Here is a 72,089-nt window from a genome sequence, read left to right on the forward strand (position 1 = left end):
TTACAAAGAATTACTTCATACGTTTTTTTTTCTACAAATGGTTTATTCCTTAAAAGTATTAAAATAAACGCTAAAGTATGACACATTGAACAATGTTATCTCCAATTATGACTCTTTTTACTCTTTCAAGAATGTTCTGATCCCTTGTGTAGGAAGGATTTGTGCTCTTACTATACTGACAGGTATTAATAATATCATGTATACATAGTCGTGTTTGTTAACAGCCCTCTCTCCCCCTAAAAGGGGGATGACAAGGGCATTAGGGGAAGAGAGCCACTCCCATTTTTGCAACTGAATGCATTTACAGTGGTTGCCACTTAGATGTTTGTTTGAAAGTTATAGGTTGTTACAAAAACATGTTTTACTTGTACCTTACTGCAAAAGCTTATTGTATCCCATGGTGATATGGTAATACGAGGTGAACTTGTAGGTTCTAGAGTTCTGATGTGTGGATTTTGTTGATTTGGAGCAGCATCTACGTTTAAAATTAGGGTCATTACTCATTCTGTATAAACACCACCATCTTATCAGCAACTTTACATTTACTTCATGTTGATAAAAATGGTAATTCTGTAAACAAAGGGGTCCATTTTTGACATAATCTGAAGTTGCAATGTGAAGGGCTAAATGCATCTGGAAAACCTAGGTGTCCTCCTTAGCAGAAAACACTTTTTAAGCCAGGATTATTTCCATTAGCAAAGACATCTTCAAAATTGGGTTTACTTTCTTTAAAGTATATATTTTTAAAATCACTTCTTTTGTTAGCTAACAGGCTACCTGAGATCGAGCATTGGTTTTATTCGTCATGGTTCACCCCAGGGACCAGGAGAGACCCTTCCTAAGAGAATGTATCACGGAAGGACATTGCTGTTATCTCAGTGTTGCCTGTCTGAATGGAATAACACAGTTCACACAATCAGGCTAGGAGAGAGAGGGGTCCAAGTTAACAAGTCTATGTCACTGGGGTCCCTTGTTCTATCACACACGTCCCCTTCTGAGCATGTGAACCAGATGCTCTCTGGTCACGTAAGACCAGGAGTCGGCATCCAGGAGAACTTTTTGCCTTTTGTTTGTATCGCTGCTAACACCTGCCTCATTCCCTTTAACTCCCCCAAGAGCCTTCTATGTGGCATTCAGAGGAAAATAAAAACAAAACAGTGGAAAAACTGATTAGGAATTTGGAAGACGAGAACCTGCCATCCTGCTCTATTTCTGACAACTACAGAGATTAGATGCTCAGTACCACCCAGGGGAGGTGACTGTGGCAAGGGTAGAGCTTGTCATGCAAAATAGTTTATTTATTGAGCTCCAACATTTAGATATAAGCTTTCACTGCTTCATGGCAAGATGTCCTCCTTTCCCCCCATGTTGCTCAAAGGAGCTGTCAGGTCAGGAAAGGGGAAAAATGAAACAAATGCTTTTTCTCTTTCAATTTCCCAGTGGGGGAGCCCTGCTGAAATGCCAGGCATACCCTGCTGCTTTCTGCATCAACAGATGGCAGATGGCTGCTTTTCTTGTGTTTGTTTCCCATTCAGCAAATTGCAGGTCACATCTGGTCTAGCCTCTGCTTGGTCTGAGAAGATGGGAGTTCACATTCTTTATAGGTGGCTGGCTTAAAAAAATAAAGAAAAAAATGTGTGAAAGAGAGAGAATAGAAATAAAAGAGAAAGACAGAGAAGCCTTTAAAAGGGTGACAAGGAAATCTGAACAGCTGGTATGATTTCAGTACCAGTAAACCATGTAGGCAGACCCCAGCCAACAATGAATGGAACCAATTCAGAGACAGCCAAGCAATCCAGGACAGTAAAGAATAAGCTTCCAGATGTAGCAGAAAAGATATACACACAATTCATTTTACCCTCCACAGATGCTATGCCTGACCTTTTTTAAACCCTGATTTTTAAAGTAAGTTTTAGGAAAATCATTTATGCTTCAGAGTTTTAAAATATTGCTCTAAATCACCCTGGCTCCCATTAGAAGATGGTTAACATTGACCAACATTCTGTTAAATGGCCACCCGGGCAAAACGGCTGCCAGAGGAATCATGGTTACGTGCTTCTGGGAAGTAAGAATGTCTCTGAGCTAAATTCTTGGTGTAAAGAAATGGGACTCAAATTAGGATGCTCATGATAATTATCAGCTCTGGTTATTAAATATGTAGACATCAGAGCCCCAGCTATTCTGATTCAGTGGCTCTAAAACAATGGTTCTAAAATTCACTTTGCATAACCATTCCCTTGCATATTTGTTAAATACATACTTCAGTACCATACCTACACCATCTATGATTCTGATTTAGCTGTTCTGGAGAATGAGTTGATAATGTACATTTTTAATAAATATACCAAGACTTTTTTATGTCAGCGAAGCTTGAAGAACATGCATATTAAAGGCCTGAAGATCTTTCTATTTAAAAAGCCACACCGATAGTTCAGGTGTTAAAAGATAAATATCTAATTATATTATTGGTTGACATTTGGTAATGATATCTAGTTTATACAGCATTAAACCTAATATAGATATTTTATCATCAAAATGTTAGGTTTTAACCCTGGTCCTCTTCAAACACCTTGAACACTCCCAAAAAAGAAACAAGGAGAAAGATGTATATTTGTATGGGCTTGTACAGCCAGTTATATTCTAATATTTGTTTTGAAAAATGCGTATTTGTTCCAATGTGTTTAATATATTAGGGGACAATTTGGGCATAACATGAATTTCATGTTTACTTATGCATGATTTTGTCTGCAAGAAACACGGGGAAAACTCAGAAAACTGCATCCAGATGAACTAAGTAGGAATGTACGGAATGTTCAGGTGCACACACACACACACACACACCAAACACAGCTATCAGCTACATTCGTTTACCTCTTGTGTTAGGGGCCACATCAGTCCACATCTGGTGTTATAACTTTCAACCTGATTTCAGATAACTTATGTTCCACTAAATCACCGTAATTCATAAGATACAACTTTTCAGTCATAACCCCATGCTCACTCCTCTTTTTAACTAGCCTTGCTTCTCTTAGCCTATTTTTCTCTTTTCACTGATATTTTTCTTTCTCACTTTTCTTTTACTCTATTTCTACCTCTCTTTCATCCTTTCCCCTGGCACACAGGGTGGCAGGCATGGGAGTCAAGTGGGTAGGCCAATGATAGCATGATTGCCCATTTATACAAGGAAACTTTAGGTCTTTTTCAGGTAAAGAGTAATTTATTATAACGTTTAGGCATTTCTTAGCCATTTAACATGTGTCGAATTATGCTGCTACTCTTACTAGTTTCTTAAATTTTTTATGTGTTACTGTCAACAATTTTTACTACTGCATCCCTATCCTTGTATTTACCTTAAGCCCCATTGCTTTTTAATAAATTATATTTTAGAACAGTTTCATATTGACAGAAATTATGAAGAAAATGGAACTATGGGAATTATGAATTCCCATGTACACCAAACTCAATTTCCCTTATTACTAACATCTTACATTAATGAGGCACATTTGTCACATATTTGAGCCCGTATTTCTACCTTATCATTCAGTAAATGCCATATTTTACTTAGATTTCTTTAGTTTTTCACTAATGTTATTTTTCTGTTCCAAAAATCCCTTCCAGAATACCACATTATATATAATCGACATGTCTCCTTTGGTTCCTTTTGTCTTTGCCTGTTTCTCAGGTTGTCCTTGTGTTTTACAACTTTTATACAGTTAAGAGGAGTTTTGACCTAGTGTTTTGTAGAACATTCTTCAACTGAGATGTATCTGATGTTCTTCTCCCAGGATGAGACTAGGGATATAAATTTTGAGGAGGAACCTACACAGGTAAAATGCCATTTATTCACTTTATGGCAAGGGTACACACTATCAACACGATTTATGACTATTTATGTTAACCTTGGTCACCTGCATGAGGTTGGGTTTGTCAGGCCATTTCCAATGTAACAGTACTTTTTTTTTTTAATCATCTCCCTTTGCTTGCTGTGCTCTTTGGAAGGAAGTTGCTAGGTGCACACTAAGTACATCCTACACTTAAGGAGGGAAAATTTCCACTTCCCTAAGGACAATATATCTACATAAACTGTTTTGAATTCTGCACATAAGATTTCTCTCTTCTCCTCCATTTATTTGTTTGTTAAAGCATTTGTATTTCGTTGTGTATGTGTGTGTTTGTGTGTGTTTCTAGCATTTCCTTACTTTCTGGCACTACAACATGTTCCAGGTTCATCTTATGTATATCCTCCACAGTCCTAGAATTAGTCATTTCTCCAAGACCTGGATCCTTTTTTTTTTTTTTTTTGGAGAATGGTATTAAAAAACAAGATCTAGGTGTTAGTTGTATTTGCTGCTACTAAGGTGTCCTTGTTTCTAGGCCCTTTCTGGGGAGAAAGCAAGAAATATTATGGGTGTATCCTAACCTGTGTTAGGATTGATATGTTATTGATATTGTTATTATTGATATGTGCACATATCAATAAATATGCCTGTGTAAACGTGTATCTGGACAAAGCAAAACATGAGTTCATAATGATGTCTTCAACTGTAATGCATCATAACGTGCATCATTTTAGCCTCTTTCACTTGCTTATCTGTAACTTCCCAGTACATTAGTAATAAATCTGGCTCCCACCGTCTGCCATTAATTTACTTACTTGTTCACTCCCGGCATACGATATAGCAGTATCAGGACTGTTAACCCGATATATGCATCGGGATTAACTTTATCAACTCGAGTGTAGTTCTTAAGCATACTCTCTTCTGCCTTTACTTTCACAAACTTTACCTACTTCCAGAGCTACTTAGGTCACCAACTTTCCACCTCCCCCCCCCACCTTTCATAAGATCATTTTGAACATTTGCAATGCAGTTAGATTGCTTTATCATCCTTTGCATTCTATTTTAGAACCCCAAACCTCCTAAATTTTAAAAAATTTGCATAGATTAAAATTCACTCTGTGTGCAGTAAAGATCTATGGTTTTTGACAAATGCATAGTGTCTTGTATATGTAATTACAGCATCATACATACCTACTTTCACCACCCTAACAAATCCCGTGTTTCACCCATTCAACACTACCGGGGTCCCCTTGCAACTGCTGGCAACCACTGATATTACTGTAGTTATAGCTTTGCCTTTTCCAGAATGTCATGTAATTGGGACCACATATTATGTATCCTTTCAGATGGACTTCTTACATGTAGCAATATGCATTTAATATTCATCTATATCTTTGTGTGGCTTGTCCATTCACATTTTTAAATAGTGGAAAAATATTCCCTTGTAGGGATGCACTAAAACACAGCTTGGTTGCTTTTTTTGGCATTATGGATAAAATTGCTATAAACATTCACATCAGGTTTTTGTAGAAACATATATTTCCAAATCAGTTTGCTAAATACCTAGGCGTGTGATTACTGGATCACATGGTAAGATATATTTACCTTTGTAAGAAACTACAACACAGTCTTCCAAAATGAGTGCATAACAATGCATTTTTACAAGCAACGGATGTGAGTTCCTGTTATCCTTCATTATTACTGGGAATTGGTGTTCTCGGGTTTTTTGTTTTGTTTTGTTTTGTTTTGTTTTCTTAATTTTAGGCATTGTAATAGATATGTAGTGGTATCTCATAATTGTTTTAATTTCCTTTTCCATAATGAAAACTCATGTTGAACATCTTTTTTGTTTAATGACTGTCTGAATATTTTCTTTGGTGAGGTGTCTATTCAAATCATTGACTTTTTTCTGATTATTTTCTGGTTAATGATTTTTGGGAGTTGTTTGTATATTTTGGACACTAGCACCTTATCAGATATGTGTTTCACAATTTTTTTTCCCAATTTGTGACGTTTACCCCCACTTGTTTAAGCAGTGTTTCACTAGAAAATTTTGTTTCAAAAAATCCCAATTGGGGAATGTTTATTTCATGGATTATGTTTTCTATTTTAAATCTAAACACTCATTGACAAAGTCAGGGTTACCAACATTTTCTTACATTATATTCTAGAAGTGTTATAGTTTTGCATTTTATAATTATGTCTATAATCAATTTTGAGTTAATTTTTACATAAGGTGAAAGCTGTGTCTAGATTCATTTGTTGTTGTCGTTGGTACATTTAATATCCAATTGTTCCAGCACCATTTGTTGAAAACTATTCTTTCTGCAGTGAATTGACTAGCTCCTTTATCATAGATCAGTAGACTATATTTCTGTGGTTCTGTGGGTTATTTCTGGGCTCTCTATTTTGTTCCACAAATGTAGTTGTGTATTCTTCCACCCCTACTACACTGTCTTGGTCACTGTCTTGAAACGGGGTAATTTCAGTCCAACTTTGTTCTACTTTTTCAGTGACTTGTTTGCTATTCTGATGCTTTTCGCTTCCATATCAACTTTACAATTGTTTTGTCAATAGCCACAAAATAGCTTGCTGGGATTTTGATAAAGATTGAATTAAATCTATAGATCAAGTTGGGAAGAGTTAACATCGCAACAATATTGACTTTGAATTAAGAATATCTAAGAAAACGGGTTACAAGTTAAGAATACAGAATATATCTCTATTTATTAGATATTCTTTGATTTATTACTTCAGAGTTTGTAACTTCCACATGTACACCTGGTAGTTTGTTATATCTGTACCTAAGCATTTCACCTTTCCTGACCCCCTCCCCTTTTCCTCAAAATTTAAATTCCAATTCTTCATTGCTGGTATATAGGGAAGCAATTAACTTTTGTATATTAAATTTGTATCTTATTTTAATATATTTGATTATAAGTTCCAGAAGTATTTCCATTGATTCTTTAGGATTTTCCATAGATCATCATGCATTCAAGGCACAAAGAAAGTTTTATTTATTCCTTCTCAATCTTTCTTACCTTTGGCTTTATTTTCCTTTTTATTTTTTGCACCAGTTAGAGCTCCCAGAATGAAGGTGAATAGAGTGTTAAGAAAGAATATCTTTGCTTTCTCTCAATTTTAGGAATAAAACATCCAGTCTTTTACCAGTAGGTATGATGTTAGCTGTAGGTTTTTTGTAAATATTTGTTATTCAATTTAGGAAATTCTCTTCTATTCCTATTTTTCTGAGAGTTTTTATCATGAAGTGCTGTTGAATTTTTTTCAAGTGCTTTTTCTACATCAGTTGACATAATATATAATTTTTCTTCTTTACTGTTGACATAGATTACATTGGTTTTCAAGTATTGAACCAAACTTGCACACATGGAATAAAATCCACGTGGCCATTATGTATAATTTATTTTAGACATTGTTGAATTTAATTTGCTAATACATTCAGAGGATTTTTGTGCCTAAGTTAATAAAAAATATTGGTCTGTAGTTTTCTTTTCTTATAGTGCCTGCATTTCACTTTAATATCGAGGTAATGTTAGCTTCATAGGATGTGTTAGGGAGTATTCTCCCTGCTTTTATTTCTGAAAGAGATTGTGGAGAATTGGTATCGTTTATTTCTTAAATATCTACTTTCTTTTGTGATTCTTAGATAATTTATTGTCTTAAAAGAAATTGAACTGTTTCATTGAAGTTATCAAGTTTGTGGGAATATAGTTGTTGATTGTATTCCTTTGTTATCCTTTTAATGTCCAAGGTATGAGCAGTGATGATTCCTACTTCATTTCTGATATTTCTGATATTGGTAACTTGTGTCTACCTTTTTAAATATTGGTTAGTCTTGTATGATGTTTATGAATTTTATTGATCTTTTCAAAATACTGGATTTTACTTTTGTTCATTTTCTCAGTTGTTTTCCCATTTTTAATTTCATTGATTCTGGCCTATTTTGTATTGATTATTTCTTTCTTCTTTTAGGTGTAAACGAGTCTTCTCTCTCTAGTTTCCTTTGGTGAAATTTTAGGTTATTGTTATTAGACCTTTCTGCCTTTAATTTTTTTTTTAAGGTTTATTTTATGGACCAGAATGTGGCCTATGTGAATAAATGTTCTATGTGAACAAGAGAAAAATATATACAGAGTCTCCTCGATCTATGACGGGGTTATGTCCTGATAAACCCATAGTAAGATGAAAAATGCATTTAACGCACGTAACCTGCTGAACAGTATAGCTTAGCCTAGCCTGCTTAAACCTGTTCAGAACAATTAAACTGTAACTTACAGTTGGACGATTATCTTGAATTTCAACTCAAGAGTAATAGCCTTTTCCTCCTCCTCTCACCAGAAGCAGGGGACAAAAATGGGAGTTTTGTATGCATGATGGGATGCAAAAACACAAAACGCAATATCCAAAAACCACTGACAGCAAGTATTACTATAGAGTATCAGTTGTTTACCCTCATGATCTCATGGCTAGCTGGGAGCTGCAGCTTGCTGCCTCTGCCCAGAATCACCAGAGAGTATGTTACCACGTATCACTAGCCTGGGAAAAAATCAAAGTTCAGAATTTGAAGTACAGTCTCTACTGAATGTGAATCACTTTTGCACCATCTTAAAATGAAAACATCCTAAGTCGAACAACATAAATTGGAGACCATCTGCATTCGGTTCTTGTTTGACAGAGTATTTCGTAAATATCAATGAGATTAATTTGATTGATATTGATGTTCAAGTCAACTATATTCTATGTGACCTATCAAAAACATTGACGTCTCCAACTATAATCATTAAATGTGTCAATTTCCCCATGTACTTCTACCAGGTGTATTTCCTTATTTATTTTGACAGTCTGATATTAGTTGAATACGTGTTTAAAATAATTGTCTTTTTGTAGATTATGCCAATTTATCATTATGCAATGCTCATTTTTTTCCCTAATTATTTTCTCTGTTCTGAAGTCAGCTTTATCTGAAATTAATATAGGTATGCCAGCTTAATTTTAATTGGTATTGTCATGGTATATCTTTCCTCATCCTTTTATTTTAACTTACCCACATCTTTATATTTAAAATGGGTTGCTTATAAACAACCTATAGCTGGGTCTTGTCTGGATCATTATTGTTTATTAACCAATAACATTAATTATTAATTCAATTATTACTCCATTGTCATTGATTATTTATTATTAATCAATAATCTTCTATTATAGTTATTTATTAATTGATGTTATCAGTTATTTATTAATATCATTTTATTCATCATCTGCTAAATCTGTCTTTTAATTATATTTAGATAATTCACATTTAAAGGGATTATTTAAAGAGGTGGATTCATACCTACTATGTAAGTAGCTATTTTCTATTTGTTGCATTTATTCTCCTCCCTCCCTTTTCCTGTGTTCTCTGGCTTTGACTATTTTATATGATTCCATATCATTTCCTCTTTTATCATCTCAATTGCACGGTAAAAAAAATTAGTGCTTTCCATAGAACATACAATATACATTTTTAATTAATCTAGTTCCCCCTTGAAATAACACTGCACTATTTCACATGCAATGCAATGTGTTATGACAGAGCATTCATAACTCCAGTCTCCTATTTGTTATGATGAGATTGCTGTAATTCATTTCAATTATCTTTATACTAAAATTGTAAAAACCTTAAGTGGATGACTTGACTATTACATTATAAGACTCTTTTCTTTCTTTTTGTTACCACCTTTGTACACTGATATGTTACAATTTTCAGAGGAGCAATGTAAATAGATGATGGATAATAAATAAAACCAAGAGCTGTAAAGTTGCATTCTAACTCTCAAGTCCATCTGTCCTCTCTTAAAATCACTAGCTTCCGTTTCCTACTCAGTATAATGGGATTAAAAATAACATTAAATAATTTTATAAGAAAAAATATTCTCACAGTACGGTATCTGATGGTATAGTGCCTAACACAAAATGAACTCATTATGATCATAACTACTTTAGTATGATTCACCATAACTGCATAATTGGGGACATTGTCCCTCTCATGCAGTTTCTTCCATCCAATTTCTGACTGAGACTTATGCTTTCCCCATTGTTCCTAAATTCTTTCTTCCTCACTTTGCTCCTCTTTTTACTTTTCAAGACTCAACATCCTTCAAACTATCTAACTGAGGTACTTATTTTCTAGACCATTGGTTCATCATTTTTTGTCAAATACAGTACTTGCCCACTCCATGCCTGGCACTTTATCAGGAAAATGGAGAAAATTATAGAACTTATATTAGAAAATTAGTGTGAAGATTAAACAGGAAGTCCATATATGATGTACTTAGTACAGTGTTTGGCACATAGTAAGTTCTCAGTAAAGGTTAACTATTACATAGTGTGATTTGACAACTTCTGTGTATGTCTGTATATATGTGTATCTGTACATTTGTGTACATAGGTTGTTACATTGCATGAGGTTTTTAGCAGTATTTTACCAATACTCTCCATTCCAGTTATACTGGGCTATTACAAGTTAATGTGTTATGCTGGTTTTCCTCATAAGCAAGGCTTTAGACAAGAATTTAAAGAGTAAGTGATTTAGCTGTCAATCCCAGGGAGCACCTGTAGGGGAGTGGATATGTGAGACAAGGAAAGAGAGAAAGCCAATCCAGGTTGCATAAAAGAGCAGGTTACCGTGATGAACTATGCTCTTGCAGAACTCTGGGAGACATAGCTCAGAGTTGTCCCACCAAAAATGCAAGGAAGTTATGGTATTGCTCAACGAACTCCAATTCAACACTACCTGAGGGCTGTTCCCTGGGGGCACTAATTCCCTTGCACCTGTGTCTGCATGATATGTCTGAATGGGATCATGATATAATATCTGAAGCAGGTGTCCTGATTTTTCATGATAAGGTATATGTGAGTGTCCTAACACCCTGCCTTCTATAACATCTACATTACTGAATTTTAGTGATTAACTTTTCTCCTACCAAACTTGACTCTAAGCTTCATAATGTCTCGGACACTAGGGTTGCATGCCCAGAGTTTTTCGTAGAATTTGGCACATAGTTTCTTCTCAACAACCAATAGTAAAAAAAAAAAAAAAAGATGTTTGTTTTTAACTGTCAAATCTTAAAAGCCTTTGAGCACAATCAAAGCTGATTAACATGATATTCAATGAATACCTATCAAAACACATATTTGAGGTCAAAATGTTTGCCTTTGTTCACAAATGAACTTATATGCACTCCAATAAAATGCTTTTTTTCTTTTGTGATCATTTTCAACAATCATAAAAAAGATTATTTTAATGTAAGTTTCTAATATAACAGAGATCATCTGGGTTTGTTTCTCTACCATTCTCTATGTTATTCTCCATTCTAAGTGTGTACTCCCCTGTGTGCCACTTTATTCTATGTGATGCCATTAATATCACTTGCAAAGGTTGAGATTAGTTCATGCTTAAGTCATTTACAGTTATTCACACAGAATCTTCTTTGTGGTGCACAGGAATAAAAAGCAGCATGAAAGCTTCAACCCACTTATCAGCGTAGCTTTTTTTCTGAGTATAGGAGCTCTCTACATTCCACAAATGAGTATAATGTATCAAAAGATGCAATTACTAGAACCTAGCATTTACTAGTTTTTCACATTTACCACTGTAAAAATAACACAATCTTCTATAAGAAGAACAAAAAAGATGTAGCTATAGATGATACCCATCCTTTGCCTGTTCCAGAGAATCACCACACCACCACAGGGAGCTTAAGTGGAAACAATAGACCATGGGTAGACAGATACATAGATGATAAATACTGATTTAGAGTTGGAATGCTGTAATATATTTGCTTTTTCCATTAATTGTGTTAAAGTTAAATAATGTTTTTAGAGCCTTTTAATTGCTATTAAAAATACATGTCAAATTTATAAAGAGAACTATTTCAGCAACTATGGCCATCAATACCGTGTTTCCCAAAAATAAGACCTAGCTGGACCATCAGCTCTAATGCGTGTTTTGGAGCAAAAAATAATATAAGACCTGGTATTATATTATATTATATTATATTATATTATACCCAGTCTTATATAATATTATATTACATAAGACCCAGTCTTATTTTAAAATAACATGTTATTAAAATAAGCCTGGGTCTTAAATTAATTTTTGTTCCAAAAGACGCATTAGAGCTAATGGTCTGGCTAGGTCTTATTTCCGGGGAAATATGGTAGATATCTATAGGTCAAGCTTTATTTTCATGGTTTCTTTTCAATATACAGTCAGAATTCTCTTTTCTTAAGAAGAGTTGTGGGAATAGAATTTTAAAAATATTGAGAAGGAATTGCAAACTCTTGATGAGAAATGGACTTAGCTATTTTCTTCATGTCTTGGGGTTTTATTTTATCCATACTCTGAATATTATTTAATTCTGGTAATATTTTTATCTCTAGATATTTAAAAACATCTAATAAGACTTAAATTTAATATCATACATTGATATTAGTTGTCATATACATTGTTGCAGTCCTTTAAAATTAATGAATAAATGAAGTAGAGCATTAATTACATATTTAATTTATACATTTTGCTTCAAAACAGGAAATTATACATTCTGTTTTTTTCACAGAAAAAGCAAAAAGAGATTCTTCTGTAAATATTTAATTCTCATTTCTGACCTCTTATATTCTCCAAAACTAAGAATTACAAAAGTATTAATTGTGAATTATATTAGAATTTAAGTGTTATAGAGCCAGCATATGTTAAGTTCTGTCCAATATTTTTACTTGGACAATAGTGGACAATTTGATTTACTTACAGTAATGATTAATTTGCTAATATATAAAGATATTTAAATTCATTCACAATTGGATAGATTGTCTACAAAGATGGCCACCAAAATTCTTTCCATCTTTGTGTTTTTATACCTTTTCTTGAATCAGGATTTGGAGACTATCAGCACCAATTGAACCTGAGCTGGCCTTACGACTTGCTTTGACCATCAGAGTACAGCAGAAGTGATGAAATGTGAGTTTCAGAAACCAGGTTTTAAGACACCTGGTTACCTCTCCTTCTGCTCTCTGAAACCCAAACAACATCCAGTAAGGAAGCTTGTCTAGATCTCTGGAGGATGAAAAACCACATGGAAGAAAACCTAGATGCCCCAGCCAAGAGCTAGCATCAATGCCAGGCATTCAAGTAAGATCGTTTTGAGATTGCCAGGTCCAGCTGCTTCCATCATTGACTTAACAAATGAATGCGAGGGAGACCAACAGAAGAATTGTCCAGCTGAGATCAGTCAAGCAACAGAGTCATAAAAAAGCATAAATTGTTTTTACTTAAAGCCACTTTATTTTGTGGTAACTTGAAATAGCACATAACTAATACAAAGAAGAAAAACAAAGTTTAGTCTAAATTTAACTGATTCTACTTAATCTGAAGCATCACAGATTTTAGAAGATTATTTTCTGTCACTTCGTTTTTGTAATGCAGGGACTCAGCTCCCACTATCTGCACAAGATGCAGGATATGGTGAGGACAAAAAAGAACAACAACAGAGACATAGATAGAGGTTTCATACCACTATATTCTTGATGGCAGCTGGTCAAGACACAAAAGCAAACATTGGCCTGTCCCCCAACAAGGGACCTTCCTGCACCAGTCTTGCTGGCGGCCCAGCAAGACACAGGAAGTAGGATCAACACGATCGCAATCCACAATCCGCACTTGCTAGCCTAGCCACGGCAGTGCTAAGTTCCCCCACACCAGAACGCAGGATATGGTGAGGTCAAAAAGGAACACCAACGGAACCATAGATAGGGGAGTGTCGTGCGGGAGACCCTGCTCGCTGCGCCATTTGTCGTGCGGGGCAGCCTGCGGGGTCTCTGCTCCTGCTCCCCACATAAGAACGCAGGATATGGTGTGGCCAAAAGGAACACCCACAGAGCCATAGGTAGGGGAGTCATACCACTGTGGTCTCACTGGAGGCTGGGCCCCCCGGACGCGCGACCTGCGTCAGCCTTTCCGCCAACTGACCAACAACTCTCCTCCACTCTCCTCAACTCTGTTCCTCTGCTCTCTTCCGCTCTCCTCGGCTCTCCTCGGCAATCCTCGGCTCTCCTCGGCAATCCTCGGCTCTCCTCGGCAATCCTCGACTCTCCTCAGTAGCCGCAGCAGTTATACTAGCAGCCAATTGGCCCACCGGCCACAGCTGAGGGCCAATCAGCCACAGCCGATGGCCATCCACCACCCGAGCCAGCACCTCTCCACTTGAGGCTGAAAGCCTGTAAACTACTCTCTGGGGCTCTGTCCCCACAGGGAGTCATACCACTATATTCCCCCTGGTGGCTGAGTTGGAGACACAGGAAGTAGGAGCCACAATCTGCCGTCTGCTTCTCTGCCAACCAACCAATGCCCTAGCATAGCCACCGCAGTTATATTAGTGGCTAATGGCTAACTGGTTACAGCTGATGGCCAACTAGTCACAGCTGATGGCCATCTACTACCCGAGCCAGCACCTTTCCACGTGAGGTCGAGAGCCTGGAAATTGCTCTCTGGGACTCCATCCCTACAGTTTCCTATTTGCATCTCTTCATGATTACGTTTTAAACAATTTTTTAGCATAGTAAGGCCTAGCTCTGAAACTAAATGGTAAGATCAATGCATGTCAAAGAATTTTGAAACTAGTCAGCAATATATGATACATTCAAAAATAAAAATAGGTTGATAAAGCCTATAGCAAATTTTCATCCCTGTGTTACTTGGAACAAAAGCCTGTTTAGCACTTACCTTGGGGCTAAACAGTGGATTAAATGCCTCCTGGTCATGAGGCCACTTCTGGAAACATTTCTATTTGAGAAATTCGTATTGGAAGAGACAAGCCATAGCCTTAAATTCTCATTGAGAGGTATTATATCATTGAAGTTTTATCCCTATGAAATATCAAAATAAAATAAATTTCACAGTGGAATTTTGTCTTTACTGATTTGTTAATTAGTGACAGGTGGTGCATTAGTCAAGCTGAAAACTGATTACTAAAAGTTGTCTCATCCCATAATACTTGTAAGTATGGAATGGAGACTTACATTGGTTGATAATTTAAACAGTGGACAGAAAAGTTCAGACTTGTTCTGGTCTTTGGGCAAATGCCACCTGTCCTCAAGTCAGGCTGTTCATCAGAGCCTACTCCAGCAGACTAATTCCTGTGAGGTATTCTGATACGCTTGCTCTTAGGGTGGTAAACCAGGGCCTTATATCAAGGGCAGTACTTCATTACTAAAATCACCCTGGGAGGATCCTGAGACACCCATGAAGTTACCTCTTTATAACTTGGCAGCCACCTGCTGCATGATAGTGTCACCATAATAGTGTCATGCAATGCCTCCTTCCAGCTCCAGAGTGTACTCCTTGGACCAAAGACGTTGTAAAAATTTAAATTCTCAAGCTACTTCCACAAATGACTAAATCAAAATGATTACAGAGAACCTGGGAATCTGTATTTTAAACAAGCACAGCTGTTTGTCATTTTCTTTCTTTTTCCAATGAAATCATTGGCAATGTCTACTGTTTGAGTCATGCATTTTACCTGAGCTAACCTGTGTATCTCATTCATGCTAATGTGCTATTAAAGGAGGGATGCTTAATATTAAAATCCTCCCCAGTACTATTTACCTTTTTATGTTAGTCTTCAGTGACTTACATTTCTCATGTTGGATTTCCATATTCATGATGAGAGAGATTTGAGGTTCTGTGTGGATTTTTTATTTCCCTCCCACCGCATATGAGAGCATGCCGGCCACTCCTAGAGAATCCGTACATCGTGTCAGTGAGGAAGAAGGCCTCCACTGATGATTCCTAACTGTGCAGGGGGACGGTGATCTGTATTACAGATAAACATTTATGATGTGTAAAACTGCAATCAATGTACTCTGAAATCTGCCATGTCATATATCCACTTTTTATGCGGAATAGTGCTTAGTGCAGAAAAAATGATGCAGCTGGTTTGGTTAAGCTGACAGCATCAGGATATGTAACATTATATGATGTGACTATTTTTTTCTATACTTCATCAGGCAAACATGAAGACAAACTGTATTAAACTAGCAGCTTTCCAGCTGAACAGTGTTTAAATTGTTAGTGTGAAGCTGAAACTTAATAATGCCAGGATAGGAGCCAGGTTTTATTATTGGTGATAGAGTTTGGGTGGATAAATTTGAACCAATGCCTTTAAAGTTTCCAACTTTATATTATGTATGAGATAAGATGAAATGGGGGAAAAAAACAAAAATATAGCAATAGTGTGCTGTAAAAATAAAAGAGATATTAAAAACCAAAGCACTATAAAGGTCAGCTTCTCTATGAGAAGGCAAATAGATCTGCATTTTTAAATTAAATCATGTAGTTGGAAAAATAATTTATATACCATCTTGTCTTACCCTCAACTTAAGGAAGTAAGAAGAGACAATTGAGAAAAATGGATTCTCTCTCTTTGTCGTTGCTTTTCTGTGGGATATTGGGCAATCAGACATGTCTCTGCACTGCAGTTTCCTTCTATGTAAATTTAGGTTATTAAATGAAATGAGTTGAGAATGTTTAACTGGAAAATTTTGTTGATAATCCATGGAGATTTAGTGTGTACAAGTAAGCTATTTTAAAGATAACTACATTCTATCCTCACAGCATTTAAGATAGAAAAACTATTTTATGGCAGCTCAATAAATTATTAATTTTATCGAGAGCTTTAAATTTGTTAGTCACTATGCTAAGCTATTAATATGCATGTTCTATTTAATATTTGCGGCAACATTAAGTTGTAGTATTATTATTTTTCGTTTTTAACAGTGGAGCTGAGGCTTAGGGAATATAACTTGCCCAAGATCTCACAACTGGTAACAGCTGGAGCTTGGTTACCCCAGGGATTTTGACTATGGATTCTGTGATCTTAATGAATGTGCCATGATACAAAATTAGCACCTTACTTTATGCTTGATGAGTTCCACTGTCAGAACAATAAAGTCCTCTGTAAATTGTCTACTAAATACTTGTTGGAATAAATTCCAAATTACAGCAAGTTTTGTCTTCTTTGCTACCTGATCATTTTCAAAGGTTAGTATCTGGCAGACATGCTCTGAAAATGAAAGTAATGAGGGGGGATTAACTATACCAGATATGTAAACATTCTGTAAAGCCTCTAAAATTAAAATAGTGTAGAACGATATGAATAGACAAGCCAGTGAAATAGAATAAAATACTCAGAAAGAGATGCAAGGACACTTGAAAATTTCTTATATGACAAGACTGGCATTTCAAATATTGAAAATAGATGAACTTTTAAGTAAATGGTATTGAAACAACTGTGTAGAAATTCAGGCAAATAAAAAATTGGATCCATAGCACATATCATGCAAGAGAATAAACCCTAACAATTTCAGTGGTCTAAATGTGAAAAAAAAAATCATATAAGTCTGAGATGATTTATTTGTTACCTGGGATTGGAATCAGCTTTTCTAAATTTGTCTCAAAATTCCAGAAAAAAATAAAAATTAATAATTTGGTTCCACCAAAGCAAAAAAAAAAAAAAAAAAAAAAGTTTTAAATGAAACACCAGAGGCAAAATCAAAAGAGAATAACATACTGGGACAAAATATTTGTAACTATTATCTTAGGTAAAGGACTAATTAAAGCAAAATAAAATATTGGCAATTCTCAAATCTTGTCAACACACTCTCTTTAGAGAGATGAGGGGAAAACAGACATGTTCAAAATTAATCATAGGAATGTAAAATGAAACAAATGCTATGAAAATAAATTTGGAAATATTTAACAAATGTCTATAACCTTTTGTCATTTTACCCATGAATCCCACTTCTAAAATTTTGACATGAAAATATTACACCAAAAATATAAGCAACCTATACACCCAGTTATTTGTTAAAGCAAAATACTGAAAACAACACAAAAATTCACCCACAAGAGATTGTTTGAATATAGTCCAGTACACACACACACAAATACTAAGAAATCATTTTTAAAAAATGAATGAGGAAAGTTTATATTTAAATGTGTAATTAACCATACTGTCCCTCACCCTCCAATAAGACATATTTTATTGTTATCCCAGAAGAAAGGAGAAGTAAATCTTATAATTTTTCCAACATATGCCTTCCTCTTAGTTCATGATGTATTTCCTTTGTATTTGACAAGAAAATCCAGAAGAAAAGAGCAAGATGACAAGAAAGCTGCTCCTCAGGTATTTATGAGTCATATATTGTCATGTGGGGTCTCTGGTCCCGCTCCCCACATAAGAACGCAGGATATGGTGAGGCCAAAAAGGAATACCCATGGAGCCATAGATGGGGGGTTCATACCACTATAATCTCACTTGTAGCTGGGTTGGAGATACAGGAAGCAGGCTCCACATGACGCGCAATCTGCCATCCGCTTCTCTGCCGATCAACCAACCAAGTACTGTAGCCACGACAGTTATATTAGTGGCTAAATGGCTGACTGGTAATAGCTGATGGCAACCCAGCCACAGTGGATGGCCATCTGATTACAGCTGATGGCCGTCTAATAACCGAGCCAGCACCTTTCCACGTGAGGCCAAGAGCCTGGAAACTGCTCTCTGGGACTCTGTCCCCACATATGTAAAAAACAATAATTTTACAATAATCATAGGAGAAAATAAAATTTAAATTTAAATAATAATGGATATTGACACACATATGTAGAAAAAATTGTAAGCAAATCTCCTAAATTGTGATTTTTTGTAGCTTTTCCCATTAACTGATTCAGTTCTTCCTATGCTCACAAATTTAGAATATTTCCAAAAACTCTCTTCTAGCTCAGTTTAGGCTTCTGTCATTTTGCCTTTGTGTAAATCATTGTGAGATTAGAGATGCCATAATTATTCAGAATATATACTAAGTATAATAAATACAGAGCCAAGTTTAAGGTTATATAAGCATATATCTAAAAGCTACTCATGAAAAGAAATGAAAAGCAATTTTAGTCAATAAAAACAGAGTTTTTGCTTGTTTTAAAGGTCACCGAATGAGGACAAACTATATAATAAATATTATGAAGTGATATCCACAAAATGGCTAAAGTAAGAAATTTCAAAATCTATCTCTCCATAAAAGCAACTAAAGTGATAAAATCTAGAAAAACCATAAAATCAACTTTTTGGGACTCTGGAAATTTGGGACTCTGGGACCAAAAGCACCTCAGGAAGCACTAATTCAACTAAAATGACTGACTCATAGTAAAACAGCAAGCTTTGTGTTGTTTTAATTTGCCCTTATACTATCCCCCACATCCCAGCTCAGTGGTAGCCTTGAAAATGGCCACTTAGTGGTACTAGTACAAAACAGTTTTCTAGAAACACATACTCAACCAAAACAGACACAATGAGAAATAAAAAATCAGAATAGACCTACAACAAGTAAAATGACTAGGTCAAGAATCAAACAAACAAACAAAAAAAATTCCAAGAAAAACAACAAAGCCCAGGACCAGAAGTCTCACCATATGACCTAGCAATTCCATTTCTAAATATCTAGAAATACCCAATCAAAAACATATCTTCAAACAAAACTTGTACAGGTGTGTTTATAGCAGTATTATTCATGATAGCCAACAAGTAGAAATAACTCAAATGCCCATCAACTTGTGAATGGAAAAATAAAATGTGGTATATCCATTCAATGTTTTATTATATAGACACAAAAGCAAATGAAGTACTGATACATACCACAATGTATATGAACCTTGAAAACATGCAAAGTGAAAGAAGCCATACACAAAAGGTCACTCATTATATGATTCCATTTATATGAAATGTCCAGAATTGATAATATTACAGAAACAGAAAGTATATTAGTCATTACCAAGGGATAAAGGAGGGGGTGAATTTGATGGTACCAGATTTCTTTTTAAAAATATTCATATAAATAGTCAGTGATGCAAATATTCTGGAATTAGCAGTGATGGCTGTACAACATTGCGAATATTTTAAAAACTGAATTGTTTAACTTAAAATAATTTAAATGGTAGACTTTATGTTATATGAATTAATGTGTTAATTAAAGATAGTATTATTTAATATACTGCTTAAATTACATTTATGTTACTTTTAAAAGATAAATATATAAATTGATATATTTCACTGTTTATTTCAATTAAAACCGTGACGCAAATTTAATAAAACAAGATTCAAGATAAAAAATTACCCTTGCCTAAAGAAAATAATATTTTAAATAATGCCAAACAATGCTTTGAAAATTTTTATTTACTATTCTAGATCCTATTGCTTTCATAAGATTGAACACTTTCACACTTGACTACTACTTTCACATCGTTAATTTACTGGGCTAAGGAAGACCTAATTCTCATTGATAATTCACTTAAATATAAGTAACTAAATAAGAATGGATCTTCTGAGGTAATGGCATATAGAAATGCAGAAAAATAGAAAAGATATTCTCCTTTTCCTTCCCATATACACCTTTTACAAATTATTAATCCTGGGAAACATCTGCTGTCACTGGTGGTTATCGGTTCCTTCTTCCCACATCAACCTCCAGTTCTCAGTCCATAGATTCTGCCAGAACTGAATTCCCCCAGGTCTGGCTAGGCAGGTAACTAAGGTCTGGGCAATCGAACAATATAGTGTGCTGGCCGTGTAGTTAAGTCATAGGTGGATGGGTTTCAATCAGAGGTAATAATGGCAATTAACACGTGCTTGGAATGTCACCCTAGATGGGGGCTGTCTAATTCTGCAGTTATTAGCCCTACGTAGTGGTTTCAATTGAAATAAATTAAATTGAAATAAAATTAGTAACTCAGTTTCTCAGGCCCTCTAGCTACACTAGTCACGTACCCAATAGCCACAGTTACTTGGCTATCATTCAGACAGTGCAGATAAAAGAAGATTTCCATCACTGCAGAATTTTCTATTGGACAGTACAACCATAGTTCATCTAAACTAGCATTGTCTCATATGGAAATAAAGGTAGTTTAAAACGGTCTAGTAGCTACATTCAAAAAGTAAAAGGAACCAGATGACTTTTCTTATAAAATATTTTATTTGACCCAATAAATCCAAAATAGTATCATTTTAATTGGTTATAAAGGTAAAAAATTTAATTAGAGTTTTGCATTATTTTTTTTCATAATAAGCCTTCAATCTGGTATGCATTTTACACTTAAAATATATTTCAGTTGTGATCAGTCACATTTCAATTGTTTAATAATAACATATGATTAATGGCTGCCATATTGACCATATTGGATAGTGTGGATCTAGACTTCAGAACAGGATTTCTCAGCCTTAGCAATACTGATATTCTGGGATGGATACGTCTTTTTCTTACAGGTGCTAACCTGTGCATTTAAAGATGGTTAGCAGTACCCCCAGACTAAACCCACTAAATGACAGTAGTTTTACACCCAGTTGTGACAAACAAAATATGTGCAGACATTGTCAATGTCCTCCAGAAAGCAAAACTGTCTGTAATCAAGAACCACTGCTCCAGAGAAGGCACTGTTCTTTCTTCTGGGATTGCTGGCCACAAAAATGACCTAAGCCTAGAGCCACTGGAGTTACCAAGTGGAAGTTGAAAAGAAAGCCAATAGCACAGGAGACAGAGACCAAAACGGGAAGCTCTGAGCCCTGATGATATGATTTCAGTCACTTGATCAAGACTCACCTGAATGCTATTTTGGACATCGCAATGACATACACCAATAAAAGTCTCTTCTTGGCCTAAGCTAGTTTGATTGTTTTTTTTCTCTAAGTTTCCACTGAAATAACGCTAAATAATCTGTCATTACAAACTAAATACATACATTTACCCATTAGTATCTCTACTTCAAAAGGTGAAGATGATTAATTCTTCCTTCCATATGATTTACGATAGCTTTCAATTTCCTTCCAAGAGTTACCCGATACAGAATTAAAGCTAGTTTGCATGTTTTATGTTTCAGATAAATGTGTGTTATTATAGGCCTCAATATAACTCTTTGCTGAGGTATCTACATTAACTATGTCTATTATTAATAAAATCCATTTATCAAAACTCTATGATAAAAAGGGCTGCTCATATAACCTTAATTGGCTATTGCATTTATTTTGATTCTCATAATTTTCAAAAGATGAAAATTATCTAGCCAATGTGACAGCTCCCTCTGGGAGTAAAACTGCAGTTATTCTTTATGTGATTCAGTTCAGTGAGCCATACTTGACAATCACATCACCCTTGGGTGGTGCGAAAATACAGAGATGTAATCTGAATAAAGCTTTAATCATGGTGTGAACATGTGGCACTTCCTTTGTAAGCTGTTCCAGGAAAAGTGCTGTGTATTTTTCGACAAAGGGTCTTCTTGATTGTCATTAAAAAGTGAAAATACTTTTTTGAAAAGATCTAGGTAAAATAATTATTATTTTAAGAAGTAAAGAAGGTTAAAAGTCAGTTTGACTTGCACAAAGGAAATTTCAGCTTAATTACATCACTTCTTATGTCAATTTGGAGTTTTTTAACTAAGTCACACAATTTTCTCTTCACATAAATATACTCTGTTAGTAGTTTCATGTATACATACTTCTCAACGTATAAAATTTGAGACAATTTTTAAAAGATACATTAGAAAAAAGCAGTGGATGGTATTTTGAATAAGAGATATGTCTTTTTTTTTCTTCTTAAATTTGATATATCTACCCAGAGGCCAATATACTTCCAGGCATTTCATTTATTTGTTCACTTACTTACTCCTTTTACAGAAGAAAGTGAATATGCAAAGAATCTTTATGAAATATGACAGGTATGACTAGAAATAGCCCTTTAGCTGAGTTCATGGTCCCAAAAGAACTGATAATGCACAAAATACAATTAATAGAACCTTCTTTGCATTGGAAAATTCACAATCATTTTTCAGAAAAATGAAACCATGTCATTACAGAGAATTTCACAATGGTTAAGGATAAAAATGTGGTTATTTTATTTTGTAAATTGACCTGCTTTTCAAATGGCTTAGTGAAAAACAAAAAGACTATATCCTAAAAAGAAAGCATTTTACATATTAGTGATAATTGAAATAAAAGTGGTACTATATTACAAGTCTACAGAACCTCCATTTTTGAAATAAAATTTTTTGTTAATATTGTGGTAAAATATACATAACATAAATTTTGCTAACTTAACCTTTTCAAGTGTACAATTCGTGGTATTAAATATATTCGTGTTGTTGTGCAATCATCACCACAATCCATCTCCAGAACCCTTCATCTTGCAAAGCTCAAATTCTATACCCATTAAATAATACCTCCCCATTCTCCCTCCCTGAAAACCCTGTCCACCACCAGTCTATTTCCTATATCTATGAGTTTGACTATTCTAGGTACCTCCTGTAAGTGGAATCATACAATATTTGTGTACTTGCCATTGGCTTATTTCACTTGAAATGAAATCAAGTGATACAAATTTAATTTAAAATGTTTGGCCTGAACTATACATATTAATGATATCAAGTATTATTCAATGGCATTTTAATATGTTTTTTTTAATTTCTTAGATTTATTAATAGAATAATAAAAAAAATCATAGGTTGAATAAATATAAAAGCTTAAGGAGAATCTAGGCATAAATAACTCCTCAGCTATTTGTTATAATACAATATGGCTCTTAAAATTTTCTTCTTGAAGAATATTTAAATATTGGCAAAATTATTAAGTGGAAAAAAAAAACACTTGAATTAGTAAGGTCATATAAGCTTGTCATTAGGGCAGTTGGTGCTTTGTGCTATGTAGCTGTATTAGCTAAAGTTGTCCTTGTGGTCAGCGTCTTCTCTCATAGGACTTCATGGATCTTAGTTTCACATGCCAGGCACTTACTGGTAGTTTCGGAAATTGCACATGTAAACATAACGCCCTTCTCAGGTAGGTATCTTACTCTGCTTGTAGTTTTTCTTCTAAGTTGACACTAGATGTACACTGCAGTTGTCTGTAGTACACACTTTTACAGGTATACTCCAAACTCCGAAAAGCTAATTTATGCACAGCAGTTCAACCACTAAAGCTGGGAGAAAAACCAAGGCCTGAAAAGGCACAAAAGCATCCAAATTCCTGGTTCATGCTTTACATTTTTCTTACTGGGCATCCTAATGCAAATTGGATTTCCCTCTGGCCTGTTTGCTACAGACTTCCTCCAAAGGCCTGGAGGCACCCTTATTGTACTCCTTGCTGTTCTCATTGTCAGCCAGATGTTTGAACAGGGCGCTGTGCAATGTACAAGATTAATCTTCTCCTGAAAATAGCATTTCCCTAGCAGTAGTTAATCCATGAAAGCATGAAAATTAAAGGCGATCTGTTGACTTCAAGTAACATAAAGCAGGGATTTGGGATAGTGTGTCAGTCTCTTGCGTGGCCCTTGATATTTAGATCCCCTTCTGAGCCCACTTAGATATTTGCTAGACCTCCAGGTATAAGGGATTCAGCTTTGTTTTCACATCAAAGTTCAAGGGGAGAGTACAGAATGCTAACAAGCACAGGGAGCTCCAAAAGCCATGATTATTAAGCTATAATTGGTAAGCAGGTGCAGCCCAATAAATAAATCGGTAGGAGAGAACACTCAACTTGAAAAATAAAAATAGCATCTAATTTGTCCTTTGGTTTTTATTTTCTGTCCTTTCTTTCTTTCTTTCCTTTCTTTCTTTCTTTCCTTTCTTTCTTTCTTTCTTTCTTTCTTTCTTTCTTTCTTTCTTTCTTTCTTTCTTTCTTTCTTTCTTTCTTTCTTTCTTTCTTTCTTTCACATGATAGCGCAAAGCTAATTAACAGGCGACACTGAGTCATTGGTTTTTCTGCAGAGGTTTCTAATTAAGGTGATAACCAATGGCAAGCAGAACAAGCTAAATATCTGTCACAAGAAACTGGATGCAAAGATCAGAGACCCTGAATTAGGGACATTTCCAGTGTGTCCATAGCGAAGTAGAATATCTTGTGACCCTACCTCACTTTCCTCATGATATCAGTGCCCATACTGCTGACACAGCAATGTGTGGTCTGTTGCTCCAATGCCAAGCAAACCACGTCCTGGAATGCATCCTGCTGGAGTGTGACTGCTCGGAGGAGTGAAGCCATTTGTCTGGGCAGTAAGTAGCTCAACAGGACTTAATGGGAAGAGAGTCTGATTGCCGGCACTGAACTTGCTTTGCAACAACCAGCCAGGGCCTATTTATAAGGAGCTGAGAAAAGACTGGCACTCTAGTAATGGGATGGAATTAAGCCTTGTATTGAACTGCTGTGTTATGGAAGGATCTACCAAGCCATTATCAGTCAAGAGTATCGAGAGTTGCACTCAATTTTAGCAACACAATTATACTTTCTCATAAAAACTGTCAGATTTCTCACTATCAGAACAAGTGCTCTTACCAATAAAATAATCCAAATTTTTAAAACAATCCAAATTAACAAAAATATTCCGGGATAAGTCTGCCTCGCATTTTAAATATTGAAAAGTAACATGCGGATTTTGTTCTCTCTCTCTCTTTTTTAAATTTTATTTCACACATTGATCTAAGATTTCATTCTGAACAAACTGTGTGTGTGTGTGTGCATTAGTTTGTGTGGTGTCTTTGTTGTTGTATTGTTGTTACTTTATGACTTTTTGGTCCAAACTGGTCATTTATAAAATGAGTTTATTAGATTAAGTAGTGTGTAAGGTCCTTTCCACATGACTGATAGCTTAGTTTCCCCGTAGCTTAGTTAAAAACATGTAACAGGTTACCTCAAGCTGAAGGTTTTTATTCTTTTTCAGTATTCATGAAAGTCAAGTGAGAAATTATTTTTCCCAAACTAAGGAACTATCTGAAAATGTCTTTAATAAACATATGTAACATTTTAACATTTATGAATATGAACATGAACACACCATATGGATAAATTCTCCATATATGACATTTTTGCTCTTGTTAATTTAATCTCTTTGGCTTTTTGCTTGAGAATTCTCCCCATCATTGCATTGATGCCTCATTCCCAATTGTCTTACTGTCCCTACCACTTCTAATTACTGATTTATATCTCAAATTGCACTGCACTTTAATGGGTCTATTTCTGCCCCTGGAAGTGTTGCATTATCAGAGGTGCAGCCTTTAAACGCATATTGATATATGAGATAGACTACAGGGTAGAGGGTTGTGTAGGGACCGGAAATGCCTGTGGCCACCTTAGAAAGCAGTTTCCTGAGTGCTCAATGAGCATTTCAATTGGAAAGTAGGAAATAATAAATTGGATGCAGTAGGTGACCACATTAATCTGAAAGTCCTTTAACAAATGAGTTCCACCTCTTGAATATCGTGAGATAGGAAGGATTTAGGGCCCTATCTTTACATGGTAATGGTGAAACAGAAGCCCAAAGACTTTAGTGATGTACCCAAAGTCACAGACAGTTGGTGAACCAACTAATAGGACTCAATGTAAGTCACAGATTTGATCATTTTTGCTGGCCTATTGTACCCTATGCTGATGTGGTAGAAAACAGAATGAGACTAATCCTCATATTTTTCATGGGCTTTGTTTCCCATGGGCAAATGATCTCATGCCAGGCTGTATACCATCATTCCACACTTTTATTTTTAATATAAAAGCAGAACCAAGTAGATGGCACTGTTGTCAAAATATCCATTTGATTATACACATCGCTGCAGCATTTGAGGACTTTAAACTTAACAAAATGGAGTACTTGGTTTTTCAATTTGTTACTAAAAATATCATGCCAGCTCTTAAAGTCTAGATGTCTAGGCCCATTGTTAATAACACTGAGGTAGGAAACGTGAGTTGTTTATGAAAAAGGAACATTTATGATCACAGTTGTACTTCCTGAACAGTGGTCTCATGACTCCAAGCCCATAAATGTACTCAGCTAATTACAGAGAGCAAAGAAGAGACCTGGATTTCAACCGAAATCCAGCTCTTGGTATGCGATGTTTAGCTAGTTATTTGTCATGCTGGTTTATTATATATGCTTACATAAAGAGCCACTTAGTATACATGCTTAATTACATCACTTTTGTCCATCATGATCATAATACCTTTAAATAAACATTTTTAAAGAATTTTCTCTTTTGGAAGAATGCAGATTTTTTTCTTTCTGATATTGTAGTATTTTGTTCTCGCTTACTTGCTTTAAATTCACTCATACTGTTGGAAAGGGTTTAATTACAATCAAGCTTTGTACTTTGCTGAAACTTATAAATACATTTGAAATGTTATTTCAGTAAAAATGTATTATTTATTTATTCATTCATTTATTACACAGATATACATCTAGATATTTACATAAATACACATGGAGAGAGAGAGAGAGATTAGATATACATCATGCCTACAACGTTCCAGGCAAGTTAAGACATTTGAGATAAAATGGTTGTATAAAGTACCTTCTCAGTATACTGTAACTGTTTTTCATATTAAAAGTCAAAATTATTTCTAGCTAAATGATGATTTATATGCAAACATTTTCCTTGTCAACCATACTGCAGATGTGAAAGGGCCTTCTACTATTGCTGCAAAGAGTTAAGCAGACTTTTGTACCCATCTTTTAAATAGCAGCATTTCTTCTTGCATGTGACTTTGCTTCTGTTGCAAACATAAAAATCTATATCTTGGTGTCTGCTTGTGGGTCATTGAGCTAAATGGAAGTGAAAAGTTTCAAGAAGACTGAGAAGAAATGCATTCTAATAGCTGACATTACTTAGATGAATTCAAAACTAATTTTATCGGTTTCCCAAGTAAATCTTCAATAAGCTAAAAACTTGCTATCGTAGGTCATGCATAATGGTACGATGCGATTACTGGCTCAATGCTGCCTTATTATTATTGAGGAGAACATTTGCAGAAAGCTCATTGAGAACTGTTAGTTACCTCACTTAATAGATTCACTTACTTTATCACTTGGCATACAAGGTGTCAACTGGAAATAAATGATTTTTTTTTTCTTTAAATATTTGAGTATTTATGTATTTATTCCAAATGCATTTAAAAATGTCTGTAATTCATAAAACAATGTATATTGTGCCAAAATACCACCCAGTACCTGTTGCTACATCAAAATATTTGAAATAAGTGGGGAGTTTTATCTGTCTAATTGGTTTTTTTCTCTGCACATAACTGGAGTAGAAATGGATTCATTAAACTGAATATTTGTTTATTAGTAATTATTCAAAGTAAATGTAGTTGCATTTCCAAAAAATAAAAATTAAAAAAAAATCACTGGAAATATCTGGCTGGGATTATGAATAGATTAGAATAATTTTTAAAAGATTTATATAATCTTAGAAAAGATTTGAGACACTTTCTTATAAAAGTTTTTGTTTAACTTATATGATATGTTAATTCATTGGAAAAGTATGTATTAACACCTATTATATGCCAACACTGTGTTATATACTGGGGCTATAATAATAAGCAAAACAAATACAGTCTATGGTTTCATGGAGAATTCAGCTCAATACAGGGAAAGAGGGAAAAGGTCAAAGATTAAACTTTGATTCTTGGCTGCATACACAGCTGGGAACATTCACAGATAAAGGAGTTTTAAAAGATCATTATATTGCATAACTTCATAAGTTATCATTCTTAGGGTTTCAGTAAGGATCATTAACTTTGATTTTGGACATATTGAGCTTGATTTGAATTAAGCTATCTAAGAAAGGTTGACAAGTAGGCAATTGGATATATGAATTGTAAACTCAGAGAAAATGTTTGTGGTAGAGAAATAAATTTATACATTATGGACCACAAAAAATCAATGAAGCCATTAGACTACAGAGAAAAGATATAGAACGAGGAAAAAAAAACATACACAAAAAAAAACAGTACTTATAAAACTGAAATATTTTAAGACCTAATAGTGGTGCTGAGCAAAGAGTAGAGACTAAGAAAGAAAAAAATACAACAAATAAATAGAATGAAAATAGGGTATGCTATTAACTTGATTATACATTGTGATAATTATTTCACAATGTATACATACATAAAATCATCACATTGTACACCTTAAATATACTATCTAATTTTTATTTGTCAATGATTCCTCAATGAAGTTCTTCTTTATTAATCTTGGTTAGCTAACATTTCTTTGCTAAGGTCAGGTTTTCACTGTGATGAGTATAAAATATTGTATCTCCACTTGATGGATTAGAATTGTATACCAAATTGCCTCTTTTTGGCCTTCACTTCGATACCATATTTCAAATTTACTGTGTTCAAACCTAACTCTTGATGTCTAAACCTTACCCTCAGAAACCTATTTTTTTCTACACCTCCTCCTTTTCACCAGTCTTTAATTCTTTTTAGCTTATCTCTAAATCCTGCCAACTCTATCTCAAAACTGTCTGGATTTTTCCACTGAACCATCAGAAACAGAGCCATTACTCCCTGCCTTGGCACCTACAGCAACTGTGCATCTGGCCTTTCCAAAAATAACCCTTTCCCCTGACGCTCAATACCCATCCCACATTCCTAACAATCTATTGAATACCTAGCTTCCCGAAAGTTTTACTGTCAATGGGCCAAGTCATTCTTTTCCTGCCCACCTCCAAGTTAAGCATCTTGAACAACTTCCCATCATAATTAAAACAAAATCTAAATCCAACCTCCAAACTTTAATACAACTACATTATATTAAACTCCCTGCCTAACTCAAAGGACTATCTTCAATTTGTTAAAAATGCCAAGTTGTTCACTGACTGAAATGCTCTCCTCACTGTTCATGAGTAGATTTCCCTGCTTCTTTGAAGGGTCTTAAAGAGAATTTCCCAAATTCCCACTCAAGTAGAGTCCTGTTTTTGTCCTTTCATCACAATGTGATTATTGATTCTACTTATCATTATTTCTACTTATTTTATTCTTTGTTTACGTGGTTTTGCTGTTTTCTTTTCTGTCAGATACTCCTCACAAATTTAAGATACTTGAATAAGGAATGAGATCAATTTTCTTTTCTATTTTCTCCTTTGCATTTAGCCAGATACCTTGTATATATTGCAGAGGCTCAATAAATACTAGTTGAAAGAATGAATGACAATCTCAAGACCTCATTTTATTAATCTCTAAACTGAAAAAATAGGGCCAGATAATCCATATTGGCCCTTCTCACATCAACAAAAACAATATAGTACACTTGAATAAAATACTTTGTCAAGTCTAATTATTTCCCCTAAACCAATTGTCTGAACCATCCTATTTGATTCATAGTTAATTAATGTATTTGTTGGGTTAGTGAAGTAGGTAAGGGCAAAAGTAATAATTCCAGGCCAGATCAATTACTATATTGCTTTTATGAAAAGGAGAAATAGTTCAAGGAACATTTTATCTTCACCATTTTTCATTTCACAATGTTTATACTGAGAGTTTTGAAACTAAAGTGCTGACACACTATTTTCAGTTCATTCAAAAGCAGGAAACAACAAAAATATTGCAAGGTGGGGGTACACACTTTTATGAGGTTCTGATTTACTTTCGCTGACTCCATATTTTAGAGGTTTCATATTGGAAGTAACATGTTTTAATCCAAGTAACCTACAACTGAAGTATAAATATCAGTACTTGGAGCCTAGAGAAATGGAACTAATTCAAAGTATCCAAAATGACAATCTTTAGTGAATTGGGTGATACTCTCCATGGTTCCCTTCCCTTAGTGCCAGGCACTCCTATCCTAAGCTGCTAGAAATGTTGACTTCTGAGGGTTCTGGGCTGAAGCCCTTCCCAGGAATTCTTCGATGCCTTCTCTGAAGCAGATCACTTCATCCAGCCTTACAGTCCCTCCCAGGGTAAGCCTACATCAAATCACTGGGTGATGAGAAGGTAAAAATATGACCTTCTGCCTTGTACAGCAATAACTCTGAAGAGCTACAGCAGCTATAGAATCCCTGAGTCCTAGGCTGCGTCTTCATCATAATATTCTCACTCTGTCCAGTTCTGTTTCTCTCATTCCCTAAAAAGTGTCATTCATAAAAGTACTTTCTATTAATATTGCTTTATGCAAAAATCTGCCTCAGGGTTTGATTCCTGAAGAACCCGACTTTCACACCATACATTCTAAAATAGATTTTTGCCTATATCCATGCTAAAAAAATAAACAGTGTGTCAGTAGGATAGTGTTTTCAGCATCATTCAGGAGCTTGTTGGAAAGGCAGACTCAGGCCCAATCTCAGCTACACTGAATCAGAATATCTGGAAATGAAACCCAAGGATAGGTATTGAAATCGTCTCTCTAGGCGACTCTTAAAAAGTATTGCAAATATTGGATATTAATGGAGAAAGAATGGCAAATACAATTAGATATTTATGTTAACAAATTATCTTTCAATTAAACTACTAATTCAGCTGTTATGAGAAACATTGGTATTCGAGACTTACATATGTTAGTTTTTACTGCCCCCATGTTTTACAAAAAAATATATGCAGCAGTTATATAATAATATAAGTAGCTAGATTCCCATTCTGATTTGTGGCTTCATACAGTAGATAATTTCAGCCCTTTCTTTCAGTCAAAACATAATACTTCGACTTCTTTATTTTTTCCATAAAAACATTCTTATCTTTCTGCAAATCACATCATAAAAAGTTTTTTTAGTAGGCCTAACAACTGAGAATAGAAAACCTGTCTGCATTGGGTTCCTCCTGCAAGTTTACAAATTGCTTTCACATGTCATATGTCATTTGATGCTAATGAAATTCACGTGCCAGATTTTATTTTAATTAACAGATGATGATGTGTGTATTAATTGAGGCCAAGCAGCTTGCTCAAGATCGAGCTTGTAACTGAGAGAATCGGATGGAGATTCGGGTTGTCTGAGTCCACATCCTGTTCTCTGTTAAAGGGAGCTCATTGGAAAGATCTATCTATCATCACCTGTCTATCTACTTATGATGATTCTTCTTGATGCTAGCAGACTCTCCTCAATGTGTAATCGACTTAAATCAAGAGAATACAACACAAATCAAATCAAGGTCTGCAGTATACTCTTCATAAAGCCTACTTCCCTGTTGCCTACTGGATCGAAGTGTACACGTATATGATAAAGTATTATGTTCAAGAAGGAACTAAAGGGGAAATTAACATATCTGAATATCTGGAATATTTTCCTGTTAATATTCAGTTTAGTGTACCTGGTACAATTTTATGGAATATAAAAGATGTTTATGAATTTTTCTACACTATTTATTGTGTGTCTAGTATGTCATTTTGCTGGGTACTGTGTAAAAAGAGATGAGAAAAATAAAGTCCCTGCTCTCCTAGAAAATATTTTCTAATGAAGCAGAAAGCTGATGACAAGTCAACAGATATAGAATAACTACAAAGTGCAAAATGCATAAAGAAAATAACCAAAAAAATTGGTTATTGGCTAAAATACAGAATAATGAAAAGCAGAGGAACTTCCTAACCTGAATATATTGTGGCTATTAATAATTCTACTCTTAGTATTATATATTTATGCTATAAGATTCTATTTTTCTAAGATATTAAAATACTTGCAGTTAAGAGCCCATTTGAAGAACAGGAGTAAGTGGCCAATGCAGTGTTGCAAACAAGCCTTCAGGTTACTAGAGTTGAAAATTTAAATGCGCTCATTTTTTTATGATTATCTATTCTGATACATTTCTCAATTAAATCATAAAATATTTCTCATAAAACTTCTCTCCAATAACACATTAACAAACTGATTGCCTTGACCTTCATATATTCCCTTTAGACAATGCTGAAAGACTCTGCCACAAAAAAAAAAGGTTTCTGGTCACCTTTTAATTTTCGTGTGGATTGGAATGGTGGCTGCTGCTGCTGCTGAGTGCAGTGGGTGATTTTACACCTTTCAAGAACAGGCAGACGGTAGCAGCAGATGGGACATATTTATAATCCCAAACATCCCCATTGAGCAGTCATTTAAACATCTGGGCTTCAGAAAGGGTCACCATTGCTGGAATGAGTTCAAATGTGTTATAACCTGCTTTACCTACACCATCATGTAATGTACGTAATGATGGTTAGCAATTCTCAAAAGCATCAGGCTCTTCAAATTTTACCTCCTGCTTCTTCTATTCTGTATATTTTTTTACTCTAAATCAAGATATTATTATCACTGAAAATAAACAAATATAATATATTTACTGCATCTATGGAAGCAATGGCTAGCCTTATGTACAACTACCATGTTTCCCCCAAAATAAGACCTAACGGGAAAATAAGCCCTAGCATGGGTTTTCAGGATGACATCCCCTGGTCTCTTGGAGCAAAAATTAATATAAGACCTGGTCTTATTTTCAGGGAAAAATGGTAGAATATGCCAGACATTGTGATAACCACCTTCCATCCATTAGCACATTTAACCCACTAAACTATTCCATAAGCTAAACTCTAATATTATTCCATTGCTTGAAATTTTAGAGTTAAAAAAAAAAAAATAGTATGAAGAAGGATCCAGTAGTTGCAATAAGATGAATACAAGTTTTCTCTGGGTTCTGCTTCTCCTCCACTGGGATATTGTAAGAATTTTCAAGTTACTTAATCAGTTACCACTGGGGCAGCAAAAGAACCATGGAAGGAATATCTTACCTAGAAATAATCCCTCTATCACCATGAAAATAGTTTGCTTAGATATTGAGAGGAAGTTATTTACAAAGATTATCATCCTAGACTCTAATAGTACATATCACTTTAGTTTTATGCCATTTATTTCCCAATTCCATAGAAAGCTCAGCAGCACATATAAACTCGTGGAGTTAGGGAGAAGGGAGAATAAATAACTTAACATTTCAGAGTTTTAAGAAGGCTGAGTATTTGGCTCATGCTATTGAACAAAACCAAAGTAAAACAAAATTCTTGGGAATGTATGAATCTCTTGAAATATAATGTACTAAATATAGGTCTAACTACATCTCTTTACTCAAGCTGCAGCCCTTCTATATTTATGCTTTTACTTATTTAGGGGTAGGATTATTATATCAGAGGCGTCAGGGAGACAAATCAATGGATATGGTAATGCATGTATAACTAAAACCAATTTGCTAACTACTTTGTGAAAAATCACTGCCAAAGCTAGAAACTGGGTGGGTTATATGAGATGGTGGCTAAGCAGTAAGAGAACAGGAATATCTCTTATAGAAACCCTACAGTTAATTTTCTCCAGTTAACTCCTTTCCATTATACAGGTGTCAGATTACAGGCATCCTTCCCTTACCATCTTGTATCTGGGTTAGCTGCTTCTCCCAAGACATTCCTAAATAGCTTTGGTGACTTCCATAAGAGGAAAAAAGATAGTGCCTAGTATGGATGCGATATTGCCAACAGTTGAATTGGACATCTCTTCTGCTATCGAGCTGCTATTTGTTTTCTATGATATACAGAGGGTGCCAAAAAAATTTACATACATTTTAAGAAAGGAAAAAAACCCTGCATTAATTGTTATGCTTAAAAGATGAATACAAGTTACGTTTGACTTTTGCAATTACCAGAGGCGCTCGAAGTGGTTACCGTCAGCATCCAGACACTTCTGATTATGGCGAAGTAGTGCTTGAGCATAGATAACATCTCTTAAAATGTGTATATGTTTTTTTGGCACCCCCGGTATATTCTTACAACCATTCATCTATTTGTTCTCAATTGAGCTCTGGTTTTATTCACATGGGCTACAGGGACCCAAACAATTTTCTTGAAATGGGTCTAACATAACAATTGAACAACAAATTTAACCAGCAGTTGTTTGCAACTCTGAGCTGACTGCTATGTTATATGCTATGATACAATGATACAAATTGAAAACAAGTCTATTGAGAAATATAGCCACACACAAACAGATATCGAAAAATATAATATAAAGTATTTTTAAAACACAGGCTGAGAAAACACTTCTCTGCAGTAAAGAACTACTGAGGGACAATCAATTCAAAGGGTTCCAAGAGAGATAGGGGGCAGGGGACATTTTAGGGAATAGGGATGATCTTTAAATGGGACCCAATGGAAAAGAAAACTTTTCTAACAGATTCTGGCAAGAAAAGCCTTGTAGGAGAAAAAAACAAAAAAAATAAAACAAAACAGAGTAAAGAATGGTGGAGGGAAAAGGTAGGGAGACTTTTTCCTTGAGACTTCTGCAAGAACAGCTCATCAAAATAATTCAATACTATAAGCCCCTTTGACATTAACTAAAATTAGTTCAGGCTAAATCAGTAAAGAATGGCAAATTATAACTGCAAATAATTCAAATATAATAATCATTTTATTTGTATTGACTCTCAGTTGTAACTAAAGATATTTATAGGTTATCAATGTCTTATATTTGAATGCTTTCTCCAATGTGTGATTTTATTTTAAAATCCATACCAAGAGATTGTGCAGGAGATGAACTTCTCTTGCAGAATATTTGAGGATTTTGATTCCCAAAGTTTTATTATTCCATTATATAAATCTCTACAAAGTAGATTTTCTTGGTCACATAAATTACTTTACACCTCAAAGTCTAATAATGCAGAACAAATGATGCATTTGTCAATATGCACCATACTTATTTTTCACTGCCATATATTTCTGCTGTCAAAAGATTAATTTTGCTGTTATCATAGCTTTACTTTAAGATTTGACAATGACCAGGAATCGGTGCTCAGACATTAGTGTTTATTATCTGCTCATCACCAGCAAGTTACTCTTTTCCAAGGGAACAAGCATATACCATGATGATGTCTGAAAGTGGCTGGTAACAATTATAGTGACAATTCTCTCTGATTGATACGAAAGGGGAGAAGTTGGAGAGTTACTCAAATTATGCTCAAATTAAAACTCTGTAATCAAACTCTGCTCATTCAAGACTAATATTATTTTCTTGCCTAATTGCCCAAGCATGTTGGCTATCACTGTGATCTCTAACTTTTCTCTTAAATAATTTAATCATCCCATTACAAAACTTAAAGAAAATGGTACCGTGCTCATTTAGCTATAAATTAATTGAACATGGATTGGTTGACTTGGGGAGAATCAAAATTGTTCTCTTACCAGGGCGTGGCTCTTCTCACTTCATGCTTTCCCCACAGGACTCATGCCTATAATCCCTTATCTGAAAATTGGAAATGGACTAACATCTAAAAGGCGCAGCTTACATAATTTAGAAAAAATATAAATAAAAAAACCCCTCATTTTAAATCTTATGTGAAATGCTGCAAGTCTATTTTTGATGTTTACCCATTAATATGAAAATTTACACACTCTACTTGAAAAATACCAAATATAAGGTGCTGCCCTAGATTATTTTTAGAAGCAAGAGTTTTGTATAAGTGATTCCTTTTCTTTTGGAACAAAAAGGAGTATGTTTCCCTTTCAACTGAAGCTTTATTATTTATAACATGAGAGCCCTCTTTATCTCAATATATTCAGTTAATCCACATTCTCTTGGCTAATACTGGTAATCTATTTGTGAGCTTACTATATGAGATAGGGATAACTCTTGTTCTTCTTTTAGATGAGGAAACAGAGAGTAGAGAAGCAAAATCACAAGGTCACAGAATCACAGCTTGAAATTAGTGGACACAAAATTCAAACTCTAGAAGTTTGACTGCAGAATGAATGCTCCCTGTTCACCTGTTTTTGACCTTTACTCCATCCTTTCTAAATCCAGAAGGTGATTTAGAGAAGGAAAGATTATTTCAATTTTGAATTGATGGATGCTTTTTTTAAATTTAATAATATTTTAATTGACAGTTTTTTAACATATATTTACCTTATTATGAAAATACATTAAGACTTTGTTCTGGGTAGGGACCATTGTGCATTTTCATGACACATTTACCAAAGATTTATATGGACAATAATCTCCAGCATGCATTCTCCTTTCCTCAATTTTTAGCAGTCTCTTCTTACTATTTACTATTTTATAACTCTGATGCATTTTCAGACATAATCATTCTCATTGGAGTCTAACTACTCAGATAAACAATATTTTAATCATCTTCCTTTTGTTATTTAGGTGGGATAAATGTCATACCTGGCATGTGAATATCTTCCATATCGGTAGTCATTAACTCACTTTTACATGTGGCATTGTAATATGCTTAGCATCATGCAATCATCAAGCCATGTTCTCAAAAGACAACCACGATTTCTATTAAGAACTCTTTTATTAAAATGAAATTTGGGATAGCTCCTTGACTAAATTGCATAGCTAACAACTCCATATAGAAATGGAAATTTCAATTGTTCCTACATTTTAGAAATATCTAAGGATTATCAAAATGATTAATCTTTAGTATTGGAGAGAAAAAGTTTATGAGAGGAAAAATATTTTAACCTAGACATCTGGCCAATTGACAAACTGGACACAGAGCTAAAAATTATTTTGTCATGATTTCATCAGATGCTGATTTATAAATATTTCAGTGTCAGTGACATGTGCAGAGTCAAAACTTTTTTAATGCTTATGTTTCTAAGGTGAATATAGATAATTTATTCTGGGGACTAAGGTCCAAAGAGAAAGCATCCTGGAATGGATCATCTTTATACTTTAGCATCAAAGTGAGTGCTGGGGATATATATTTTGGTGACATTTGGGCCTTGAGCAATAATTTGGGGCCACCTGGCTTTGATTAGCTCACAGTAAGCTAATGTAAGAATAATCTTTAATGTACCCCCCCCACACACACACCCCAATCTTCCAGGGTTTCTCTTTATCCCAGAGAAATAGCTATTAGTATTCAAGTAAGTGAAGAAGCATTAAAAGAGTTTGTTCCTCTGGAAACTTGTACAATTTTGGCTATAACACTTCTGTTAATATTGTCACCTGAAGAAAAAGAGTAACTGACTCATCTTATAATTTTTTTAAATTTATAACTGAAACTTGTATATGTCGGGGGCAAAATATGTATTCTAAATCAGAAGCAGGACCATAAGAGTTAATACATCAACCACCGACTTTAGTAGACCTGGGAGAAATTCTGGCAAATGTTAAAATCTGACATGGACTTTCTGTACTTCACCTCTTGTTTTAAGTCTCTGTGCTAAACATACAGATTCAAGATTTCCTTGTTTAGAGCCAACTTGAAAAAAGAAACTTGGGTGATGTAAGGCCTCTTTGGCATGACATATAACTGACAAGGGAATCAACATGAATCAGGCCTGCACACACACAGTTTGTTACCAAGCAAAAACCCTGAACTCTGGAGGCATCCATGATAATTATTAGTCAGTTGGGAGACCTCAGGATGAAATTTTATGGGGCTCCGGGGTCAAAGATCAACATTAGACTGATCATCAACTTTCATCACCATGTCATTCACCAGTTGGGATCAAATTAATTCTGCTTATTTAACTTATAATGCTGGCAGTTTTCCACATCTCTATTTAAATGAAAGATTGTGACATGACATGGCGTCTTTTTACTTTAGTGTTGGATGAACTCATCCGATTATTAGACAGAATTTATTTCTGTGATGTCTGGTCAGGTGTCCTAAACCTATTCCATGGCAATATATAAATGTCATATGTACTATTATAGAAAATAAATTGCTCTTAAAATGGTTATTCATTTTAAATATGAATAAAAATTTTTCAGATGATAAATAAGCAAGAAAAAATATTGAAGTGTGAGAATACAGATGGCCAAGGACAGTAAATCTATTGCTGCTTTTTGATTTGCATAATTTAAGTAATTTTATGCCTTGTCAATAACCATCAGTCTTAACCTTTTTATTCAGTAATTATATATTTTATAACTTATCCTAGGTAAATAATCCTCAATACATAAAATTATATATTGTACACTGATTGCAAAATTTAGAAATACTTGATATCTTTTATAATAAAGAAAATAGCCAAATTATTTGTATATCTCTATGATGGATTATACTGCCACCATAAAACAATAATAAACATTTAGAAATGAAATATGCTGCAATAGGACATTATAAAATTTCCAAAACAATCATTTTAATTAAATTTAAAAAGAAAATGACATAAAGCAAAATATGTAAAGCAAAATAAACATATAAGTAATATATAAATATGCAATTACACAGAAATAGTTGTAAAAACCAAAACAAATTAAAACATTTAAATTGAAAAAAGACAATGACCCAAAATGTGTGGGACAAAGCAAAAACAGTCCAAAGAAGGAAATTCATAGCAATGCAGGCCTACCTAAAGAAAAAATAAAAAATCTCAAATCAATAGTGTATTTTTATGCCTAAGGGAACTGAAAAAAACAACAGAAAACAAAGCCCAAGGTGAGTACAAGGAAGGAAATAATAAAGACCAGAGTGGAAGTAAACAAAATACAAACTAAAAAGCAATAATAATAATAATAATAATAATAATAATAATAATACAAATCAATGAAACCAAGAGCTGGTTTTTTTTGAAAAGATAAATAAAACTGATAAAACTTTAACCAGACTCATCAAGAGAAAAAGAGAGAGAGCCACAATAAATAAAACCAGAAATGAAAGAAGTGACTACAAATACCACAGAAATGAAAAATAAAAAATAAAAAAGAAGAAAGAAAGAAAATACTACAAGCAACTATATGCTAACAAATCAGACAGTCTGGAAGAAATGGATGAATTCCTAGACTCCAAGGCTGAATCAAGAAGAAACATAAAATCTGATCAGACCAATTACTACTAATGTAATTGAATCAGTAATCAACAAGTTCCCAACAAACAAAAGCCCTGGATCAGATGGCTTCATAGGTGAATTTTACCAAACATTCAAAAAAGTATTAACACCTATTCTCCCCAAACTATTCCAAAAAATCCAGGAGGAGAAAAGTCTCTCAAGCTCATTTTAGAGATCACCACTACCCTTACCCCAAAACCAGACAAGGACATTACCAAAAAAAGAAAACTATAGGCCAATATTCCTAATGAACATAGATGCAAAAATCCTCAAAAACATATTAGCAAACCCAATTCAACAATACATTGAAAAGATCACACACCACGATCAAGTGGGATTCATTCCTGGTATGCAAGTTTGGTTCAATATTCACAAATCAATTAACATAACACACCATATAAACAAAATGAAAACCAAAAATCTTATGGTCATATCAATAGGTGAAGCAGAAGCATTTGACAAAATCCAGCATCCATTTATGATAAAAACTCTCAGCAAAGTGGGAATAGAAGGAACACATCTCAACATAATAAAGGCCATATATGACAAACCCACAGCTAATGTCACATTCAATGAAGAAAAGCGTTCTCTTTAAGATCAGGAACAAGACAAGGATGCCCACTTTCACCATTTTTATTCAACATTGTACTGGAAATTCTAGCCACAGCAATCAGACAAGAAAGAGAAATAAAAGGCATCCAAATGGGAAAAGAGAAAGTAAAATTGTCAATATATGCAGATGACATAATACCATACATAGAGAGAACCCCAAAGACTCCACCAATGAACTATTAGAACATATAAATGAATTTAGTAGAGTAGCAGCATACAAAATTAATACTCAAAAATTGGTTGTATTTTTATACACCAGTAACAAATTATCAGAAAGAAATTAAGAAACAATTCCATTTACAACTACATCAAAAAAAAAGAAAAAGAAAAGAAAAATACTTAGGAATAAATTTAACCAACGAATTAAAAGACCTGTACTCAGAAAATTGTAAGACATGAAGAGAGAAATAAAAGAAGATACAGATAAATGGAAATATGTACCATGTTCATGGATTGGAAGAATTAATATAGTTAAAATGTCCATAATACCCAATACAATATATAGACTCAACACAATCCCTATCAAAATACCAATGGCATTTTTCACAGAATGAGAACAAATAATCCTAACATTTGTATGGAATCAGAAAAGACCCTGAATAGGCATGACAATCCTGAGAAAGAAGAACAAAGCTGCAGGTATCATGCTACCTAATGCCTGATTATACTACAAGGCTATAGTAATCAAAACAGCATGGCATTGGCATAAAAACAAACACATAGATGACAGGAAAAGAAATAAATCCATGCCTACATGGTCATTTAATCTATGACAAAGGAAGCAAGAATTTACATTGGTGTAAAGACAATCCATTCAATAAATGGTACAAGAAAATTAGACACATACATAAAAAAAATGAAACTGGACCACCTTATACCATATACCAGAATAACTCAAATGAATTAAAAATTTAAATGTAAAACCCAAAACCATAAACTCCTAGAAAAACATATAGGAAGTAAATTGTCATACATTACCCTTAGCAATATTTTTACCGATATATCTCCTTGGGCAAGGGAAACAAAAGGAAAATTAAATAAATGTTCTAAATCAAACTAAAAACTATTTTCCACACAAAGGAAACTACCAACAAAACAAAAACACATCCTACTGAATGGAGGAAGATATTTGCCAATGATACACCTGATAAGGGGTTAGTATCCAAAATTTATTTAAAATCTCATACAACTCAACACCCAAAAAACAAACAACCCAATTAAAAAATGGGCAGAGGACATGAAGAGACATTTCTCCAAATAGGACATACAGATGGCCAATAGATATATGAAAAGATGCTCAAAATCACTAATCATCAGACAAATGGAAGTAAACCCACAATGAGATACCACCTCACTCCTGCCAGAATAGCTAACATGAATAAATCAACAAACCACAAGTGTTGGCAAGGAGAAAAGGGCAAGGAGAAAAGGGAACCCTTGTGTACTGTTGGTGGGATTGTAGATTGGTGTAGCCACTACGGAAAACAGTATGGAAGTTCCTCAAAAAATTAAAAATAGAACTACTTTATGATCCAGCAATTCCACTCCTGGATATTTACCCAAAGAAATCCAAAATATTAATCTGAAAAAATATATGCACCCCTATCTTTATTGCAGCGCTATTTACAATAACCAAGATTTGGAAACAATTGAAATGCCCATCAATAGACGATTGGATAAAGAAATTGTGGTATATTTACACAATGGAGTATGACTCTGCCATACAAAAAGAATGAAATCTTACCATTTGCAACAACATGGATGGACCTAGAGCATATTATGCTAAGTGAAATAAGTCAGACTGGAAAAGACAAATACCATATGATCTCACTTATATGTGGCATCTAAAGAATAGAATAAACGAGCGAACAAAACAGAAATAGACTCAGATACAGAGAAAGAAAACCTGATGATTGCTAGATGGGAAGGGGATAGAGAGATATGTGAGAAAAGTGAAGGGATTAGGAAGTACAAATTGGTAGTCACAAAATAGTCACAGGATGTTAAATACAGTATGGGGAATATAATGAAAAAAAAAGAAAACTTGAAACCAATATTGGAGACAATTTTTTTCTAGGGATATCTGCCATTTCCAGAAGTGGTGATTAACAGACTGAGGAACTACACATTACTTTTGATAACCTTGTGGGGTTAGCTGTGCAAATATTAGAATCCAGGGCCCTGAAGTTGGAGGGCCTAGTAAACCTCCCATGAATTGGATTAGGATTCCAAACAATTATACCCCAGGAGATAGAATTCCAGATTACACTCCAAGAGTAACAGTTAACCAGAAACAAGTAGAATTGCAAGATTAGCTTTGGACTTTAAAAATAAAATAAAATTACTTATACCTCTCAGATTTTAAAATAACTTTTTAGATGAAAACATAATATCCAAAATGAGCAGAAGAAAAGATGAAGTACCAAAAAAGGGGATGGGGACCAATTACACACAATAGAAAAAGATATTAAATATGTACCGTTGTTAAGTTTAAGGGGATTTAAGAAAAGGAAAAATTTTAGCCAAGAACTGAAATCTATAAAATCTATTAAATCTCCTAGATTTTGCACAATTAAAATAACCAACATTTATTAAATGCTTAATATGTTATAAACATTAGTCTAATTTATTTCTAGCAAAACAATTATGAGATAATTAGTAGTATCCCTATTTTACCTACATGGAAACTGAGGCTTAGAAAATTTAAATGACTTGCTTACAACTGCATAGTTATCTAGTGGCAAAGTTAAACTTTCAACCTGAAACTCTGACACCAGAAACCAAAATGTTATTTACTGTAACATAAACTAAGAGCATTACTGGTTTGCAACAATAGCTCTTGAATAAACTAATTTAAAATTTAATTTCATGCTTTTATTCTTAACATGTTGAAAAAGTTTCCAAACTGTATTTTTACATTGGGAGAGTACTGTATACAGTAAGGCATATTCAGGTGCTTAAAAATCTTCAGCATTTATCTTGAACATGAGTTAAAATTATGTGTATTTATGTCATTGTTGTTGTTGGAGTAGAAATGTAGGAATTCTTACTAATCCATAGCAAAACCTTCAAGCTCTTCTTGAATGGAAACATTGATAATGTTTGTTTCCTTATCATTTTGTGCATTGCATTAAAATTGAAATATAGCCAAAAAAATCCTCACTTCATTAAAGTTTTCTGTTAGTTGGTTTCTGGTTTTAAAAAACTGCTGTGATTATGTGTTTATCACTGTCAAAGGACTTTGTGTTTGTAAAGCCATAAGATAATAGTGTTTAGGGCAACATTTTTTTTCTTTACAATACTTAGACATCTAATGGTTTGTAATCTTTATTATTGTTGCTAATTAACATTTTTTTGAGTGTCGGTGTTACATATGACTATAATAAATATTTTCTTGACTTGGAGGAGTATTATTTTCTATTTAATAATATATGTATATATATATATATATATATATATATATATATATATATATATATATATATATATATATACACAACATATATATATATATATATATATATATATATATACACAACATATATATATATTTGGCACGAAGGAAAATATTACCTGTAGATACAAAGGGTGTTGGGCATTAAAATATTAATTTTATCACATTAGCACACATACACAAACATTAAAAAAAAACAAAAAACTATACCACCATCACAAATGCATTTAGTTTTATATCTACTCATTTATCTATAGAAAAAGCCAAGGACTTCTTTATTATTATTATTATTTTTGATTACTTTTTTTTTTATTAGTTTCAGGTGTACAAAACAACATAATGATTAGACATTTAAGCCCAGAGGTTTGTTAGAAAAAAATGGAATAACCAAAGGATTTACTGGGTCACACCTACCTTTAATTCAGCCTCTGACTCTCCAAAACCTCGCATAACATTTAGAACTGTCATACTCTACCAAATGATTAGATCATGCCCAACTAATACAAGGGGGAGGAGTATCAAAAATAATATAATTACAAAGGGAAAAACAGTTTTATAGTTAATAGTGAATTTAAGAAACATGGTGTTCTACAATTAAATTAAAACACCAGAGGCCTACAACATTTCCACTAATCATTATATTATTGTACTTTGCTTTTGAACTAATATATATATGCTAACCACAAAAAGAAGCACATCAATTTTTTTCTGTATTCAAATTTACCTGGGTATCAAATGATCAAATGATGTAATAAAAATGCATAAAATTGTTCACAAAAATATAAGTTAAATATAACACTCTTACTTTGCCTTCAGAAAACAACTTGCACACTTTAAAGGTCTAAAATAACATTTTTATCTATCCAGAACTACTAATTAACTATAGGTGTCATTAAAATTTTCTGCCACCTTGTTCTTTAATTATTATTTAACAGCCAAATACCAGATCCAAGATACCACAAATCTATGATTCTTTTCTCAGTTCCTTCAAATTGGGACAGTTCCTCTAAAGCTCATTTCTTGTCAGCTCATGGCTTACACTATTATTAACTATTTTTATGATGTTATTTTATTGCCATGGTTAACTACTGTTAATTTACAACATAATTGGGGTCTGACAAGCTCTGTGCTAAGCTTTCTACTTATATTTCTTCATTCATTCTTAATATTCTTATCCTAAAGTTGTTGATGAAGCAACTGAAAATCAAAGAGGACAAGTAATTTGCCCAAAGACATGGAGCCAAAAAAGCAGAGGTGAAATTCAAATTCAGATACATTTGACTTCAAAACACAGATTTTTAGTCACTACACTTCCACTTCAGATTTTGTACTTTTGCATTTTATTAAACATTAATCCATGGAGCAATGGAAGAAAGATTAGACTAAAACAAACAAACAAACACGTATGTTGCTAATGATACAAGCTATTCTTTCTAATACATAAGCAGGAATGCTTACTTAAAATTCTCTAAGACTCAAATTGTCTGAGCTACTTAGACAAATCCAGTGAACAGTAATACAGAAGACCTTTGTTCTCTGAAAATTTTATTCATACATTAATACTGACAAAGTATGTCTATCAAAATAAATTCTATCTCAACTTTACTGAGTCATATTAGGTAAGTAACAGCCAACAGAGATAAAAAAAAAAAAGGAAAGGAAAAACAAAATTTAAAAATTAACAAAACTTTCAGTTTTTGGCAGAGCCTGATTTTTACTGTTTTTTTTTTTTTCTGGTGGAAAACTGGACATTTCATTGCACTATGGCCCCAAAGAGTTTATAAAGGGAAATGTGTGTAATATTAACTGAAACATTTCAACTAATGGATTGAAGACGAAGGGGATTTTGTGTGGAGAGAGGAATAAATCCTTCAGTCATAAAGTTATGTGATGCCAATTAAAATGCACTCCCAAGTTACAAAGCAGCTGCCAAACTGCAGAGTGTTTTCAGAAAATAATTCTGAAGAGGGTCTAGGTGTCACAAGGGCTTTTGACATTCATCCTCAGAATATTTCACCCATAAATATAACTTTATGCAAAAGCAAAGAGAGTTTGCCAAGCACAGAATTTCATTTAGCACCCTGGTAGTTTACTTAATTAGAATACACCCAGACTTCCTTAATACTCGTTTGTAAGCCTAAATAAACTTCATCACCACAAACTGACTTTTAAATTATGTGGTTCTTAAGAGCCTGTGGGCATGTAATAGAACATACTGTAAATATAGTCATTAACACACACACACATACACACACACACACACACACACACACTCGGAGAATCTAGCAATAGATAGTAAACCTATTCATGTTACTCTCCAATTATATGAACTTTGGAAAGACAAATATTAACCTCTACTAGACTCAATTTCTTATCTGCAGAAAAAGAAGAAAATACTTGCTGCTTTTTAGTTACTATATTGTTTTCAAGACTAAATAAGATAATGTTTGCAAAGTGCACAGTACAGTGCTCATGTGGTAAATGTGAGCAAACAATATTTAAGATAGTATTAGTGAAAAGAATGATAAATGGAAGTCAAAAGTCCTAAATTATAGTCTTTTTACTGTCATTAACTAGATGTGTGACCTTAGGAAAGTCTCATTACAATAGTTGTCCTCAGTTCCCCTATATGTAGCACCAGAATACATTCAAGATAAAAGAGTCTCAATTTTATTACAGTCTAGCTATGATAAGATCTATTAAGAATTCTCAGCAACTAATATAACTAATGGTGTTATATAAGCCTTTCCATTAGGCTGTCCTTTAAAATTCACATTTGAGAAAGGTTGTACATAGTAAGAACCTTTTATTGATTTACTTGTGAAAATATGTCAAGAATGAGTACAATATCATCTTATAATGAATTACACTCAAGAGGAGACTTACTCGGTTACTCAGTTCTTGTTTTCAGGCAGCATGACTAACAAAAACTGTGAACAGCCATCCCAATGAAAAACATTGAAATCATGGAAAACTGGGGAGGGGTGTAAGAAGGCATTTATTAAATTGTGTCAATGACCAGGAATGATAATCAGGAACTCACAGAGGACAAGCTTAAAATGAAAGCAGGAATTCTGGGCACTTAGTACCAAAGCAAAATTGTGCCATGAAGTTTTTTAATGAGACCTGAAATTTTTGAACTTTTCCTTACCTATATTTTGAACTTTTCCTTACTAGGTAAGGGGCAGGATATAAAGTCTAGGATAGCTTCAGGTAAGAAATCAAGTGAAAAATACATAAATTGCACAGTTTCCAATTTTGTGACGATAAAATATGACTAAATCTCTAAGAAAAAGGAACCAACTAAGAAACAAAGCTTTGCAAAGAGGGGAAAAGAAATCAGTCTTCCTAATAGATAACCAGAAGCTGACAGTCATACAATACATTCATGGATCAAAACATAAAACAAAGAGCATTTTACTTACTATAACTGAATGATAACTAAAAAACTATGCATCTAAAACTGTGGACTGCAACAGTTTTGTTGCACATTTAATGTGTAATTACTCAACTTATATTTTAACCAAGAAAAAAAGGGTTATTAAAAAACAGGATTTGAAAAGTTTTAATAGATGATGTATTACAGAATTGTACTCTTGAAACTTATGTACGTTTATTAACCACTGTCACCCCAATAAATTTTAATTAAAAAACATGGTTTTATTCCTCATGACTGTGCTACAAAAGCACTGAGTCTAAGTTTGGCAGATGTCCAAAGGACTTAAAATTTCCCTGATTCATCCATAAATAGAACAGTTTCTCAGATGAAGGGATATGGTAACTTCAGATCCCACTATACATCTATTTGCAGTTTATCTTGTTTCTTAGGAAAAGGAAATTGTCAAAAAAACATAAATATGACTTAGGAGAACATGAAAACTGAAAACCAAATCCTTGACCAAGCAGTTTTCCCTTTCACTTGGGAGGAGTCGACTGTAGAGATTGCAGATGACGTCATCAGTTATTGAAATTGATGGAGCTGCTAAGATAACATTCTTCACCCCAGTGTAAACACTGATGGATCCTTCGAGAGATGCCTTACATTGCAAGTCTGGTAGTTACTTTATGGGTCTGACAAGTGTGACCTTTAAAATAATGTATTTGCTATAAAAGAGGAAAGAGAAGTCTTTATAACTAAAATATATTGGCTACAAAATTACTTTCCAGCAAGTAGTCTGATTACAATCAAAATAACATACCAAAATGAAACAGTTTACCTGTGATCAATTTAATGTAGTTATAAAATGCTAATTATGAGAGCAAACACATTCAAGTTTTGTGGTACCTATGTCTATAAAACTCGCAGAGAATCTAACATTCAGTGATGTGTAGCACATATGGGTAAGCAGATGGCTGAAGTATTATTTTTAAAAACAGGAATTTTGCTGACAAAATACAGAATAGGAATGGTGTGATTGGACAGCTAAGAGGATGTTATTTATGAGGCAGTAAACTCATGCTCAGTAATTGGATTCTTGTAAATGGCAAATAAAAAGGACTTGGGGCGGGGGATGAGGGTTTGCAGATATAGAAATGGAGGAGAAATTCTTCTTACACTATACCTATTTGTAATTTTCATCCTAGCTCATCACCTTTCACTTTCTTGGCTTTAACAGAGCTATAAGAGAAGGAGGTCTACCTTACCATATCAGGCGTGATTAATGCAAATTATTAACTTTTGCCTTTTTGTTACAATTCTGGGGGGCAAAAACATAAGAAAACAATTCTGTACACAATGTGATATACAAGTATAGGTGATATATTATAGAATTGTACACTTGAAACTTACGTAATTTTACTAACCATTGTCACCCCAATAAATTTAATTAAACAAACCAAAAGCTGGTGTAATAATATTTATATCAGACAAAATAGACTTTAAAACAAAGACTTAAATGGCCACTTAAAATAACTTCGTCAAAAGGTTCAAACTGTCAGTTATAAGATGAGGAAATTCTGTGAATCTAATGTACAGCATGGTTACTATAATTAATAATACTGTATTCTATAAAAAAATTGCGAAGAAAGTACCTCTGAAGCCATCTTAAGCGTTGTCTAAACACACACACACGCACACACACACACAAGGTAATTATGTGAGGTGTGAATGTGTTAATTAGCTCGATTGTGGCAATTATTTCACAATGTATACATATATCAACCCATCACATCGTATATCTTAAATACAGAGGGTGCCCCAAAAATGTATACACATTTTAAGAAAGGAAAAAACTATTAAAATTGTAATACTCAATATATACCAATAACAAAAGATGAATACAAGTCATGTGTATACATTTTTGGGGCACCGCCGGTATACACAATTTTTGCTTGTCAGTGACACCTCAATAAAGCTGAAAAGAAATATATTGCTGATTTGATGCCTCTTCTTTGAATTACTTTAGCACCTTGTTTATATCCTCAATATTCATCATATTCAACTGAGATTCCTGGAACCTGCATGCCTTCTTGAATTTTTCTATCACTTTGCAGAAATCATAGATTATCTCTTGCACATGGTATTTTATTCTTCTAACCAGGAATTAGACTTGGCCAATAATAAATGGTCAGTAAAAATTTAGTGAATACATTCATGAAACCCTATTACTCAATTAATATATTTAAACCATCATATTTAGAATTGCAGAAATTTTGGCAGAGGTGAAAGTTTAACTTCTCTTTAATAATAACCATTTTTTAAGAAAGAGGCTTAATAATTATATAATTAGCTTAAATCTCAAATTACCTGGCTACAGGTGAATTAAATTTGTATTATTGCACAACAGTGAGGTATAAACTACATTTCAAGACCTCTAAATATCAAGTACATGATTCACATGTTAACCTTTCCGAATATGTATAATCAAGTTTTCCTCACATTTTACTTCAAAATATTTGAAGATATTCAATTCAGTTTCATCCCCAGCTTCTGTTTTTGTTATAATGAGAGTTTGACTTAATAGAAAAATATGCAAATTGTGTGTAAGAGGTAATTTTATTTTAGAAACCAACATTTTCTTGTGCTCTCCCCATCCCTCAGAAATCGACCCCATCAGATGTTCTCTTTGCTGTGGGCATCACAGACACATGGGTGTGGTCAGCACAACCCCTGCTTCCTCGTCACCATATGACCAACCCAGGAGAGGAAGTTTCCTTCTGGGTGACAGGCCTTCACAAAGTGAGCTGGGGCCAGGAGAGCCGTTTCAGTCAGGCCTTGGCACAGCACAGGTTATCCATTAAGCACCCCTGAAGTATAATAAATTCAATTATCTCAATAAAATGATAGAAACCCACTGCCACACACTCACACAAACTACAACAACAACAACAACAACAACAAAAGGCAGGAGGAAAAAAGAAAAGAAGGAAAAACAGAAACTACTATGAAACCTCAGCAGCGTCCCAGCACTCAGTTTAAATATAAAAAAGAGATCAACAGAAAACAGTGAAAAGGACAAGAAAACCAACAAGGCCACCTCCGGGGTGGTGTCCCACAGGTAGGGTGCCAGCTTCACGCGTGTGCAGACGGTGAGTGCGTCACGGGACAAGATGGTGCCCTCAGCCAAGAGCTGTGCCAGAACCAGCCGCACGGCTGGCTGGTGGTCGGGGCATTTCTGTGCGCTGCAGACAGGCCTGCTCCTGGTGCCGGAGAGCAGTGACTAACTACCCCAGGAACTATCAGCTGTGTGTGAGCTACGAAGGCCAGGTGGGGCACTACTGCATCCTGTACCAGGCCAGCCAGGTCAGCTTCCACGAGGAGGTGCCCTCTGAGAAACTCATGCTGCTGGTGGAGCACTATGCCTCAGACAGATAGACTCTGTACCAGCCTCATCCAGCTAAAGATCATGGAGGGCACAGTGGCAGCTCAGCGCACAGTGGCAGCTGAACACTGGACCTGAAACTGCTGCAGACAACTGGGAGGAGGAAATCCAGAGATCTGATGCTGGGCATTGACTGAGGGAACAACACCTCTGTTAAGGGCATAAAGCATGACACCACTGAGGCCTTTCTGGGTGAAGCCTGAGTCATGCCACAACTTTGGCACAGCAACCAGGTGAAGCTTTAGGGTGTGATTGTGGAGGAGAATGTGACCAAGGGGAGCCTGGCGGGTTTTCTGCGGTGGCGGGGTTGGTTGGTGCTGCATGGAGACTGTCCCCTCAATTTCTCACTAGATGTCTGCAAGGCCATGGAATACCTAGAGGGCAACGACTTCACATAACCAGACCTGGCTGCCTGCAGCGTGCTGCTGTCCAAGGGCAACATGCTCAATGGCACTGACTCAGGCCTCATCAGGGAGTCCAGCAGCACCAGAACAGGGGCGAGCTGTGCAGCAGGTGGATAGCCCAGGAGGCTCTGAGAAAGGAGGAATTCTTCACCAAGTTGGATGTGTAGTTTCAGAATCCATCTCTGGAAAATCTACTCCTTTCGATGACTTCCCTATCCAACAATATCCTTGAAGGACATTTTCCCTCAGGTGGAGAGGGGCTACAAGGTGAACTCCCCCAACGGCTGCCTGCCTTTCCCCTAAGAGGTCATGAAGAACTGCCGGCAGCTGGACCAGCATGTGGCCCTCTTTCCTGCAGCTCCGTGAGCCCTTCCAGCACCTCAAAACCCATGAGATGGAATCATAATAATCTACTCCATGAGGAAAAATGATGCATAAACATATAACATTAGGATAAACTCTGACATACATCAAGTAGCACACAAAGCACCATTTGTTCACATTATCAGATTAAGCAAATAGCTAAAGATTAGAAATCAGAATTGCTTATATCAGAGACTTTTTTATTTCTATTAGGCAAACTAAGCATGTATGTTAACAACCACCTGTTTTCTGATACATTCTTCTTGACAGTAGAGGCACCAGCCTGCAGAAGGCTAGTAGAATTCTTTTCTGGAGGGCCTGAGAAACAATGCTGAATACAGCACTGGTGTTCACATAAAGGATTTTGGAAACAGAAAACCTGGATTTGAGTCCTATTTCAATCTCTGACTGGATTACAACTTCAGCTAATAGCTGGAATTATCTAAAGTCCGCTTTTCTCACATGCATAAAAGGGAAACAATATTACTTACTTCACAACAATCTTCTTAGCTCTATGTGAGTAAACAAGTCATGCTATTAAATGACTGCCTAGCACAAAGTGACTTCTCCATAACTGTAATTATGAAATCAGGGATAGAATTGTGTTTTACAAAGCTGCTCTAGATGGCAAAGGCTAAAGACAAAGAGAGAATTCTAAAAGCAACACAAGAAAAGCTCTTAGTTGCCTGCAAGGGAGCTCCCATAAGACTGTCAGCTGTTTCTCAACAGAAACTTTGCAGGCCAGAAGTGATTGGCACAAAATATTCAAAGTGATGAAAAGCAAGGACCTACAACCAAGATTATTCCACCCAGAAAGGCTATCATTTAAAATTAAAGGACAGATAAGAGCTTTCCAAACAAGAAGAAGCTAAAGGAGTTCATCACCGCCAAATCAGTATTATAAGGCATGTTAGAGGGACTTCTTTCAGATGGGGGAAAAAAAGATAAAATATGAATGATAAAATGGCAATAGCCACCTATCTATCAAAAATTACTTTAAAAGTCAATGTATAAAATGTTCCAATAGCAAAAAAAAAAAAAATAAAAAAATAAGGTGGCTAAATGGATAAGATAACAAAACACTTACATATGCTGCCTATAAGATACTCAATTCAGACTGAAAGACACACACAGACTTAAAGGGATGGAAAAAGTTATTTCATGAAAATGAAAACAAACAAACAAACCAAACTGGGGTAGCAATACTTATATCAGACAAAATAGACTTTAAAACAAAAGCTATAATGAGAGACAAAGAAGGACTCCGTAATCCCACTTCCTGGTATTTATCTGAAGAAACCCAAAATGCTTCTTCGTGGGGACATGTGCTTCCATTTGTTCACTGCAGCATTATTTAAAATGGCCAAGATGTAGAGGGAGCCTAGGTGTCCATTGATGGATGAATGGTAAAAAGGAGGTGGTATATATGTACAATGCAATATTCCTTGGCCTTGGAAGGGTATGGGTTTTTGCCATCTGCGGCGGCATGGATGGACCTGGCAGGTTTTGTGCTGAGTGGAGTATGTCAGATAGAGAAAGACATGAAAAATGATTTCACTCATATGTGGAATCTAAAGAGCAACAACAAAACAAATAAACAAAACAGAAACAAACTGATAGATAGAAAAATGTGATTGCTGCCAGATGGGAGGGGAGTTGGGTGACAGGGTGAAAAAAGTGAATTTGTATTAAAAAATACAAATTGGTAGTTACAGAATAATCATGGGGATGTAAAATAATGCATAGGGAATATAGTCAATAATATAATAAATGTGTATAGTGACAGGTGAGTAATAAACTGTACAGGAGGATCACTTCTTAAATTATATAAATGTCTAACCACTATGCTGTACACCTGAAATTCATATAATGTTGAATGTCAACTCTAATTATTATTATTATTTTTTTTTAATGGGGAGATGACGGGTAAAGGGTGGTCTAAATTTTCAGGTATAAAACAAGTAAGTCATGGGGATGTAACATAACAGCATATATAGCCAATAATACTGTGATAGCATGGTATGGTGTCAGATGGTTGCTCAACTCATCATGGTGACCACTTCTTTAGGTATATAAATGTTGAACAAATATGGTGTATACCTGAAACTGATGTAATGTTGTATGTTAGCTATATATATTTTTTTAATAAAAATCTTTAAAACAAAGAAAAAGTAAAACAAAACAAAGCTGATCTAGGAAACCAACATTTGGAAACCTATGTAGGATACTACACCACGCATATAACAGATAAATTAAAATGTGCATTATTATTGAAGATAAATGATTAAGAACATCGATTCTCACATGTGTATATGCATGTATGCAGATGTAATCTACATTATATTACAGCACATTAGATTTTTCTATCAAGATAAATATTTTCAGGGTGATAGCAGCAGGCCCCAACTGGAAACAACCAAGGTGGACCAAAGCAACTGCTCAAATGAGGTTCAACCCTGTGGGGGCAACAGACAGCAACATGTTTCCACAGAACTCTCTCAAATGCTGGTACTTACTGGAACATTAGTTGAAGAAATTTCAATCTTGAAGTCTAACGCAAATGAATTAAATAAGGAATACACAAAAGAAAACTAAAAGCAGTAATTTTTAACCCCCTTTCTCTTTTAGACAACCCATTTTTACATGTGTCTTTAAGCTTCATTTGTCATTTTTATGAAGATTATGCAGACATCTGTGTTTTTAGTTATGAGTTCTGAAATTGCATTTCAATTTTCCAATTATATCTTTCTACTTTGCTTTTTGCTGACACCTCCAAGTCACCATCTTTCCACAGAATGCTTTTTGTCTAACGTTGTTCCCTTTGCTGGGAGCCACATCACAGTTTTCCCAATCCTACATGGAGGAAATATCAGACTTCAGTGAGAAATATACAGGAATGAAGGAAGAGGTGAAAGCGAGAGAAGTTAATGATTTGGGTAATGTGCATTTTGTTGTTAATATATATTAAATACGGGTATAGTTGTACATATTATATATAAGATTAACACTGGTCAGTTTCGCTTTATCCATTGCTCTATCCCTGTACAGTAAAAAATTAATTCAGTAGGATGGGTCATCCAAACTCTGTCCATGCCATTGAAAAGTCTGGCCCTGTCTGACTCCTCTAGATAACCTATAAGCCATGCATGATAAAAGTTTCTTTGTTTTACCTGAGATCTTGGTCCATGCCACATTGTTTATACTGGTGATGTGACTTATGGTAGGGACCTTGGGCCATGTTGCATCAGTTTGACCTTAGGAGGGGCTGAAGACTGAGACTAAGACCAGCCACATGCATAGTCATGCCTATGTGACCAATCCCAATAAAAACCCGAAACACAAAGGGTGCAGCTTCTTTAGTTGGTGCGTGCTGTCATACGAGTACATCACTGGCAGAAGAATTAGGAATTGTTCATATGACCCCTCTGGGAGAGGACAGTTGGAAAGTCATGCCTGGCCTCTCCTGGACTAGGCCCTACCCATCTTTCAACTTTGCTGATTTTATTCTGCATCCTTTTTTGCTGTAATAAACTATACCTGTAAATGTAACAACATTTCTGTGTTCTTTGAAATGTTCTAGCAAACGATCGATCCTGAGGGGTGATCTTTGAGACTTACAAACAAAATCTCTAACAAGTATATTTGTAAAAATGTAAAAGAAATCTCACTGAGTTTTAGAGAATACTCACATTTTCAGTGTAAAAACTCAGACCTGCATTTATTTTATTTTTGTATCAGACAAAATAAGAATTTAATTAGTTCACTTATTCCTATTTCTAAAATAAATTGTAAAATGTCTGAAAAATTAATAGTCTGTTTCTGAGGGTATTGGTTTAGGGAATATTTAATAAGTGAGCCACTTATTAAAAATGTGCAAATACTTATCAATTGTACCACTTTTATCATGAATGGCACATGTACAGGCTTTCCACAGACTGGCCAAACTAAGGTAAATATAGACTGGCCATTGGTGAGACTCATCCATTTACTAAATCTGGGATGCTCAGATCTAGAAGGAGAGACAATTTTGAAGTAATAACCCTGCTAACTAAAATTTTCTGTGGTTACAAGATCTGAAATTGTAATCAGAAAGGAATGGGTTTGAAACTCTTAGTTAAGTCACTTACACTTCCAACCCTGTTTCATAGTCGAAACACAGAGATTCCATATTTATTTTAATGAATACATATCAAGTGCTTATCATGTGCTAGATGCTTTGCAGGTCATTAGATGGGAATTGAGTGACACACACACACACACACACACACACACACACACAGAGTATATGTATATATGACAGCTTTCTTGTGGCTATTTGAAGATCTAATTACTCTTAGAGATTAATTTTTATTTTTAAAATATCTAAATGTATTTAAAAAATCCAACATATATAAATCATTTTGAAAGTCCTTGGAAAGAAAATGCAATTCAAGTATTTCTTGACATACAGACTAATTTCAGTCCCAGAAGACCATCTATTAGGAGAAATTTGAGCATTATTTTCCCATTGACTATCAATAAATACTTGATGTGCCCTAAATCTTAATCAAAATGTATAAAAACAAAACACATAATATAAAAGCTAAATCTAAACAGATAATATGAAAAATGTAAATCCACAATCATTGAAATTGAAAGAAATTACATCTTCAAATTTGTTTGACTTTTATTCTCTAACAATGATCCACTGGACATTTTTCAATAAATTCCCTTTTTCAATAAATTGATATAATTGATACAGTCTTAGATAAGACCCTATTTCTACCTTTGTGAATATTGCTCTGGATTCACGCTTTGCTTTCACTTTTCTTCTACTGTCTCTAAAGTACATATATTTAAGCACCCCAGAAATAAATTCTCTCCTTTTAGCTTTCCATAATCTGCTTTACTCTGCTTTCAGGTTTTGTTTTGTTTTGTTTCTCTAGGTAAAGTCGTAAACCCCAAATCACAGGACAAATGCTTCTTATGAAAGTCCCCACCTGTTCAGTAGATTTGTATATTCTAATTTTTATAAAGTAGAGTTTGTTTTACATATTGTGTGTGTGTGTGCATGTGTGTGTGTGATGAGTTTATACAGTAACATTGGGAAATACAGTCTCTGTCATAATTTCCACAGCAAATTCTACAAACTGTTTAACCTTCAAGTAAGGGATGCCTTCTTCTAAAACCTGATCACAAAATGAAGCACCTTTCAAAATATTTTAAAACTTGCCATTTGCCAGTTTAAAATGATCCTTACTATTACCGGGCTGCATTCCTTCTTGTCACATTGCACAATTAGATGTAAACATCTACATGAGCCCAACCAGACATGTCCATGAGCACTTGTCCTTACCGATGCTTGTGAAAGCTTCAATTTTGTATGATCTCAAGAACCACCATCATGAGAATATAGCCTGAAAATTATTTAACAGAAATGTTAAGTGATAGCCTTTTCTTTAAAAATCCCATATACGCTTTTCTTTTCTTTTTTTCCCTAATACTCTTGTATACACTCATGTTGTGTCTGCATGATTGTGACAGAACTAGTTACAAGTACATAATCAAATCCATTCACTTTGGGACATTAGGACTATGGCTTCTGGGTTTTCATCATTACTGTGGTACATTATCAGTTACTTGAGAAAAGACACAGTGAAAGAGACATTGCCCTTTTTGGGGGACCTACTATGCCAGGCACTATGCTGAGTTGTTTAAACATACTTTATTACTTCATCTTAACTGCAATTCTCTAAAGTATATGAACGCAGATATCAGTCAAAGCCATCCTGCTCTTTTATTTCTTTAAATACGCATATTCTATTTTACTTACTGATAAATTTCCATTGCTTTCCCCAATATTTCTGTGATTATTCAGGGCTTAAATTCTCATTTATTTTCATTTTTACTAAATCGATTGTCAAATTCTAATTTGGTTTCTTCCTTTCTTACTTCTTTGTGACATCTAAAACTATGGCCTAGTGCACTTTTTAACTTTTTTTCTAAGATATCACTCACACAACTAGCAGGGTTAAATGTTATTGAAGACTTGGCTCTAAAAGCAATCAATAGTACAAAAAAAAAAAAAAAAAATATCCAGGGAAGAAGAGATTCTGAGTAAGAGAGAGAGACAGTCCCAAGTGATGTCTGATCAGGTACATTACAGGCATCTATTTTCGTAGGAGACCTTTAACTATGACCAACTCATAGAATTTCTCATCAGTAGGTCATAAGGAACATGGTATGGTTTGTTCACTTCTGCTTTCTCAGTTCTGAAAGTTATTTAGCACATTGTATGTAATCAATACCTGATGAAGAATGGGCAGATTTTCTACCTAAACTATATTCAACTCCTACTATCATGCATCTCTATTACTCAAAATTCTTCATAAATGCATCCCTCCTTCATTCCCGTTTCTCTTCATTAAAATCACTAATTCCCAACTTTATTTCATTCAGCAACTTAACTCTTGCTTGGTCTGCTCTATTTCATTCTAGCTGTGCATTGAAAGTCAACCTTCCACAACCAAAATGACCTATGAGAAGATTTCTTTCTGTCAAACAAATATAACTCTTCTTCTGCACTTGCTTGCTGTGTGTGCACGTATGCACAAGCACACATGCAGATAAACTTTATGAAGCCCATTTTATAGAGTAAAGTAGGCCAAGCTAATCTTTTAATTATATTAGATGTCTAGAAGGATTTTCTACTTTCTCAATACCATATGTTGTTTGATTTGCATATTTAATATTTTAATATTGGACACGACAATGTAGGCATTCAATAAATAATTTTCAAAGAGTTGATTACATTACATTAGATGATATGCTTGAATTATCTAAATCTGAAGAGCAATTTTCCTCTGGAAGTTATTTGTTATTCATAGTTCCTTTTGTTGTTTGGTCTCTGATGTATAGAAAAGATGTCCATATTTAGCTATCATTCTCGGGCCAGCCAACCAATGTTATAATGTTATACTGTAAAACTATTGGATCTCATTGGTACTCAGACCCACAGATATTCTGAGATAGTTATCTCTCAGATATTAATTTTCCTCATATGTAAAAAGAACTACCATGGTAGACCCTGCCTACTCCCCTGAGTAGCAGATGCAGTAATTATTCAATGGAATCTGAAAAGTGATAAAGATGTTGTTGTTTAAAAATGTCATTTTTACATTAAATGCAATGAAAGAAATCAGATAATACCATCAATAAAGATATTAAACATTCATTTGATAGACTTTTAATAAAAACAAAAGTGCAGACTTCTTTTGATAAGCTCCAGCCATTCCCTATCTCCTTTAGACAGTATTTGAGTGGAAACTCTAACATTATCTCTCAAGTATACTTCTGAGAAGCATAATAACAGTTTTATAAAATTTATTTCATTACCAATTTCACAATTGTCTGACTATATGTTGTTAATGGGATATCATTTAAATAGAAATCCTGGTCTACGTCTACTAATATTATTACTAATGATCTCATATCAGCAAACTGCACAATTACACAGAAAACATTTTTAAACACAGGTGTGGTTTTCTAAGCAATTCAGTTTTGTGGTTCCTATAAAGTTAAATGGGGAAAGAAAACAAACATATAAATGTCAAGAATGTAAATTACATTTGCACTATTTTATTTGCAATAAAAAGAGATTTATTTTACTAGCAGCAGGTAGAAACATCATTTAAAAAATGAGTTAAGAAATTTTTAAGTTCTGCTTTATACTTCAGAAGTAAACATTTTTCTTCACCTTGCCTTGGTCTACTTTTTTTTCCATAATGATCACAAGTTCGGGAGCAGTCTTGTATAAAAAGCGCTTTTTCTATGAATACGATTGTCAATTATAACATTAGTATGCATTTTTTTTTTTTTTTTGGACCAGAAATGCTTATTGACTTGAGCCTACTCTGCTGTCCATAAGATCATCCACCGTCCTTCCCAAATCATTTTGTTCAGATAGCTTGGTTTCATACAATGGATGATGTATTTGAATCTAAATAATTTATCTTATACATGTTCAATTAAACATGTTTAACATTTTTTATCATATTCAGTTTAATACTCTGAGATATTCTAACATAGAGGAACTACCTAACTTTTGGAATTTTGGAAAACAAGACTAAAAACAAGTAACTATCATTTTAATATAATATGTATACTTTAAAAAACTAGAATTCATTCCATAAGTAACAAACCAATTATGAGAACATAATGCAGACACAATACCCTCACCCCAACCACATTCTGAAAAGAAAAGATAAAATGAATTCCACAAAAAGCTGAGTCAGAATGTCACACAGCCATTTCCTTTGAACTAAATCTCTTAGGCATACTAAATAAGCAGAACTAGGTAAAAAACAGACATTGAGGCAGTATTGTCAAAGTGCATTTATTTTTTCAGAACTGTCTGGAAAACTTGCAAATTGTCCTAAAAAATTAAATTTTTCTTTCTCTTTTAATCCATATGGCTTTCCCTTCGTCTTTCAACTAGTCTAGAACAGAACTGATGGCCATAGAATGAAACCCCTCCCCCAAGACCAACTTTGTTTGCTTTACAATGGTATATGAAAGACAGAAGCTTCCCAGATCTGACTGAGAAAACCAGTGTGAAGTGTCTGCTGGCTGCTTTACTTTTCAAACTGCTTGGCCACTTGCAAATATGATTCTGTTTAAAAGCCAGCTGATCCTCTGCTGCTGCTCTGAGGAAGACAACTTTCCCATAGGCTCCAGCTGTTACCACATGAGGCCTTATGCTGCTAATACCAAGGAACAAATCTAATTTTATTTTTAACTACAACATAGCCCCAAGAAAATAATAAAAAGGGTGTTTGTGGTGTGAGGAGAATAAAGTGTTAACGAGTTACTAGAAAAAAATTTGCCATGCCTGAGGAGAAATATGTTAAAAGATTTTATAGAGAGGAATAACTAGAAAGATGCTTCTATTCATAACACAAAAGTTCTGTAATACCCTGTACATACTTTGCTTTAAAATGGTCCCTTATTGTCTGTCCCATCAGACTAAGCTCTCCAGATTGGTGCACACAGGCGTGGCATCTAGTTAGATGCAAAGATTTTGGGAGAATAAATGAATGAAAGGATTTTAATATTAACTTTATGACTGACTAAACTGCTGTATCTAGCCTCTAATACTCCATATTTTATACTGAAAATGTATTCCATTTATTTGAGGAAATAAACTGTCCTGTGTCTCCTCTGAGTTCAATACTTTGTGTTTCTTCTCTTAGAACACAGAAGCAGTTGGTAGGGGAGGGGGGATGATTTTGATCCCCTGGATATTAACTTTTGGTAATCTACAGAAGTTTATGCTTATAAAGACTTGGGGTGGGGGAGAACTGTTACTGGTATCTAATGGGTAGAAACCAGGGATGCTCCGAATATCTTAACATGCACGGGGAAAGTCCCCACCACAAAGAATTATTTGGCTCAATATGTAATTGTGTTGAAGTCGAGAAAATATGCTTTAAAAAGTTCTGTTCTCCACTAAAGAGTTGTGGAATGCCTGGGGGCTTGGGTAGGAGGTTCTTTCTGAGTTGAAGCTGTGATGTTTGCAGACCCTAAGTCACATGATGGACATGGTTCCTCCTCTTTCCTGTCATCCTTTGTGCCTGTTGCCACCTATTCAGATCATTGGCTTTAGCCAAATATCAATAAAATTGCAACCTAGAGAATCAGTACATAACCCACGGTTGCCTGCATTCATTTTCTAAGCTTCATCCCAAGGACAAATGTGTCTTGAGAAAAGGACTGATGATGCCCCACCACTGTTTTTCTTCATCAAGGGCAAACTGCCTCTTTTCATTGTTCTGAAATTAAACTTTAAAAAATGCAAAGGTATTCAGGAGAGTCCCAGATCTCCACCTATAAATATGTACATGTGTTCTCATACCCACCGATACAAACCTTATACACCTGTTTTGCTCTGCCCTTCTCTGGATAATGTAAAGCCAAATTTTAGACTGCAAGATGCATTTGAGCTTTTCCTTCTAACCTTTTTTGGATGGACAGTTCAGTGATAAATTCGAAACATAATGTGAATAAAGTAAAAACGAGATCTTTTCCTCTGCCTAAATGTTTGCTCTGTATTTAAATGACCCAAGTTAGAGAAAATTGATTGGATTGTGGAATCAAAATTAAGTATGGATTTGTAACTTTCTGCTCTACACCATGTGCAATTACTTATAAAAAGCTAAATAAGTTTTAAAAATATAATCATTAACAACAACAATAACAACAACAAAAAAAAACAGAAGAAAAAAAAAGCACAGAAATAAGTGAACTTCTGTTTCCTTGATTCTTTCTCCTGGACAACAATCTTATAAGGTAGAAGAGTTTGGATTCAAGTCTACAGAGTTGAGCTGCTCTAGAATATTTTACGTTTCTCTATTATTTTCCTTGCTGCATTTACCTTTGATATCTCTAGGCTAGAGGTTATTCATAGAGTTAGCCTAGTCCCTGATCTTACTCCTATCTTCAGACCACAAAGTCCATTGTTAAATTTCGACCTTTCTCTAGTTTGCTGCCACTTTATCCAAGTCTGAGGTCACCACTTCCCACTATAAAAGGCAACCCAGGAACCAGTCACCAGTCTGAGCTGGCTGAGTTAACTTTCTCAAACATCTATCTTGCCTGAATAGATAACTCTTAGTCACAACCTATGTTTTGTTAACTTTATCTACACTTTCCAATTCAAGTAATAGAAGCAATAACTCAACTCTTGGTACAATTAGTGCCTCTGCTTAAATTCTAAAAACATTCATGAAACCTCCATTCATTAATTTTTATATGAATGATTATCTACTAAGTGCCTTTGACCCAGAGTTAACTAAAATGAGGAGCGATAATATTAATAGAGCAAAGCTTACTTCTAAATACATAAAACAGGTCCATAATGGTGGAAGAAACATATTGGTTGTTTGGCTGAAATGTGAGTGAGTTGGAAATGCCAGAGCTGTCACAGTTTAACGCAGCAGAAGGGAGTCAAAGGCTTATTAGGGAGACTGGAATGTTTAAGAAGATCTGTCATTTAAGACCTACTCAGTGTACCCTGGAAGGGTCCAAAAGATCTAGCTTTCACCACTGTGAGGAATAAATCTGTGAAAGAGCCACAGCATTCTTTTTTTTTGTCTCTTTTTTGTGTCTCTTTTTTTTTTTTTTTTTTATTAAATTTATTGGGGTGACAATTGTTAGTAAAATTACACAGATTTCAGGTGTACAATTCTGTATTACATCATCTATAAATTCCATTGTGTGTTCATCACCCAGAGTCAGTTCTCCTTCCATCACCATATATTCGATCCCCTTACCCTCATCTCCCACCCCCCACCCCCCACCCCCCTTTCTTGATGAGCTCTGTGATCACTCCTTTTCTACATGCCAGACTGCACAGTGGGAACAACAGTCACTGCATTGAATAACCTAGTTCAATAGGAGTAATCAGCTCTTGGGTTATCAGGGGCCAAGCAGAAGCACGCAACCACCAAAGGCAAAGGTGGACACGGTTTACCATAATGGACGGCAGTGTCAAAGCAGCAAGCAGAATAATCTTAAACACACAAGCATATAGCACTGGCTAGTTAATCAGTGTTTCTAGAAGTGAACTAGGGAGTCTACTAAATTTTCACTTGATCTGTATAAGCCGAAAAGTGTAGGTCAAGTGAAAAAAAGCCCAATCTGAATCATAATAAAAGTCCTCAATTTCCAGATTTGAGCTACTTAACACTCCCAGAATCACTTTGAATGGAGTAGAGACCAGGTCTCCTTGACGAAAAACCCCCAGTACACTCCTTATAACTTATACAGTTAATTGTACTCCCAGTCTTCCCCAAAAGGACCTGCAGCCTTTTACTAGTGTAACTGTGCATTAGGGGAAGGGACATAATCAGAGTTTGGGGGGGATAACTGGACACTGGCTATGAACTGACACTAATTCCAGGAACTCAAAATATCATCGTGGTCCAGCAGTCAAAGTAGAAGCTTATGAAGGTCAGGGGTCAATGGAGTTTTAGCTCAGGTCATCTCACAGTGGACTCAGTGGGTCCTTGAACCGATCCTGTGTTTAATAGAAATATTCAGTTACTGAAATATTGGTTCTATGACCTGTGGAATAAGGGCTATTATGGGAAGCACGTTCAAATCATAGCCACTAGAACTAACTATGATGAGGAAAATCATAAACCAAAACACAATACCACATTCCTGAAGTGACTGTAGAGACTAATGCCACCAACAAGGACTTGGAAGATGCAGGGGAAGCGATTCCAACATATCCTTTCAATTTGCCTGTTTGTCCTTTGCAGAAGAGAGATATATCTTGGAGAATGACAACGGGTTATTGTAAGTGGTGGCTCTGATTGTAGCAGTTGAATCAGATGAGGTTTTGTTGCTTGAGAAAATTAACACATCCTTGGTAGCCGGTATTCAGCTATCGATCTGATAAATGCATTTTTCTCATCGCTGTCAATAAAGACCACCATAAGCAGTTTGTTTTCAGCTGGAAAGGCCAAGAATGCACCTTCATTGTCCTACCTCAGAGGTATTTCAACTTACAGCCCTATGTCCTAATTTAGTTCACAGGAATCTTGATTGCCTTTTACATAATACATCACACTGGTCCAATACACTGATAGCGTTATGCTGATTGAAGCTAGTGAACAAGAAGTAGTAACAACTCTAGACTGATTGGTAAGACATTTGTGTATCAGAGGGTGGGAAATAAATTTGATGACAATTCAGAGACCTTCTACCTCAGTGATGTGTCAAAATACCCCCTCTAAAGTGAGGGATACGTGGTTGCATCTGGCCCCTCCTACTTCTAGTGGGCCACTGGATTTTCAAGTCAACATATTCATCATTTGGCTTTGTTACTCTGGCCTATTTCCCAAATGATCTGAAAAGCTCTAGCTTTAATGAGAGATGGCTCTGCACTGGGTCCAGGCTGCTGTGCCACTCGCTCTGCCATTTTGGGCGTAGGATCCAGCATATCCAACGGTACCTGAAGTGGCCGTGGCAGATAGTATTGCTGTTTGGAGCCTTTAGCAGATCCCTGGATGTGAAGTGGAGCACAGGATCTTAGAATTTTGGAGCAAAGCCCTGCCATCCTCTACAAATAACTACTCTCTTTTGAAAAACAGCTCTTGGCCTGCTTCTGTGATTTATTAGAGTCTGAGCACTTAACTATAAACCACTGAGTTATCATGAGATCTGGGTTGTTTATCATGATCCACAAAGCAAAAAGTTGGGCATTCAGAGCAGCACTCCAACATCAAATGGAAGTGATACTTAAGTGATCATCCAGAGTGGGACCCGAAGGCACAAGTAAGTTATGTGAATAAGTGGCCCAAAAGTCCATGGTCCTCACTCCTATTGCTACAACGCCTTATGTCTATTAGCATTTACCTGGGTCTCCTAGGGAGTTTCCTACGACCACTTAACAAAGGAAGAGAAGACTCAGGTCTGTTTTACAGATACTTCGGCATAAGATACAGGAACCTCTCAAAAGTGGACAGCTGCAATACTGTAGTCCATTTTTGGAACATCCCTGGAGAATGGTGAGGAAAAATTCTCCCAGTGGCAGAAATTCGAGCAGTGCACATGGTTGTTCCTGTCGCTTGGAAGAGGAAATGGCCTAATGTACAATTATATACGGATTCATGGGCTGTGGCCAATAGTTTGGCTGGATGATCAGGGACTTGGAAGAAACATAATTGGAAAATTAATGACAAGGAAAGTTGGAGAAGAGGTGTGTGAATGAACCTCTCTGAATGGGCAAAAAATCTGAAGATATTTGGATCCCATTTGAATGCTCACTACAGGAGTTTATCAGGGGAGGATTTTAACAATCAAGCAGATCGGATGATCCATTTCGTGGATACCTGTGAGTCTCCAATCTCAGTCACTCCTATCAGCACCCAATAGACTCATGAACAAAGTGGCCATGACAGTAGGGATGGAGGTTAATAAATGAGCTCAGCAACATAGACTTTACTCACCAAGACCACACTGGCTACATCCAGTGCCCAATTTGCATTAGCAGAGACTGATACTGAGACCAATATGGTACAATCCCCTTGGGTCGGCAACTACCTACTCAGTGTCAGGTTGATTACAATAGACAATTTCCATCATGGAAGTCAACATTTTTTCTTGCTGGCATGGACATTTACTTGGATACAGATTTGTCTTTTCCTGTATCCAAGTTTTATCCACTCAATGCCTCCACCGGGACACACAACAATGATGACACTGCACTGGAGGTTAAGACTGCCACTCACCCATTTTGTGCTTCTCAGAACTCTGAATCAACAAAGAAGGGAGTTAAAGTACTGGCTGATCACCAAGGGGAAACTGGACTACTTCTCCACAGTTGAGTTAAATAAGAGTTTGCTTGGAATACAGGATCCCTTAGGCTGTCTCTCAGAATTACCATGCCCTATAATTAAAGTCAATGAAAAACTACCACAACCCAATCCAGACAGGACTACTAAAGACTCAGACCCTTCAGGAATTAAGATTTGAGACACAATACCAGGTAAAGAACCACACCAGTTGAGGTGCTTGTTGAAGCCAAAGGGAATACTTATGAGTACTGGGTATTGGAACAAGGCAACTATGGATATCATCTATGACCATGTGACTAGTTTTAGAAAGGAGGATTATGATTGTCATGAGTATTTCTTATTTACTTTGTTATGAACATGTGTGTGTGTGATGTCAATATCTTTTATTTTTCTTTTCTCTTATTCCCTGATCATGTAACATAAGACATACTGACTTTACATGATAGCATTTAAGTTACAGGATATCAAAGAGAAGAGTAAATATAATTCAAGAACTTTACCTCATTTTCTGGTCAAGAGTTTAGTGCATTTCCAGTTGTATGCAGGAGAGTTGTATCGTGTTAGGAAGAATTGTATCCTTGCTATTATCTTCACTTGAAGAATAAGTGTAGTTTAAGGAGATGCATATGGGTAGCAAGTAGATAAGTGGTAGATTTAGGATTGTTAATTTTATGAGTCAACTTGACTGGGCCATGGTGTACCCAGATATTTGGTAGAACATTATTCTGGGTGTTTCTGTGAGGGTGTTTTTGGATGAGATTAGCCTTTGAATTGGTAGACTGAGTAAAGCAGATCACCCTCCTTCATATGGGTGGTCCTCATCTAAATAGTTGAAGTGCTGAATAGAACAAAAAGGCTGATCCTCTCAAGAGAAACGGGGAACTCCTGCCTGACTGCTGAGCTGAGATGGTTTTTGTTTTTGTTTGCCTCTTTTTTGTTTTGTTTTTGTTTTAATTTTTGTTTTTCCCCCCCCGCCTTTAGAGTCAAACTAAACCATTGGCTCACTTTTGGTCTGGAGCCTGCTGACTTTTGGACTGGAACGGAACCATTGATGATCCTGGGTCTCTAGTTTGCTTACTACAGATTTCAGGTCTTTTCAATTTTCTTAATCTTTCATCTTCCAGGAACTTGGGAAGACATACTGAGCAAGAAAAACATTGTATGTGTCGTGGTATTCATAGTCTGAGAATTTTAAAGTTGTTCAGTCCTACACATAACATGAACTATGTCTGATACTAGTTTTGAACTTTTCTTATATCCTGATTTTAGACCTTGTTTCTTATCATCACTTCATGTTTACACTTTCTTTTCTGCTACTTTTTCCCTTTCATCTGCCTCAATAGGAACTTATTGAGAACCTATGATGAGCAATACATAGTGCTAAGTACCTTGCTGAATACAAGATAAAGGAGACTCTGCCCCGCCCTCAAAGAGTTCAAAGCCTGCTGTGGGATCTGTTAAAGGATAATGTTAACAGACAAAAAAAGAAGTCCTTTTACTAAAGGGGGATGTGAGGAAAGACTTCATGGAGGAAGAGATTCTTCCACATGATCCTTTAAAGAGAAGCAATTCTCTCACAAGCGAATAGAGATAAGAGACTACTGGGCTGATGGTTCAGATTGAGCAAAAGGTTCAGAATACCCAATGAATTTATTGAAGGTGAAACTCTGTGGACCCATGTGGTTAGGCAAGGATCCTGCTTTGGGAGAAAATACTGAATGCTAGTCCAGGAAGAGCCTGGAATGGTGTACTGAGAAATATAGGGGCTATATTTCTTATACCATCAGGATATAACATAAATAAATTGTGGTATGTAAATATTGGAGCCACAAAGTATTTATAAAAATAATATTACAAAATGGAAATTCTAAACCAGTTTTCAGGTCCAATTTAATTCCATGATAAATTTGGGTTTCTATTGAGCTATGAAAACAAAGCATTGTCATGCTGTGTTTATTGTGGAAAAACCTCTCTATCCCGGTTAAATGATTTTAGTTTTCAACAACTTTACATGACAAACTGTAATGTTGCTTTTTCAAGCTAACTTTCATTGTCTTTTCTTAAGGAAAATCATCTAGATTTGTCATACCTGGTTCAAAGTACTTCTAAATATGACTCATATCTTAGTGTGCAATTTATAATTAGTACTTTATTTATCTAGCCCTTTGTAATCTAGAGGTTTTCAGGGTATATTATGAAAGTTGAATCAATATTTCATCAGAGTCACTGGAAAATAGACTTCTTCTGGAATATTGTTGGTAGATATTGGTGAAGGTTTTTTTGTTTCTTTTGAGTACAAAAACTGAAAGTCACCTCAAAACATACCTATATTTTAGGAAATTTAAGGGGATAGGTAAAGTAGGAAAAAGTTATAATTTCTAATGAAAAGTTCAATATTCTGAATTACTCCATAAAATATATTATTTCAAAGCTTCTTCATGACTTTGCAACTATACAGACTATGAAATTAGGATACTTGATGAGATTGCCTCTGCATTCCCTTCCATCTCTAAATTTTTATGATTTGACATTTGCAGCTTCTTTACAAAAATTCTTGGTAAACATTAGCATACGTGAACATCAAAAATAATGTTAGTTTTTATTTTCTATAACTCAGAACATACTTTAGTCTCTGAATTAGGTTTCAGGATAGTTTTTGTTCCCCCCAAATCCAGGCAATTATTATTAAATCTATTTTCTTCGACACTTCAGTAACCATATTTGAAAAGCAAAAAAAAAAAAAAAAGAAAAAAGCTTAACTTGAAGATATCTTTACTTAAACATCATTCTAAACCATTACATACAGTACAATGTATTGGTTAAAAAAATGTTTTGGAGTCCAACGACCTGGGGTTGCACTGTGGTTGTTTCCATTAGCAAGTTATGGGATTTTGGATGTGTTACTTAACCTCTTCAAATATTAGTTTTCTAAAAGATAAAATAGAGATAAAAATGGAACTTCTATCACATTGTTTCAAGAATTAAGTGTGATAATAAATTCAAAGCACTTAATAACGTGCGTGGCACAGAGCCCATGATCTCTAAATTGTAGCTATCATTACCAATAAAAAAATTTGAAAACTTAGAAAGGCATATTTGACTTTTGAAACAGGAAGATGCTTTACTTCTCTGCAGTTGTTGCTGTACCTATATGTTCTGCCTGATAAAGATTTCATACATGTATTTGTAATAAGTAGCTTATGCTATTTTCAGTTTTGGCTATTTTCAATTTCATCTCTGATAAGTAGAGTTCATTTCCTTATGTAGTGCTTGCTTATAAATAAATTTTTCCTCTACTGTATTTCCCATCTTTCTTTTTTGGGTTATTTTGCCAGTTTTAAGACATTGCTATGAATTCTCTGATATTCCTCTCCTCCTCTTAAATCTGGGAAGGCTTGTAACTACTTCATCCAAAATATTACAGAAGTGGTGCTAAGTGACTTTCAAGACTAAACAAAAAGTATATGCAGCTCCTGTCTTGTTCTCTGGAAAAATTTCATCTCGATTTTTGAACCTCCAGGTAAGAATATCAACTACCCTGATGCCACCATGCTGGTACTTTGGTTGACAGTCCCAGATGAGTGTCACTATTTAGCCACCAAGGAACCAGATAGGCAGGTAAAGAAAACATGGTTAGCCCATTCACAAACTAGGTAAAAGCAAGTAACCATCGTCAGTGTCATGTAGAGTAGAAGAATTGAACAGCTGATGTCTGACAAATTCTTGCGCCTTGAGCCGCACAGTGATAACATTTAGTAAATACTTGATGCTCGAAGCTCTAAGTTTGGGTAGCTTGTAATGCAGTAGCAATAGATACCTGGAATGAGAACATTCTTAGAACTTGCCCTTTACACACACACTAATTTGACCCTAAAATCTTTTGCACTTGCCAAATTGAGGCTGAAAATAATGGACCTCATAATAAGGTAATTGCACATACAATTGGAGAGAAGTACGTTCATTTTACGGAACAGGTAACAAAGTTATTACTCTAGGAATCCATTACAAGTGCAATTACTTTCAGGTTAATTTCTGCCCCTTTGGCTAATTGTAGGCAGAAAATTTTGAATGAAAAAGTTAAATGCCTACTAGAAACTCCTTAGAAATGCTTTTCTTTATTATTCTGTACAGATTTCTGGTAACCTGTAGCCATCAAATATTACAAGAAATCAGAGTTGAGGTGGTATTCCTGGTACACTGTCTAAGCTAAAACTGTGCCTTGAGGCTCTATTTGCCAAAAATTCTTTATGTGTTTGTATTTTATTTTTTATCCTAAACCATTATCTACTACTAGAATGCCCTTTAACCTCTTGAATGTGTCCAACTGTGACAACTCCATTATATTGCATAATAAAAAAAACACTGGCCTATTCATGGATTCTACAGGGGAAAAAAATAGCGTTGTAAACTGCATTCTTTTTAATACACATTGTATGTTTATTACAGATAGAAATAGCATAGCCTGAAAGAAGATATAAAAATTTGAATTACTACACCAAGAAACAAGAAAGATAAATGTTTCTATACATTTATCAAAAATATGTATATTATACCTGTGTGACATGTTACAAAAATGGTTCGATTCTATATATTGTCTACAATCTTTATTTATATGACAATATATTATGAAATTAATGCATGCTAAATAAAGATATCTGTCACCATTGTTAATCTTTATGTGTTATTACATTACTTAACTTATTTGACTTATCTACTATTATATATTCATATCATTTCAAATTTTTCACTAATATAAATAATGCATTGAAATATATTTATATATTTGTGCATTCATTCAGTTATGTTTTTAAGGATACATTTCTAGAAATGGTGTTTATAGATCAAAATTTATAGATGTGTTTGTTCAGTAGGATATGCCTCTTGCCACATGAATACTGAGGACAGTTTCTAAATGGTCAATATGATAAATAAAAGAAAAATATGACTGACTTTAAGAGATCGAAGCACTCAGTACTGCTGATAAAAAAGTAACTTCCTGATATGCAATTTTGTTTGAAGTAAAGTTGTTGAGTATGTATTGTGATTTATCATGATAATTGTTTAATTTTGAAATCAAGAAATGCCAATAATATTGTCAGCAGTACTGAAAAGTCATGGAGAAAAGGAAAGTTGGGACTTGCACCACTCATCTTTAGATTTCTGGAGATAATTATGAAGATTTCACTTTCATTAGATTTTGCGGCCATTGTTGAAATCAGACAAACAAATGATTACAGATTCTTGGGTGTGAAAGGGTGATACATTAGGGAGTTGCTGGGGCAGTTTCTCTGCATGGTGCTGTCAGATATAATTTCATCCCCCAATCTGACATTTTTTCTCACTAATTTGTATATACCTAATAATGTTTTAGATTAAAACATTATTAACATTTTTTAAACTTAAGCAGAAAAACTTAAATAAACAAAAATATTAATTTCAGCATCATGCAAAATAAGTTAAAATAGTATATATTATTATTGTCACTAATAACTAGAGTTAAATAAATTAATATAGATTAATATAAATGGAAAAAGTCATGGTTTATAATGAACATTATATCTACTTAGAATATTAAAGCAGATTGAAAAATAAATGGAAAGGAACATTTCAGTCTTTTTACTTCTAAAACATATAACATTATTTCTTCCTGGCAATATCATAGATAGGCCAGATATTTTTATAATGACTTTCTTGTTTATGTTTTTTCTATTTATATCTACTAATTGAATCAGAATATTAATATGATTTCCTGCATCCCTTTGATAGGAACCAGTTCTGACAATGTATGATGTTTTTTAGCTTAGAATTCTCAAAAGCAAGACAAATCCCTGGACAATTTTGGATTACAAATATCCCTCTTTGTAATTATCATTACTTGATTTAGCACAGTGATGGGAGAGAATGTTTCCTAGGGGGTTATTGGAGTTTATAAAATCTTCACTGAAATTTCCTTCAGGAAAAGCCTGAAATAGGATAGTGCTTTAAAATTATAAAGGAAATGTAGTTCTATATTAGATTATTTTAACCAAACAGGTCTCTATCATGCTCTGCATAATCGCAAGACCCAAAAGTTCTGTAAGATCGCATAAATGAGACTTGTAAGCTTATATGTTGCTGTAATTTAAAAGTATATAATGAATGTTATATAGAAATATGAGGAATTGTGTTTTTAAATTAGAGAAGACTATGATAAAATATGTTTTATACCCATAATTAGAAGTACTTAATTTAAGCAAGTATATATAGGAAAGCTGGGAAGGAATTAAACATCGTAACACTGTAGTAGGATGTGAAAATTTATGAAATCATTTGTTCATTTGTCTTTTCAAAAATATTTACTGAACACTTACTATATGAGCAATTGCCCCTTCTATTTTTCTCTGAATTTTCTTTACTTTGGGAGAGATACATAATACAAATATCATTATAATTTTTTTCCTTATCATATACTAAAAAAACCTCTTTGCTTACATAGGAAGAAAACTTGGAATAAAAATGGTTGTGATTCAGCTGAATGAAAGGCATAAAACGTAGGTGATTGGAATAAAACTCCAGAAGACTATAACAAGAAATACAAAGGAATTCATGCAATTGAAAAAGAAGATATAAAAATGAGTGAGATACTG

At 34.7% G+C, this 72,089-nt stretch overlaps 1 pseudogene; it reads left to right on the plus strand.

Annotated features, from left to right (window-relative positions):
* Positions 1-50,082: 50,082 nt before the first annotated feature.
* Positions 50,083-51,164, plus strand: LOC109447086 (tyrosine-protein kinase CSK; annotated as a pseudogene).
* The last annotated feature ends 20,925 nt before the right edge of the window (positions 51,165-72,089 follow it).

The sequence above is a fragment of the Rhinolophus sinicus genome, linkage group LG03, assembly GCF_036562045.2.
Source record: "Rhinolophus sinicus isolate RSC01 linkage group LG03, ASM3656204v1, whole genome shotgun sequence".
In the NCBI taxonomy this organism is placed as follows: Eukaryota; Metazoa; Chordata; class Mammalia; order Chiroptera; family Rhinolophidae; genus Rhinolophus; species Rhinolophus sinicus.